The sequence below is a fragment of the Capricornis sumatraensis genome, chromosome 7, assembly GCF_032405125.1.
Source record: "Capricornis sumatraensis isolate serow.1 chromosome 7, serow.2, whole genome shotgun sequence".
In the NCBI taxonomy this organism is placed as follows: Eukaryota; Metazoa; Chordata; class Mammalia; order Artiodactyla; family Bovidae; genus Capricornis; species Capricornis sumatraensis.
Window position 1 is genome coordinate 100,468,891 of NC_091075.1, and position 66,672 is coordinate 100,535,562.

At 43.6% G+C, this 66,672-nt stretch overlaps 1 protein-coding gene across 1 annotated transcript; it reads right to left on the reverse strand.

The window, feature by feature from the left end:
- Positions 1-6,748: 6,748 nt before the first annotated feature.
- On the reverse strand, positions 6,749-54,652 carry HPSE (heparanase). Its single transcript, XM_068975634.1, has 12 exons — positions 54,408-54,652; positions 34,422-34,567; positions 31,769-31,894; positions 22,422-22,595; positions 19,885-20,053; positions 19,395-19,442; positions 18,820-18,913; positions 18,284-18,390; positions 16,598-16,712; positions 13,401-13,519; positions 12,094-12,240; positions 6,749-6,908 (listed from the first exon to the last, which is right to left on the reverse strand). Exons 1-12 carry the CDS (start codon positions 54,650-54,652, stop codon positions 6,749-6,751), a joined length of 1,650 nt encoding a protein of 549 aa, XP_068831735.1.
- Positions 54,653-66,672: the final 12,020 nt, after the last annotated feature.

Below are 66,672 nucleotides of genomic sequence, written 5' to 3' on the forward strand. Positions count from 1 at the left end.
CTGACTCTTTGGGACCCCATGGACTGTAGCCCACCAGGCTCCTCCTTCCATGAAATTCTCTAGGCAAGAATACTGGAGTGGGTTGCCATTTCCTTCTCCAGGGGATATTCCAAACCCAGGTATTGAACACAGGTCTCCTTCAGTGCAGGTGGATTCTTTACCTTCTGAGCCACCAGCAAAGCCCATCAAAAGTCTGGATTGTTACCTGTGCTTCTGAGCTATCCTTGTGGGGGAGGAAAAAAGTTTTCCTCTGCCTCTCTAGGTTCTTTTGACTAGTCTCAGACTTAATTGAAATGAGACAGATTAATAAGAGAAAGTGAAATTTAATTACATTTATAGGAGGAATCCTAACATGAGAGCCCCCAGAGACAGGTAAAATGAGGTATATATGCTCTCCTGGACTAAACAGAAAGGGATAGGGGTCTGGGACTTCAAAGAGAAAGAAATTTCACAGAGAGAACAAGAAGAGCAAATGTTTGGTAAACAAATATTTGCTGGGCCATATAGAAATAATAGGACACAGAATTTCATTTTTTTATCAAATGTTTTTTAAATGAAGTTTTATTTATTTATTTTTATTTTATTTTGGTCATGCTGCATGGCTTGTGGGATCTTAGTTCCCTGGCCAGGGATTGAACCTGTGGCCCCTGCAGTGGAAGCTGAAGTCCTAACCCCTTGACTGCCAGGGAATTCCCCAGACAGAATTTTAACAAACAGATTTTGCTAGGTTCCTCCCTGTCTACCAAACCTAGCTCACATTGTACTGTACTTATCTATGGTGATAGCTCCCTTCCTGGAACAAATCCTCTTTCTCCAGTTTGTAGGCAATTGAAGAGGGAAGGAGATAAAAACTCTTCCTGATCCATTTGTTTTTTTAGAAAACAACCAGTCTACAGTAATCCTCACGCCAAAGAGACATATTTTGGGGTGATAAATTTTGCCCCCAGGTGGCACAGTGGTAAAAGAATCCACCTGCCAATGCAGGAGACTCAAGAGACACAGGTTTGATCCCTGGGTCAGGAAGATCCCCCAAGTGGGAAATGGCAACCCACTCCAGTATTCTTGCCTGGAAAATCTCATGGACAGAGGAACCTGGTGGGTTGCAGTCCATGGGGTTGCAAAGAGTCAGACATGACTGAGGATGCATGCATTTGCCATCCAGATTAATTTACTAGAGTGACTCAGAGAACTTAGGAAAACATTTCACTTACCAATTATCAATTTTGCTTTTTTTTCTTGATAAAAGAACATAACTATGAAACAGACAGATGGAAGAGATGAACAGGGCAAGCACAGAGCTTCCACTCTCTCTAGACAGATACCACTCTCCTGTCACCACCATTTGTTCCCAACCCTGAAGCCCTTGAACCCTGTTCCTTTGGGGTTTTTTGGAGGCCTCCTTATATCGGCCTGATTGACAAAATCACTAGCCGTTGATGACTGAACTCAGTCTTTCGTCCTTCTGCCCCCTCTGGAGGTCTGAGTGGGAGTAAAAGTTCCAACTCACTAACAGATGGTTGGTTCTTCTTGCTGCTAGCCTCCATCCTGCAGGACGTCCCACTCCAGTATTCTTGCCTGGAGAATTCTATGGACAGAGGAGCCTGGCTACATACACTCCATAGGGTCACATAGAGTCAGACACAACTGAGCGATTAACACAGTCACTTCTAAAAGTCCCCTCTTTAGTATAAATTCTGCTGTGCTCAAAGGGGGTTCCTTACGAATGAGATAGGACACTCTTACCACTCAGCAAATTCTAAGGATTTCAGGAACTTTGTGCCAAGAACTAGGGGCAAAGATCAAATCTTTTTCTTATATGACAATATTATATAAATATTCATAAATATATGTTCCATATGTAAATGTTATAAACCCACTCCAGTGTTCTTGCCTGGAGAATCCCAGGGACGGGGGAGCCTGGTGGGCTGCGTCTATGGGTTCGCACAGAGTCGGACACGACTGAAGTGACTTAGCATGTATATAGAAGTCAGAGAGGGACTTAAAGGTATAGCCATTCTAGTCCTAATAGAAACTTAACCTGCATAAACTTCTTCCTTCCTTAAAGAAACAAACAGGTAAGTGTTTGCAATCAGGTCACTAGACTCAGCTGAGGACATTTTCTGTGAAAATAAAAGACATGCTCCAAGGACGAGAGAGCAGTAGCGTGCTGAAGCGTACTTGTTCCAGCTGGCTATGCAACTTACTATTTCAGAAGCTGGAAACAGATGAGCTCACTGTTAAAGACACATAACTGGAGGGCAGTGATAAATAGCAACCTAGAGACTGCCATTCATTTGCAGCCAAAACAAATAGACTGAGACAGATAAGCACTTCGGGTAAAGGGTCATACGCCTGCCTCTGGGGATGAGGTACATTCTAAAGTGGCTGCCTTTGCTGGTCTAGCCATCCAAGGTGGACTTTTCCTACCTATCCCCCCCGCCCCCTCCGCCCGCCCCCAGTTATAAATGTTACAATAGTTGGCCAGTTGGGATCTGCTACAGAGGGATAGGAGTTCTTGCAACCCTGATTCAGTGGAGGACAACAGAGAGCTTCTGAGGATGCACTGACCCTAGGATAAGGGTACTCTCTGAGGATGTGAGTCTTCATAGGGTTTCTGGGGGACAAGTATGATGTTTAGGCCAAGGGGCAGCATTGCCAGAGAATACCTCCTGATCACACAACCCTCCTCCTCCATGTGTTCTATTAAATTAATTCAACAAGGAAGTTATTAGACTGATGTGATTCTGTGCTGTGGTGGTCTAAATGCATACCTGCTCAGTCATTTAATTGGTAATTAAACGACTCAGGTTTAGGCGATCAAAATACTAAGGATAACCAGTCGCAAATAGCCAAACTAAGTTTCAAATGATAGCCAGATAATTTCTTTTTTCCTGTTTCCACACTTTCTTTGTATGTCTTTCCCTTGGCTCCTCTCTGAAGAGAGTTCCTAACCGCTTTCAGTTTGGCCTTAAAACTATTTTATGTGAAGCAGATGTTCTTTGTGAAAATTATAATTGACAATCAAGTCAGTATGAAATGATACCTGCTAAGAAACATGAGAATAATAAGAGAAAAATTATGAAAGGCATCCATGTTTCTCAGTGGTACTGGTGGAACTGAACTCTCATTGCCTATTGCAGCAAATTCAACAACAAACTTCAATATTGGCTTTTCCTTTTCCTCCATCTCACTCTCCCTGATCTCTCATGCCTGCTTCCTGAGATCCCAAATAAACTACTGGACCCCCAAGTCCTTATCTCAGACTTTGCTTTAGATGACCCCAACATCTGCTACCTAAGCATAGGAAGGGGTTGAACCCAACACACTAGTGGTTCTATATCCTGTTTCTAGATTCTCTAATCAAATGCTAATGGTTACCGTACTTGGTATAGAGGCCCTGAACTGGTAATTCTGTTAACTCTGGCTAGGATAGTAACTTAGGCATGAGAAAATGACATTTTCGTACAAATTGTGTTTATATAGGTTTTGTAATTAATGTTGTTTTTAAGGTGTTTAAATGCTTAGGGAACTTGATCTACTAAATTTTTGTGTGTTTTTTTAGATGTATAAGAATTTTTTTTAAATTGTGTTTTAAATTTTTTAAGGTATGTTTAGAAATATTTTGTTAAAAATGCAGATTTGCCTTATTAAGTTTGTTGTGCTGCAGTTTCAGGTAAACTAGCCTTGTTAGTGTCCTTTGCAAGGTCTATGGGAATGTAAATAAACATATAAGTTGCGTTTGATAAAGTAACCTAAGAACTAATTTAAAAACTAGTGGACTATCATCAACCATACAAAAATAAATGTCTAAACTGCTATAGGAGGAAAGAAATATGACTAAAACTACTCAGATGATGGGGAAGGCATTGAAACTGCTGTTTGAGCTGGGTCTTTTTCCTTTTTTTAGTATTTTTTTATTTGATGTGCCAGGTGTTAGCTGCAGCATGTGGGATCTTCCATCTTTGCTGTGATGTGTGGGATCTTTGGGGCTTCCCAGGTGGCACTAGTGGTAAAGAATCTGCCTGCCAATGCAGGAGGCATGAAAGACTCGGGTTCAATCCCTGGGGGGGGGGAAGGTCCCCTGGAGGACGGAATGGCAACCCACTCCAGTGTTCTTGCCTGGGAAATCCATGGACAGAGGAGCCTCGTGGGCTAGAGACCATAGGGTCGCACAGAGGTGGACATGAACGCCTCTGAAGCAACTTAGCACGCACGTGGGATCTTTAGTTGCAGCATGTGGGGTCTAGTTCCCTGACCAGGGATCGAAGCTGGGCCCTCTGCCCTGGGAGCTCGGAGTCTTAGCCACTTGACCACCAGGGAAGGCCTTGGGGCTTAATAAACATAAAAGTCTGCCGCATAGAGAGGACGGTTAGAAGAGTCCAGATGCAGAGCAGAAGGAGCAGCACTAAAGGTCCAGCAGCTAAAGGTGAAGGAGGCCGTTTGTCCAGACTGTCCAACCAGCGTGCGGGCGGGAGAACAGAATTCAGGGGGTAAGCAGCAAGAATTGAGGCCAAAGAGAACAGCCCGTGCTGTTCTGGAAGGGCCTATCTGCTAAGGGAATGGAGAGCCATTTTAATTTGTAAGCACATTTTAAGCCCATTTAAGCCCATTAAATTTTTTAAGAATTTTAAGCAAAGTCAAAGAGACCAATTAGGAGATTATAACAATACCAGTGAAAAATTGGGCCTTGAATTTATTAAGTGGCAGAAGGGACAGGGAGAAGAAAAATAGACTGGACTGAACTTTGATCATGATCTGATCTCCATGATGAGAGAGGGAATTATGTTTGTGCCTGATGATCTCTTTTCTTCAAGGTCAACTCTTGGTGTAGGGAAGGCTGAAAGGACAAACAGAGGTTAGGGTGTAAACAAAGTGGTGAAGGAAACAAGGGATCTGTAGGCTTACGCTTTATTAAAAGAATAATCATTGTAACATTAGGTTACAAAAATTACTTTATTTCAAATGTGAAAATATAAAAACCACTGACATATAAAATTTAAAGATATTAAAGCATCCAAACTTTAGGTACCAGCTTTAGCTCCTTATAAATGTACTTAAATGAGACAATATTCATAACAGGCATAAATATAATTACAGGCTGCAGTCCATGGGGTCGCTAGGAGTCAGACACGACTGAGCGACTTCGCATTCACTTTTCACTTTCATGCACTGGAGAAGGAAATAGCAACCCACTCCAGTGTTCTTGCCTGGAAAATCCTAGGGATGGGGGAGCCTGGTGGGCTGCCATCATCTATGGGGTCGCACAGAGTCGGACACAACTGAAGCGAGTTAGCAGCAGTTAGCAGTAGAATTAAGATACAGGAGAAAATAATACATTCTGTTACTGATAAAAGCAGGGAGCTGTAGTGGTCAATGTCACAGACTTCTCAACACCCTTCATTCCAAAAGATTATTAGGAGACAACTGGAGGAATTTCACTGATGTTGGCAGTTGGAGACAGTGGCTATGCAGCCCTCTCTTGGCCAATATGACACAAGGACATAGGAAGAGAGGTTTGGTGAGAGAACCTCTGAGACGTTCAAAAGTCTATGAAGAAGACAGAAAAAGTGGCTCATCTTTCTCTGGCTACTTCCAGGTCTGAATGGGCCCATGGAATAGCTACAGACATCATGCCTCCAGCTTGAGAATGAAGCTGGTGACAGAGCAGAGAGATACAAGCAACCTGTTTCTTTGGTGACATTTTCAGCAGTGGAGCTCACCTAACTTGAACTTCTCATTATGTGGGATTACGAATGTCTGGTGGTTCAAGCCACTGGAATCGGGGTTTTCTGTTACTTGCAGCCAACTAAAGCAAGAATTTAAGGTAAATTAAAGGTAAGCATGGGGCTTCTTTGGTGGCTTAGACAGTAGAGAATCTGCCTGCAATGAGAGAGACCTGGGTTCAATCCCTAGGTCGGGAAGATCCTCTGGAGAAGGGAATGGCAACCACTCCAGTATTCTTGCCTGGAGAATTCCATGGCCAGAGGAGCCTGGTGGGTTACATATAGTCCATGGGGTTACACAGAGTCGGACACGACTATGTGACTAACAGAGATAAACATGAACAGATGGTTGTAATGTATGGAGTTAAATTTTCTCCTCCTGGTAAATCAGTTTCATTTGCAGTCATTTTTTAATTCATTTGAAGTGTATATAATCCCTTCCCTCTGAATTGTCATTAATCTTTTTAAAAAATACTATCACATCTAGCCATCTGTCTTCTCACATGGTATTACTGACAAAGACAAACAGAACAAAGGGAAGGGAAACAGCAACTGAACTCAGCTCTCCGTTAAGATGCAAAGAGATTGTCTCTCTTTCATAGACGATTTGGAGCTTGTGATAGCAAACTTTTTCTATAGCAGTCAGTAGAGATAGCATATAAGGGAAGAATCTGACAGTTTCCTAGTAACTGTTTTATTTTAAATAAAAACAACTAAATACTTTCTTGAAACTAATAATATATCCTTCACATACTTGGCTCCTGGCTGTATTATATTATGTACATTTTTAATAACTTTAAAATACTACATGTAAACATATAACCATGGTGTTTGGCCTTATTACCAGGGGTCCACTTAGAACAAAATTCTGTGCTAAGTCTCATACTGAGTCTCCCAAGGACTCGAAATCTCCCACCTATTGGGTCTGTAATACATCTGCTCGCCTTCCTATAGTTTGAATTTTGCTTTCCTCTTATCAATACACTCAAAAATTCAATCTCCAGGCTAGTACATGTCTTTCACTTTCAGATACAAGCAGCAACTTTGGCATTTCTTATCACAAAAAATCCATATGAGAAAGGTGGCATGCCCAGTGAACTTCCTGGGTGGAGAGGTTTTCCTGTCAAAGTCGGCAGGGTTTGTTCGTCCACCATCTTCAGAATTTGGTCATTGAGCTGGACAGATCTGTAAAGGGGAAAGATGCATCCAGGTTAGCCAAGCTGTACATCTTCCATCTACTCTATAAAAGTCCTGAGAACTTTTTAAGGCCCCAATTTTTTTTTCCTGTGGCAGTTTATATCATGTAACTTGTATTTGAACACTATGTCAGGTAGGTATTTGACCGAGATGACCTTTAAGCTACACTGGTAGAGCTGAACAGTTGTGACAGAAACCATACGGTCTGCAAAGCTCCCAAATATTTACTATCCGGCCCTTTACAGAAAATGAAGCACATACAATCCATACTAGGCAAGATGACGGAGGTGTAAAAAGGATGAAGATGACATACTTCTGGATTTGTGGCATTTTGGGGGGGAATGGTAAGTAATTGTAAACATCTAGATATGAAGCAAATATATAGGATGGAATATGAGTTGCATGAATTTAACATACAAAATGATCGTCAATTTCCCACTTGTAACTATGTCTGTAAACCCTCTTACTCCCCGTCTCCCAGGAGGTATGTATTCATTTTCTTAATCTGTGAAGCTACTTTGGTAGAATATATATTGCTGTGGTGAAGAAAAATGATTTTCTTTAGCTAAACTATGGATTTAAAAAAATAATTGCTTTCTTTGCATCTCACTATTAAAATTTAAATTAAAAACTGAGTCAAAATAGAAAAAAATCAAGGACAAGTGTTATGTATATTTATTATTATTGAAATCAAATTAATATATACTTGGGCTTCCCTGGTGGCTCAGACGGTAAAGAATCCGCCTGCAGTGTGGGAGATTGCAACCCAGGGATGCAATGTTCCATCCCTGGGTTGGGAAGATCCCCTGGAGGAGGGTATGGCAATCCACTCCAGTGTTCTTGCCTGGAGAATCCCCATGCACAGTGGGGCCTGGTGGGCTACAATCTATGAGGTCAGAAAAAGTCGGACACGACTGAAGCAACTAAACATAGCAATATATTCTTACGGCAACAAATCTTACATAAGTAAGAGCTTAGGAAGAAAAGCTTTAGTCTACTTTTAGTTTTATTGATACTTACTTCCATAATTCTAAATGATATTTTTATCTTTCATCTTTTTATTAAATGGTTTTTATGTTATGAAATTTTTATAAAGAAAAAGTTTTATATTGTTGAAAATTTAGGTTAATGCCAGAGTTTATGTCATACCTGTAATACATATATTATATGTAGAATACTTATAACAGTGCCTTGTACATAATAAGCATGTAAAAGTATTATCTATCATCATCCTTATTATGCAGATAAATAAATATAACAGAAGCAAACTATCTCATGACCATTTTTAAGATTTTGATGTATATTTCTTCATCTCTTTTTTATGAATGTATGAACATACATATTTTCATATGGACAAAAATGAGCATACAGTATATAGTCTCTTAAAACTTGATTCTTTCCCCCTTAACATATCCTAACATTTGCTCACACCATTAAACATTCATCCACTGCATCATTCTAATGACTGCACAAGATTCCTTTGTACCAGCATTTTATTTACTGAATTGTCTAGTGTTAGACACTTGTTTGTTTCCAGTTTAGCATTGTTATAAAGTTTTCATTTTTAAAGAGCTCTCACACTCTATCCTTACCAAGTATCAGTCAGCAGAGAAATTAGTTTCCATTATTCCTTGCTTAAATGCCCAGCTGTGGGCTCTGTACCTAAAGATGTAATAAGATAACCATAATTGTGCTGAAGGCTAACAAGCCTGCATTGCAGTTACACTCAGCTCACATGCACCCGAGCTTTGTCTCAGCACCTATATCACAGCACTTCCTGCAAGGGGTGGAGGAGGAAACGCCACGACCACCATCAGGAAACCGCAAACAAAAATAGGTCTTGACAACATCTCTAAATGGTGATAGTTAGAGCTCTTCTGCAAGAGATTGAGGACTGTGACAGGAGGTGCACAAAAACGTTCAGAAAGTCTTTGAGAGAGGTCACAGGGTTTAAAGGTAAGTCTGATCACTGTAAATTAATGCTGCTCTGGGTTAAGATGATGAAACATGGGCAAGATAATATCTAATCTACCTGTCTACACTGTTTAATCAGCTATGAATATAGCTAAAGGGTGTTATCCGTATACTGAGTGTAAGCTTAAAGCATGCGGAATATTTCCTTATTGGGCTGGCCAATAAGGGTAGGGTTTTATTTGAAGGTAGTGTCTTATTTCCTATTTCTAAGTTAGTAATATGGTGACAAGAAATAGAAGACATGCTTGTCAAGTTTCAGACCAAATAGAGCTGGAAGGAATTAGCAAGCAACAGATTTGGTAGAATTGGAGAAGGTGGGGAAAATTCATCTGAGATAAAATACTGCTTTTATGTTAACATATATTCAGTTCAAATATTTATTAAATACTTATGATACAGGACCTTATATGGGCACTATACAAGTTATTTAAGTGAAAACTAACTTTTTAAAGGTAATCATTATTTAACCCCCTGAGGTCGTTAGCATGAGCATGTGTGCAAACTGTGCATTCATTAAACGTATCTGGGATACTTTTGCAACATTTTAAAGAGAGAAAAATATAAGTAATGTATAGTCATCAAAAGGAACTTAGGGTAATACAACAATGTCCACAATTTCACCAGTTTTCCAAGTATAAAGCATGAAATATATGATCAGAATGCAACAGGGTCTGGTAAAAAAGCATAGAGAAGAATCACTGAAAAAACTGGGCATATTGAGCCTGGAGAGAAGACAGTCCAATTGTCCCTCAAATATTTGAGAGTTATTCTGGAGAAAACAGAGCATTCTGTGTTGTTTCAGATTAAGAGTAGCAAACTCAAATGCCCTCGGGGTCAAGGAAGTAACGTACCAGCAGTAGGACAGGCCTATGACAGCAGGGTCACATAGGGACTAAGGGGAACAGAGAGCTAGATGAGTTGCCTAAAGTGAATAATCCCAGTTCAGCTCCATCGAATTGGGAAAACACCCCAGAGTTGCCAGAGCACCTATTTTCAAAGGAAAGCTAGAAATCCAGATATTTTAATACTTGTCAATTTTTACAACATTGACACCTAATTGGAAATAAAAATTAACACAGAGTGTATGCTACTCTCCCCTACCAGAAAGAGAAGAAAAAAAAATCCTCTAAACCCACTTGTCCGCAGGCATGAAGTGCAGATTCCATCCTCTGCTCCAGAGAATAGAACTAAGAGCAGCAGATGAAAGGCCCAGAGGCACCTTCTCCTTGCCACAGAGAACAGTCACCAGCAGAGGCTGTGAGATCCAACAGAGAGGAAACAAAAAGGGCTAAACGGCCCTAGATACCCATCTAAGGCTAAACGAAAATGATCTCGAAGACTTTGCTTTTTGCTGTGCCACTCAGGATTTTAGTTCCCCAACCAGGGATCGACCCTGCAACACCTGCATTGGGAGCACAGAGTCTCAACCACTGGACCACCAGCGAAGTCCCTCTTAAGATACATCTAACTCTACAACTGTTATTCGGTTACTTCAGAGTTTTTCCCTTCTTGGCGTCAGACACAAATATGCTAAGAACTTTAAAAAGTGTCAAAATCCCCAAAGAGAGAAGTATCTGTTATTCAAATATACATTATTTATAACGGGGGAAAAAGTATGGGAGAAAACAGTAGGAAAATGAGTAAGCAAACCATGGTATTTTATAAAGCATGCAGCCCATTAAAATGTCTACAAAGACTATAAATGGAAAGATACTTGGGAAAACTTGTGGGTTCTCCTTCAATTTCTCCTATTAGAAGTTGTATGATTACAGTTATATATAGTAAAATAAAGGACAGGAAATAAATCATGGAATGATATCCATTGTTAATAATGTTTGTCTGTGGGGATAGACGGAGAAGGCAATGGCACCCCACTCCAGTACTCTTGCCTGGAAAATCCCATGGACGGAGGAGCCTGGTGGGCTGCAGTCGATGGAGTTGTGAAAAGTCGGACACGACTGAGCGACTTCACTTTCACTTTTCACTTTCATGCACTGGAGAAGGAAATGGCAACCCACTCTAGTGTTCTTGCCTGGAGAATCCCAGGGACGGAGGAGCCTGGTGGGCTGCCGTCTATGGGGTCGCACAGAGTCGGACACGACTGAAGCGACTTCGCAGCATGGGGATAGGACTTTGGAGAAAGCACGTTTATGGCACTTTTTCAGGTTCTGATGCTGTCACTGAAAACATCACTCATAGAGCATTTGCAGAGATGGGAGAGCCACTAGAAGAGGAACTGGCAACCCACTCCAGTACTCTTGCCGAGATAATTCCACGGACAGAGGAGCCTGGTGGGCCAGAGCCCATGGAGTGGCAAAGAGTCAGACACTGAGCAACTGAGCACACACACACATAGTATGAGAATAGCCATGAAGAAAAGAGATCCTTCCAACACACGCTGGACAGAAATATTTGTCATGCCTAACTCATTCTTGGGTATTCTGGTTTTAGAAGACTGTTTATTTATTTGGCCGCGCCTTATTTGCACATGCAGGGTCTTCAGTCTTTGTTATGGCATGCAAACTTTAGTTGCAGCATATGGGATCTAGTTGCCTGACCGGGAATTAAACCCAGGTGCCTTGCATTGGGGGCATGGAGTGCTAACCATTGGACCACTGGGGAAGTCCCTTGGGTATTCTGTTGCATATAAGCTTTTTAAGACATATTCAATCATGGGCTTTTAGAAGTAAAATGCTCAAGAACCAACTTTAAATAATTCACCTAAAAGGCACATTTCTGACCACTCTTTTTCTTCACTCTAACCAATAAAAAACTATTCGGATACTGTAAGAGAATCACATCCATGACACATGATATTTTATAGCAACTCCTATGCCTTTATATAGCAATTACATACAGGTATTTTTGCTTTAGTGACTGTATTACCAAGGATTATTTTTTTGGAGCAAATAATCTAAATGCATTGAGTGGATCCTGATATACACCAGGTTGTCTTGAAATGAAAACATTTCTGTCAGATAACTGCCATTTGTCTTCCCATCCTTCTGCTTTGAGTCTCCACGTGAGTTACACCTGTATTGGTGTGTATTCACATATAACTTCCTGAATATTAAGAATTGTTAGAACTTGAAATAGTTGATTTTTTTCTTTTGCTCCCTGTCAACACACAGTGTTCTGGCAAATACCAATAAAATTCACTTTGGGTGAAAGTTGGAAATGAAGCAAGAAAATTACTCACTTAGAAAGTAAGCCATCGGGTCCTGAAGGTTTTACAAGGTATCTATCCACTTGATTGTTAAAAAAGTGATGTGGTAACTTCAAGTGCTTGGTGACATTATGGAGGTTTAAGGCATAGAGAGTTAAATCTCCTTCTTTATACCTAGGGCTGAAAGCAAATACATGAACTCAATAAAAGTGTTTATTTAATTTAAGCAATTAAGTAGTTGGTTACAATATAATCACGGATAATACCAAATGTAGGTAGTATTTTTAGTGATGCTGCGCCCTCTTTGCATCTTCCAGTTATGATAGTATCAGACTGCTGATGTGGTCCTGTTTTGAAAATGTGTTAAAAATATTGCTCTTTACACAACCATTTCCTGGGCTTTAGCACTTTGCAATCTTTGCTGCTTTGCCAGACTGACTTGTGAGGAAGTCAGTCAGCTCATACATGTTCAAACTTAGGAAAGCTAAATGATAAAAGGAAAATTTTGTGGGGTCATATGAATTCATATTACAAACCATATAAACCAAGACTTTTTCTAACCTTATGAAAAGACCAACACAAATAAGAAAGTTAAATCTACCAACATTTTACAGAATTTATCCACCTAAGTCATTTCCCACCAGTCCTAATGGGGCCACTCACCAAAAACAGAGTTCCCACTCAGTGAAATAGGAAACCGTGGATAGCATTTGTAGCTAAAATTAATATTTCAGTATTATTCTATCAGGAAAGACAAACTGAAACTAAGAAGAGAAAAATTTCAAACTTAGGAATATTTTTTGCTACCTAAAGCCAGAGTACTATACTATAAAAATCTCTATGGCCTCTCAATTCCAGAAACTGGGTTAAAACTTCTGAAAACATGAGAGTTGTTATCAGTCACCTTTTAATTTTTCTTCTTTATTAAATTAATCAGATATGATTCAAAATGATAAGTATAGTCACATAATTATTCACTCATATGAATTCATATTTATGTTCATCCATAGTCATTCAATTGATTAATCATGCATATGAAATCTGTTTTATGTGCTTACATTTGTACTATTCTTTATTTAAATTCAGGATATATTTTTATTCTGTATTATGTGAATCCAATCATTGTACAAATCTTTGCTGGACTGTAAATGCCTACATTTAACCTCTTTTTTTTTTTTAGCTTGACTCTGGCACCATATCACTATGAGAATGAAAACAAATAAAGGACAATGAGACACCTTAGATCCACTGTATAAACAGAAGACAGCAGGGTGTTAGAGTAGGAAGTTGTGTGCTTACTTATTAAAACTTGATTGGTAAAGGGTGTGTTACACACTTACTGGTTGATGTTTGTGCAATGAAGATATACTCGAAGTTTGTGTCTGTCTGGACCTTTCACACTTGCTATTAACACTTTGTTGCCCACCAGTTTCTTGAACAGAAGAGAGAGCCAATAATCCTAGTTGGAGTGATTGGAGAGGGGAGGGACAAAATAGATCTTTACTTACTTTTTAACAAAAACAGTGTCAAACAAATAGCTATCCTACAAACAGTGTGATTGTTATCCTGGAGGTATTTAAAAAGGATTCATCTTTTGGTCTGTGTTGCCACCGTGAATCTGAGGGCAGTATCTTGTTGCTGCTGTTCATCACCAGAGGACTATATTTCCATGATTTAGAGGGCTATGTCTGCTAGGAGGTAGATCTCAAGAGTATAACTGACTGCTCAGAGGCAGTTTAAATATTCTGTGTTGTCTGTCATCCAAGAATTCAAAACTCAAAGCAAAAATTTTAGATACACACTCACATACACATATACACATACAGAGCCAAGTTTGAAAGATAAAAACTTCTATCTGTGGAACAGAACTGCCTCTGAAACCTTAGTAAAATGCAGAATGTAGAAAACATTATAGAACAAATTATCTGATTTGTTTAATTAATCAATTCCAAGGGACAAAAAAAAAGAGGGAGGGAGAAGTTAAAGATTAACAGGCTTAAGAGATATAATAAATGCTTAAAAAAGAGACATGATATATGCAATATATGGACCTTGTTTGGATTCTGATGTGAATAAACCAACTGCTAAAGACAGTTGAGACAGTAAGGAAAATGTGAAACACTGACTAAATATTTAATGATATTAAGAGGTTATTGTCAATATTTTAAAGTGTGATAATTATATTGTGTTATGTTTTTCCAAAGGAGAAACATACTGAAATACTTACAGATAAAATGATATACCTGAGGTTTACTTAGAAGTAATCCAGTAAGTGGGAGGTGAGGGACAGGTAGGATTATGGATTAAACAAGATTAGGGCTTCATATATTTTTCCCTTTACTTTGAAATTTTTCATAATAAGAAAGTTATTTTTTAATTCACTAGATATATATAACGTCAACCCTTCCTCCCAGGTCTCCCACATTGCAGGTGGATTCTTTACCAGCTGAGCCACAGGGAAGCCCTTGAACTGAGATAAAGCAGATTTAATAGGCAAACAGCTTTTGTTTCTCTGCTTAAGATTTTACACTGGAGACTTAAGATTTTACAGAGAAGAATCAATTAAATGCTTTCAAAAGAGGCATAACTTTAAGCACGGTTCTGTGAGGGGAGGTGGGTGGGTGGATAGAAATCAAGCAGGTTAAGAGCCAGGATTTGTATAGGATTCTTTAGAATAACAAGACAGTGTGACCTCCAGCAAATCCCACAAGCATCCCTTAATTTGAACGTCCCTGTGTGAAAAATGAGAAAGCAAATCCACCCTGAATATTCATTGGAAGGACTGATGCCAAAGCTGAAACTTCAGTACTTTGGCCACCTGATGCAAAGAACCGATTCATTAGAAAAGATCCTGATGCTAGGAAAGATTGAGGGCAGGAGGAGAAAGGGACGACAGAGGATGAGATGGTTGGATGGCATCACTGACTCAATGGACATGAGTTTGAGCAAACTCCAGGAGATAGTGAGGGATAGGGAGGCCTGGTGTGCTGCAGTTCACAGGGTCACAAAGAACAGGAAACAACCTAGCCACTGAACAACAAAAACATTTGAAAAATGGGGAGTCAAGCCTGGCGTCTTGTGATGACCTAGAGGGGTGGGATGGGAGGAGAGAGGGAGGTTCAAAAGAGAGTAGATATATATATACACACATATATAAAATTATGATTTATTTGCATTGTTGTACAGCAAAAACCAGCACATTATAAAGAAATTATCCTCCAATTAAACAATTAATAAATAGATAGATGAATCTAAGACACCTGTGTTGCCACCTTCCAGGACTGTTATGCAAATCAAATAAGAAAACAGACATGTACAATAGCTTTAAGGCTGATGCTCTAGGATCCTGCAGATGTCAATGGTACCATTTACTCCTTCAAGTTTTTCTAGCTGACTTGTAAACCTTGAGGAAGAAATATATTTAGCATATATACAAAGAATTCTTAAGTCAAAAGTTTGTGTTTGAAGCTTTAGACAACATTATAAATAGCTGGCATTAGTTATAAAGAGTGACAGGGTAAGGTAGCGAATTTCCAGATATTGTACTTAGAGCACATTGTGAAGAAATTATTAATTTCTCTTCCTTGTTCAAGGTCCATTTAAGAAATGGCCAGTAGTAGATTTTGGATATTTGTTCAATGAAATGATCATACTTGGTTTAACTCATTTTATAAATGACTTGGGGAAGAGATTCCATTTTGTAGAAATGTTTTATTATGAACAGTGTGCTCCATGAGCTTGGACCACTATAGATTAAAAGCAATTTTAGGGGGATATCTATAAATCACAAAAGCCTAGCTTATATTTGGCATGTGCTTTTTGCAGACCTTCTTAGCTTTCCTACAGTGTTCAAATAATTCCCGTAGGAATTATTCTTAGAAAACAGATATTCTCAAATGATATTTTAGACAACAAAAATCAAGGTCATACTTCTCAGAGCTATATCTATACTATTCATATATATATCTTCAAGGTGGTTTTTATATGGAAGGCTACAGTTCCTGATTTAGCACCAGAAGTAGTTGGAGATAGGGTGGAAATGAGACTTTATTCATAAATATCTTGAAGATTATTAACAAAATAGCCAATCTGAGGGTGATATTTTTGAACACACACATGGTACTAGCTTACCTAAAAGTTAAATAAATGATGATTTCATAACATAAAAACATTTTGAAACTTTGGATACTAATGGCAATTTCAACTTTGATTAACTTTGAAAAATAGTTGATTCAACTTTGTTATCATATAAAATTGAAGTCATAAAATTTCAAATTACCCCCTTTAAAAAAAAAATCTCATGACACAGCCCCAATGACTCATGTTGAAATCATTATTTCTGGGTCTCTATCTCTTGAAACACAAAAATGTTACAGTGGGTTTCTTCTAAGAGTTCTTCCAGTCCACCTTTCCATGGTTTGGCTACTTACTAAGAGCACTGAATTTAACGAGAGAATTGACTCCTCATAAAAGCTTAAAATGGGAGACCTCAGTAATTTAAATGACTCACAATAATAGGAAAATAATGGTCACTTACAGGCAAAGGTTCAAAATTTCCATCCACTAGGTGGTAGTTTCCGGCTCCAAACAACACTTGCCTCATCACCACTTCTATGCCCATTCTGGCCGACAGGCCCAATTTATCCAGCCACCTGGAACAGAGTGAGGCCAAGCTTTCTTCAGATTTGGAAAACAAAATAACTCAATTTTACCTCTACACTGTTCTGATTTATTCCTCTGTGTGGGAAGAGTTGACAGAAAACCAGAAAAGTGGTATTAGTCATGAATAAGACATTCCGATGAAGTAGAGACTATCCTTTTCTTCATGTGCTCTCACACTTCTGCATGATAACAAAGTCCTGAAGACTGTTAATATGCCATAGGAGTCCCTATCAGGGTAGGACAACGTCTACAAAGCCATAGATGCCCACAGCTATAGACAATTAGACAACACGGACAATTGTTCTCCATCCTGTTGGATCCATGCTCCCCCTCCCACCCGCCACCTCTCCACCACCATCCCCATGTTGAGGATAGAAGTAAATGTTGCTGGTGGTCAGTGAAATGCAAAATAATAAGCTTCTATGGACACCTCTTTCCTCCATCTTTTTTTTTTTTAAATGCGGACCATTTTTAAAGTCATTATTGAATTTGTTACAGTATTGCTTCTGTTTTACGTTTTGGTTTTTTCTTTTTTAATTTAATTTTTATTTATTTTAATTGGAGGCTAATTACTTTACAAGATTGTAGTGGGTTTTGCCATACATTGACATGAATCAGCCATGGGTGTACTTGTGTTCCCCATCCTGAACCCCCTTCCCACCTCCCTCCCCATCCCATCCCTCTGGGTCATCCCAGTGCACCAGCCCTGAGCACCCTGTCTCATGCATCGAACCTGGACTGGCGATTGGTTTTTGATCTAGAGACATGTGGTCCCTAACCAGTTGATCTAACCCACACCCCCTGCATTGGAAGGCAAAGTCCTAACCACAGGACCACCAGGGAACTCCCCCCTCATCTTTATTTAGTGGCAAAACAAACACTTCCACTGTTTTCTCTGTGCCTCATGCCCCTACATAAGGATAAAGATGTGTGCTTTATTCGGGCCTTCTAAGAATGAGGGTAGGAAAGGAAAGAGAATAAAGCTCAGTGAGGATACGGAACGTTAGGTTAAGAGCTTTAACCGAGTAATAGAATGCAACTCATGGGGTTGCAAAGAGTCGGACACGACTGAGCGACTGAACTGAACTGAAACAAGTTGGTTTTCAGGCAATCAAGTTTGTGGAGGTTGGACAAGGTGGTGATTTAGTAAATCTTTACATTCATTGGCAGCCCCTTGGGTGTGACCTCCTACTTCCAGGCTCTAAACGGTCTTGAGAATCTATGAATAGAGCTATAAGTACTCAGTATCCTTCTCAGGGTCAAGGCTCTTGATACAGTCTTTTACCATGTACTTCTTTAGAGAAAGGAATGCTTCACATAGTTTTGGGCCATAATTAAGGAACAAAACTTCTAAAGCAGTTCATTCATACAATGATTAATCTGGGGCATGCATTAAAGATGTCCAACTAATTTAGTAAATCATTTTATTGGAAAATCTGGCATGAATTTTGGAGTTCTGCCATAGAAATTGTCCTTGATTTTTGGCCGATGAGTTATTTCAGCTGAATAGAAGAACAGGAGAGTACTATATGGTCCCTGAGACAAGTGCAGGCTCACTCACATAAAGCCAGCAGCAAAGGTGTTGGACAGCAAGGGTGCTCCACCCCCAAATGCAGAACTGGTCTCTCCTAACCAAACCTTCTTGTGGGGTCTTATCTTCTCAACAATCTGTGGAACAGAAAAGTCTCCTTTGTAATTGCAAGTGAGAGGACCAAATATTCAAAACTCCACATTCAAAACCTTGCATTCCCAAGACCCACCATCCAATACAGTTATAAAATATGTTCACAGTCATTTAGGTTTGGGGCAATTAACTTTTATTGGAATACTAGGTGTGGAAGGAATGCAAATAACCCCATTCTTACAGACTATGAGAGTTTATTCTACCGAACGGCTGTGGGAAATATTTTTAATTTCTAATCAATATACATGGGTAAGACCCAAGAGGAAGGAACTGAAGGTAAATAAGACCTAGTGCCTGTTCTCTAAAACTGGAAAAACATGTAAATTTATATACCCACAGAATTTAGGACTAGCTAGACTACAAAGTACTTTGGTTTTACATTAAAAAGAGAGGGGGAAAAAAAAGACTATTACCTGGAAAGTTTTTTGCACAGATGAAATAAAAGTGTCCAGTATATCAGGGTTTAGGAAATCTTCTTTGGTAGCAATTCGCCCATTCACATAGTAGCTGAATTATTCAGAACATATTCAGGAAGAAATACCAAACTTTACTTTCTGCTTTTAAGTTAACTAGCAACCTTTGTCCTCCTTTCTACTTCTTCCCACCCCTGTGCTATTAAAAAAAAAAAAAAAAAGGCAGAGGTTCTACTAAGGAGAGAATAAGATGGGAGGAGACCAGTTACTCTGTCTTGAGAAAACATAGTCATAAGTGTATGTATTGTGGGTTATCCATTCATTGGCAAGTATATTCATTTTAGCCACATATCTGTTCTATGACTTAAATGAAAGTGTGCTTTGATCTTGTAGAAACCACCATATTACTTAAAATTAGTTAAAATTTTTGCTTTATTAATATTAAAATCCTAGTACAATGCTGCTTGAGACACTATAAAGTCAATTAGCACTTAATGAAAACATTGTTTTGAAAACTAGGTCATAAGTAAAGCTAGCTGTACTTTCTTAGTATTAACAGTAGGAGACATACTTACTGATGCCAAGTAACTGAATCAATCACTTCTCCCCCAGCTTTTAGGAAACTAGAAAAAAAAATCTATTATATTATCACTTAATTCTTTTATGGATAATATATGCACACAAGTTATTTTCCCTAGAAATGGGCTGGTTACTACTTTAGGATAAAGCAACACAAACTTCCTAATTCTAATACAAATTTTTAATCACAGGTGCCATTTGCCCCCAAATCTTTGATATGCTGAGCCTGTCAGTGTTTGCTCTTTTGGTAAACCATCTAGTCAGGCAACAAAATGGCTTACTTATTTATTGGCTGTACCATGTGGCACGTGGAACTTCCCTGACCAGGGACCAAACCCAGGCCCCTCTGAAATGGAAGCACAGAATCTTAACCATTGGACCACCAGGGAAGTCCAAAGATTATTTAATAACAGGTGGTTTATTGAGGATCCTCCACCGAAGAAAAATATTTTTAAGAAAAATGGTTCTGCTTCCTCTAGTTCTTACCTCTTCAGCATCTTAACAGTACTTCTTCTAGGCTGGCCAATATCAGGACCATAGAGTTTTGCATTTTTGAAAGTAGATTTTCCTAGAAGTTTACGCAACTCAATAAAATCTTCTCCTAACTGCCGTCCATTGATGAAAATACCAGCTTTCCTCTGGAAACTGTTAGGTTCTGAAAGAGCAATTCTCAAAATAAATGCTCACCTAGAATTTTTTTCTATTTAGAGGCAAACATAAAAGCAACAGGGCATTTTTCACATTACAAAACCTTAGAATCCAAAGTCAAGAAAGGTAAAATACCTAGTTATAAAGGAGATGTTACAAGAAAACAAAAATTTAAGTTATATAACTGAAGTATGAGGGGGTAATAAAACAGCTGGAAATTAATGATGTGTATATTAAACCAATGGATATTCAGGAAATAGTCTGTATCCAGTATTTAATAGCCTAATTTACTTTTAAAAAGATTGTGCGAGGAGAAGGCATTTAAAAACCCATTTCTACAATGTAATTAAAAGTCTTGTTGAGCTTATATTGTTTATCTGTGAAATGCCATACGCATGTGTCATCTTCACTAATTAGAATTTTTTGAAGCTCCGAATTGCCTCTATAATGTCAAAAGTTATCTTAATAGCAGATAAAAATTAAGATAAATTCTTTAAAAAAAAAGTCTTATTGAGAATTATAAGGGCAAATTATATATGCAGTAATCTGGAAGTAACAAAACTGAAGAGATGGGAGGAAGGCACAGGAAATGTCTAATCTACTTCCCAAATTACTTTACTCTTCTCCTTTACCCTGAAAACCAGACCTTCTCTTTGCAAAATGGAGCCTAAGGAAGAGGGACACATGATGACATTACTGTTGTATCTTGCCCTGAAGATCAGAAAGACCTGGGGATGGGTAGGGTAGAAAAGTTGGGAGGCAGGGATGTACAGAGACAGGTAAGGATGACCTATGGTTCACGTAGTTGCTGCAGGAAGCCTGGTCAGCAGCATCTAGCTAAGACATGGTTGCCTCTATCCTTCCATTTTGCTTCAGTGCTTCACCTTGTTAGTTATCCTTAGCCACCAAGCCCCCAAATCTGTGGCTGGACTTTATCATAACACATGCCACTATAGATATGTATCACTTCTTTGCTTGCTTTCTGGTAGGTCTGGCTCCTTACCTCCAGAACAGAAGTCTCAAGAGAGCAATGACCTCGTTCTAGAGCCAGACTGCCTGGGTTCAAATCCTAACTCCTCTAAGATTTCTCTAACTCATAATTGCCTAGCGTTATTAGTAAAGAATCTGCCTACAATGTAGGAGACAGGAGACATGGGTTCAATCCCCGGGTTGGGAAGATCCCCTTGAGGCGGAAATGGCAACCCACTCCAGTATTCTTGCCTTGGAGAATCTCCTGGACAGAGGAGCCCGGTGGGCTACAGTCCATGGGGTCACAAAGAGTTGGATATGATTGAGCAACTAAGCACAGATGTACACACACAGCTATATATTTAGCTAACACTTTTTGTGCCTCTTTGGTCATCTATGAAATGAAGGTCAAAACTGTATTCACCATCTCACTTTCCATTTTCTGTTTAGTTCCATTAGCTGATGTATAGACAAAGCACTGTAAACGCTTCAATGAACGTGGCTAATTAGCACTTTAAAAGTGAAAGTGTTAGTCACGCAGTTGTGTCTGACTCTTTGCAACCCCATGGATTGTACCCACCAAGCTCCTCTGTCCATGGAATTCTCCAGGCAAGTATATTAGAGTGAGTTGCCATTTCCTTCTCCAGAGGATCTTCCCCACCCAGATATTGAACCCGGGCCTCCTGCATTGCAGGAAGAATTCTTTACCATCTTAGCCACCAGAGAAGACCCACTTTAATTAGAATTTAGAAGTTCTTGTAAAAAAAGAATGAAGAAGGAGACACTCAAGAGCTTGACCCAGAGGGAATTCAGTCCTGGAACTTCTAGCTTGAACCTATGATGAATGTCAGGATGGGGTTGCCGAGATTAAATGACAAGCAGAGAACAGAGGAAGAGATGGAAAGGTAGAAGCAAACTGCTTGAGTCCAACCTGCCAAGCGACCTGCCAAGTAACCCCAAAGATCTCAAAGGAATCAGGGAGCTGTGTGTGTGTGTGCTAAGTTTCTACAATCGTGTCCAACTCTTTGTGACCCCATGGACGGTAGCCTGCCAGGCTGCTCTGTCCATGAGATTCTCCAGGCAAGAATACTGGAGTGGGTTGTCATTTCCTCCTCCAGGGGATATTCCCTACCCAGGGATTGAGCCCTCATCTCTTACAATCTCCTGCATTGGCAGGCAAGGGAGCTGTGGAAATGCTCAAATATAAACTGGGATGAGCCATAACATCTGGGCTATGTAAGGAGTTTTCTGCCACAATTCCAAACTTATACCATTGAGCACTTATACAAATATTCCAAGAGAAAAGTCATATTTACTATTATTAAAAAGGTCATAAATAGGAACAAATAATGCCAAAGGGGAGTCTCCTTATTATTGAAATGTTTCTGGAGGTGGGAGGCACTTACCATTGCCTAGTTCCCAAGAAATGTCATAATTCTTGGAAGAGCAGTAATTCAGGAGCAACTGAGCGTTGGAACTGTCCCAGTGCATATCTGCAGTTCGTAGTAATGCATTTAGACCAAAGATCAAGTTCAGTCCTGAGCAATTGGCAAAAGTGTGCAGCATATCCACTGAGTGTTCTAAAAGAAAAATGTTGCCATTTCATAGTTAGGTCGGCACCTGAATGTCAAAGTGATGAAGGCTTCCAGATTTGCTCCTCGTAATGAATTAGTATTTCTGTAGTTAAATGGAAGGAATTCTAGTCCTAATGAGTCCTTATAATTATGAATAGGAGTCCAGAAAAATTGGACTAAAAAAAAAAGCCAATATGACTTTGTTTGCTTTAGCTACTAAATCAAGTCCAAGGAAGGTACCAGAGGCTTTGGTCTGACCCTTGGGTTTTGCTCAAGTGACCTCAGGTGAACTGGGGAAACTCAATGCTCAGCACACACAGGCCAGACTTTTCATTAGTCAACATAAATCCCACTCTTCATAACCTAAAAATCTTCACTCACAAAATAACTTGGTAATTTTGATTAGCTTTTTAAAACATTGTTTGAAAAAATCATGTATATAATTTATTAATCCAAAATATTAACAAGTGAAATTTTACATTTAAAAAACTGGCTTGGGGCTCTAGGGACATGGTTTCCAAACTCAGTGCCAAGGTAGCCTTTCGTTGTTTTTCAGTCGCTAAGTTGCGTCTGACTCTTTGTGACCCCATGAAGTGCAGCGTACCAGGCTCCTCTGTCCTCCACTATCTCCTGGAGTTTGCACAGATTCATGTCCATTGAGTCAGTGATGCTCTCTAACCACCTCAGCCTCTGTTGCCCTCTTTTCCTTTGGCCTTAAGGCACCCTGAGGAGTGAATTTACTGAGACAGTTTGGAAGATAAATATACAGGACATCTGACATCAGTTAAATTTGAATTTCAGATAAATAATGAATAGTTTTTAGTGTATGTCAAATACAATATTTGAGAAAAACCTGCAGTAAAGAAATGATTGTTTATTTGAAATTAAAATTTAACCAGGCAACTCGACTTACAAGGGTACTGCAGGATCTTTTAAATTTGCAAGGGAACACATCAACATCTGTTGGACGTGATGAAAACTATTACTATTAGGTTGTTCAGACCTAACAGTTTAACTGAAAACTCTTAGGCATTTCTTTTGGGCTAGATGTGCTGTGAAAAAAAAATTACAGCATCACTAAGGGATTATTAAAGCTTTGGAACTTTTGAACTCAGTTTTTTAACGATTAGCTAGCCTCTAACCTCTTTCTGTGGAGAAGGCAATGGCACCCCACTCCAATACTCTTGCCTGGAAAATCCCATGGATGGAGGAGCCTGGTAGGCTGCAGTCCATGAAGTTGCTAAGAGTCGGACATAACTGAGTGACTTCACTTTCACCTTTCGCTTTAATGCATTGGAGAAGGAAATGGCAACCCACTCCAGTGTTCTTGCCTGGAGAATCCCAGGGATGGGGGAGCCTGGTGGGCTGCCGTCTATGGGGTCGCACAGGGACACGACTGAAGTGACTTAGCAATAGCAATAGCAACTTCTTTCTGAGAGTGGCAACAGTGTATTTATTTCATTTACTTATTTGTTTTTATTTTTGGCTATGCTGGGTCTTTGTTGCTTGGAGGGCTGTTCTCTAGCTGAGGACAGGTGGCTACTCTCTAGCTGCGGTGACCTGGCTTCTCACTGCCGTGCCTTCTCTTGTTGTGGAGCTCTGGCTGCAGAGAACTGACTCAGTTGTTGGTGCACGTGGACTTAGTTGCCCCGTGACATATGGAATCTTCCCAGACCAGGGATTGAATTCCGTGTCTCCCACCTTGGCAGGCAGATTCTTTATCATTAATCTACCAGGGAAGACTGGCAACAATTTTTGAGTGTCATCTTTAAATCAGTTAGTATCTGCAAAAATCTGGTGATCTTAATGTATATTTAGAGTTATCTATTAAACAGAAATTCACTCCTTTAGTTCATTTTCCTTTTTTAAAATTTCTATCTTTTCTGGCCATGTCCTCTGGGTACCCTGACTAGGGATTGAACCTATACCCCTATATTGGGAGCTTGGACTCTTAACCACTGGACTACCAGGGAAGTCCCTCCGCTAGTTTAAAAAAAATCTGTATCTGGCAAATTTACCACCTTTCTCCCTAAAAGCGGTTTTGTCTTGGTTTTGTTTCTGAGTCTGGACTTCCCTGGTGGCTCAGAGGTTAAAGTGTCTGCCTGGAATGCAGGAGACCAGGGTTCGATCCCTGGGTCGGGGAGATCCCCTGGAGAAGGAAATGGCAACCCACTCTAGTACTCTTGCCTGGAGAATCCCATGGCGGGAGAAGCCTGGTGGGCTACAGTCCATGGGGTTGTAAAGAGTCGGACATGACTGAGTGACTTCACTTCACTTTCACTTCTGAGTCTTTAGGCTGAACTACTTGGGTTACCATAGCAGTGAAACCATAGATTTAATACTGCCCATAATAGCTGAGGAGCGGTAATGACACTAGCAAGCTATTTTCGGTGTTTTTGATATTTGCTCTGTCACCCGCTTCCACGAAACTACTGCCTATCATCAAGGACTTGCAGACATCGGGGGCTGAAAAGCTCTCTGAGTCTTGCAGCTTCTTCCTGGGGTCTTGGGGCTGCAGTGGAGGACAGTGTGGGCCTTCATGGCCTTTATGGAGTCTTCCCCAAGTGTGGCAACGTCCATGAGCTTCTTAGATACTTACTCCTACAATGAGTTGGGGCCCATCCTCATTTTTCTATGAGGAAACTGACACCCAAAGAGATAAAGAGCTCTGCCCAATATCACAGAACTATCTGGGGACAGTGCCAGATTACTAGAGCCTGTTATAAAGGCCCTCTGACTGTCATTCATGGTCACAGCTGTATTTTACACATCTATAGCAAATCAAGCGGAGAACGTGTCCTCAATCAAGAATCATATATCTGGGTTTGGGCCTTACCCTCCCACTTACAGACTGAATCATCAGCGATGACCCTTCAACCTGCATGAGCCCCAGGTACTGATCTACAGACCTGGAACTAGTCCCGTCATCCATCTACCTCACAGAACCAAGCTGAGATAGCACATGGGAAAACCCTTGGTAAACCACAGAAAACTCTTATAGATGTAAAGCACTGTGATTGCCTAGAACCACAACAAAGCTTATAGCGTTTTCAAGAAACCTAGAATGTTTACATTTTCAAGTATTTATTCAGTTCATACCTTACTCTTCCTCTATCTCCTCTTTCCAAATACACTTTAAGTAGCTTCAAATTCTATAGCAGTAACTCCTCCTAGGATAAGGGCTGTATCTTACACAGTTCAAATCCACTCTTGACCAATAAAACTGCAGGAGTTCTCTGGTGGTCCATTGGTGAAGAATCCGCCTGCCAATGCAGGAGACACAAGTTCAATCCCTGGTCAGGCAAGATCCCACATGCTGAGGAGCAACTAGGCCCATGTGCCGTAACTATTGAGTCTGCACTCTAGAGCCTGAGTCTAGACTTCCGAGCCCCTACCTCACAAGTGCTGTAGCCCTCGTACCTAGAGACTGTGCTCCCCAACAGGAGAAACCTCTGCAATGAGAGGCCCTCGCACTGCAACTAGAGAAAGCCCTAGTAGAGCGCAAAGACACAGTGCAGCCAAAGAATAATTAAATAAAAAACCCACCAAGTGGCGGGGTGGGTGTGGGAGGGTTGTGGGGGATGGGGTGAATTAAGAGACTGAAATTGACATATAGACACTGTTGACACTTTGTATAACATAGATAACTAACGAGAAAATATTGTATAGCTCAGGGAACTCGATGCAGTGCTCTATGGTGACCTAGATGGGAAGGAAATCCAAAAAAGAAGGGATATATGTATACGCACAGCTGATTCACTTTGCTGTACAGTAGAAACTAACACATTGCAAAGCAACTACACTTCAATAAAAATTAATTTTAAAAATAAAACTCACCCAACCTATTCCCTCCTCAAAATAAAAAGAAGAAAACTCATAGTTAATTATCCAATTCCCAGACGTTATCCAGTCTCTTATCTCTCATTGTCTGAGAGGGTGGACAACTCCCCGGGACCAATATAATCTAAATGAACCATTAAACATAGGTACTGACTATTGTACCATTTCCATTTGTGTAAGTGTGCCCAGCATCCAGTCTGGGAGTGGAACAATGCGGAAGGTGGAGAAGAAAGAGAGAAAAAAAATAGCTCATTAAATATGATTATTTTAATAAAGGAATCCTCCTTTCTGCAGTCACACCCAAAATCACACCTGTAACACTGCTTCCTTTTCCTGCCCAGACAGATTTACAATGTGAATTTATATTCTCATGACAAATGTTATTGTCATCTTCTACTTAAGTGAAACACAGCATCCGATGTGGCCTGTAATTAGAAAACTTACCTAGAGCTTCTAGGACACCTGTTTCAAAGGGACAGGCCATTAACTAAGCAAAACCAAAATAGACTTTTGCTACCTCTTCCATCACATGATACCACTCTCAGTTACTCAGAAATTACCAGCCTTGGCCATGGATACAGAACCAAGTGTGGCAACATCTATGAGCTTCTTAGATACTTATTCCTGCAATGAGTTGGTGCCCAGACCAAATGCAGTAAATTTCCTATCTGTATGTTTCTAAGACATGCAGATTAAAATAGAAATTTTCAACTCAGAAGTCAAAATCTTTCCAAACACAATTAACTATCTGTAGTATTTGTCATACACTGTAGCATTGCCAACAGGGTGGCTGGGATTATACTGACCCTGTGACACAGTTAGTGAAAGAAGGGCTTTCCCCTGGTGTAGAAATTAGGAAGGTCCAAGTTCCAGAGGCAGGGAAAAGATGTTGAAAACCTACCATCTTGGTTCTAAAAAGATCATGCGAGGCAGCAAACATTTTTAAAGAAAAATTTAAGGTAAATTGGAATATGTTTAAGATGACCAAGAAAACATGTGTGACTCTATATGCCTAATACCGTGGCATCTTCTCTAGCAGGCCTATATCAGATGATTTATTACAACTGAGATCTTACTGAGTGGGCCTCTTGGACTTGTGTCATTCTTTAATGGGATCTGAGAAGGCCCTGTTATGCCAAATTTTGTTCAACCATGGATCATATTATTTTTTTAAATCTTTTTTTAAAATATATTTTAATTTTTGACCACACCATGAGGCATGTGGGATCTTACTTTCCCAACCAGGGATCAAACCAATACTCCCTCCGTTGGAAGTACAGGATCTTAACTACTGGACTGCCAGGGAAGTCCCATAGATCATATCAGTAAAAGATTAGAATATTTCCCCCACAGCCCTCTGCTTCAAAATGCAAAAAATAATTTAGAGGACTACATTTTCTATTAGCATATAACCCTTTCTTACATGTTAATTTCCTCCTGTACCTTATATATTAAAAATATTTTTTAAAATTCATTGAATACACTGGAATTCAGATAGTTTATAGTAAAATCTTACAAAGAAATAATTTAATGTCAAAAATACACTCTTAGAAATGTTGACTACCCAATTTAACTTCAGTTCAGTTCAGTTCAGTTGCTCAGTTATGTCAAACTCTTTGTGAGCCCATGAACCGCAGCACGCCAGGCCTCCCTGTCCATCACCAACTCCCAGAGTCCACCCAAACCCATGTCCATTGAGTCAGTGATGCCATCCAACCATCTCATCCTCTGTTGTCCCCTTCTCCTTCTGCCCTCAATCTTTCCCAGAATCAGGGTCTTTTCCAATGAGTCAGCTCTTCGCATCAGGTGGCCAAAGTACTGGAGTTTCAGCTTCAACATCAGTCCTTCCAACGAACACCCAGGACTGGCCTCCTTTAGGATGGACTGGTTGGATCTCCTTGCAGTCCAAGGGACTCTCAAGAGTCTTCTCCAACACTACAGTTCAAAAGCATCAGTTCTTCAGCACTCAGCTTTCTTCACAGTCCAACTCTCACATCCATACATGACCACTGGAAAAACCATGGCCTTGACTAGACGGACCTTTGTTAGCAAAGTAATGTCTCTTATTTTTAATATGCTGTCTAGGTTGGTCATAACTTTCCTTCCAAGGAGTAAGCGTCTTTTAATTTCATGGCGGTAATCACCATCTGCAGTGATTTTGGAGCCCAGAAAAATGAAGTCAGCCACTGTTTCCACTGTTTCCCCATCTATTTCCCATGAAGTGATGGGACTGGATGCCATGATCTTAGTTTTCTGAATGTTGAGTTTTAAGCCAACTTTTTCAGTCTCCTCTTTCACTTTCATCAAGAGGCTCTTTAGTTCTTCTTCACTTTCTGCCATAAGGGTGGTGTCATCTGCATATCTGAGCTTATTTATATTTCTCCCAGCAATCTTGATTCCAGCTTGTGCTTCTTCCAGCCCAGCGTTTCTCATGATGTACTCTGCATAGAAGTTAAATAAGCAGAGTGACAGTATACAACCTTGACATACTCCTTTTCCTATTTGGAAGCAGTCTGTTGTTCCATGTCCAGTTCTAACTGTTGCTTCCTGACCTGCGTGTAGGTTTCTCAAGAGGCAGGTCAGGTGGTCTGGTATTCCCATCTCTTTGAGAATTTTCCACAGTTGATTGTGATCCACACAGTCAAAGGTTTTGGCATAGTCAATAAAGCAGAAATAGATGTTTTTCTGGAACTCTCTTGCTTTTTTGATGATCCAGCAGATGTTGGCAATTTGATCTCTGGTTTCTCTGCCTTTTCGAAAACCAGCTTGAACATCTGGAAGTTCACGGTTCATGTATTGCTGAAGTCTGTCTTGGAGAATTTTGAGTATTAGCCTGTGAAATGAGTCCAATTGTGTGGTAGTTTGAACATTCTTTGGCATTGCCTTTCTTTGGGATTGGAATGAAAACTGACCTTTTCCAGTCCTGTGGCCACTGCTGAGTTTTCCAAATTTGCTGGCATATTGAGTGCAGCACTTCCACAGCATCATCTTTCAGGATTTGAAATAGCTCAACTAGAATTCCATCACCTCCACTAGCTTTGTTCATAGTGATACTTTCTAAGGCCCACTTCACTTCACATTCCAGGATGTCTGGCCCTAGGTGAGTGATCACACCATCATGATTATCTGGGTCATGAAGATATTTTTTGTATGGTTCTTCTGTGTATTCTTGCCACCTCTTAATATCTTCTGCTTCTGTTAGATCCCTACCATTTCTGTCCTTCACTGAGCCCATCTTTGCATGAAATGTTTCCTTGGTATCTCTAATTTTCTTGAAGAGATCTCTAGTCTTTCCCATTCTATTGTTTTCCTCTATTTCTTTGCACTGATGGCTGAGGAAGGCTTTCTTTTCTCTCCTTGCTATTCTTTGGAACTCTGCATTCAAGTGGGTATATCTTTCCTTTTCTCCTTTGCTTTCTGCTTCTCTTCTTTCCACAGCTAAGGCCTCCTCAGACAGCCATTTTGCTTTTTTGCATTTCTTTTTCTTGGGGATGGTCTTGATTCCTGTCTCCTGTACAGTGTCACAAACCTCCATCCATAGTTCATCAGGTTCTGTGTCTATCCGATCTAGTCCCTTAAATCTATTTCTCACTTCCACTATATAGTCATAAGGGATTTGATTTAGGTCATACCTGAATAATCTAGTGGTTTTCTCTACTTTCTTCAATTTAAGTCTGAATTTGGCAGTAAGGAGTTCATGATCTGAGCCACAGTCAGCTCCTGGTCTTGTTTTTGCTGACTGTATAGAGCTTCTCCATCTTTGGCTGCAAAGAATATAATCAATCTGATTTCGGTGTGGACTATCTGGTGATGCCCATGTGTAGAGTCTTCTCAAGATCATTTATTTTTCAGAAGTCAAAAGAAGATAGTTGTAGAGTATCTACACAGGACATTTTCTTAACTGAGATCTGGGGCAACATCATCCCTTAGTTGGGTATAAAGCATCAACTTTCAGGTTTCACAGTTAGATAAGGACTGCTTGTTTGTTTTAGAGACCTGCATAAGAACATCAGGTGGCAGAGTGGTAAAGAATCTGCCTGCCAGTGTAGGAGATGCCAGAGACATGTGTTTGATTCGTGGGTTGGGAAGATGCTCTGGTTTAGGAATGACAACCTGCTCCAGTATTCTTACTTGGAGAATTCCACAGATGGAGGAGCCTGGCAGGCTACAGTTCATGCGGTTGCAAAGAGTCAGACACAATTGAGCACACAGCACACCCACAGACACACGTGACAAGATCATCCTGTTTAAACACTGGAAAACTTTTTCCACGAATGGAAATAAATTCCTGGTTAGCTGAACTAGTCCTGTGTTTTCAAAGCCATGCAGGAAAGAAAACGAGAAAGCTGTCCTGCCAGTGACACACAGCTCATCCCAGGGGCTGCTTCTGAGAGGGGAAACAGTATGGACAATGAGGTGTGAATGATTCCACATTTCACTCTTCACACTTTGGTATTCTACTTTTTCTCAAGAAATGTATTCATGTCTTCCTTGACTTCTTAATTCTTCAGAGCAGTTAAGGTCATTATTAGCTTGTGAATGAATGATTCATTTTTAAAATTGTTATTGCTTTACAGTGTTGTGTTAGTTTCTGCTGTACAGCAACGTGAATCAGCTATACGTATCCAGATACTCCCTCTTTGTTGAATTTCCTTCCCATTTAGGTCACTACAGAGCACTGAGTAGAGTTCCCTGAGCTATACAGTAGGTTCTCATTAGTTATCTACTTCGAAAAGCAATATGCGTGTGTGCATGCATGCTAAATTGCTTCAGTTGTGACCAACTCTTCGCGACCCTATGGTCTACAGCCTGCCAGGATCCTCTGTCCGTGGGATTCTCCAGGCAAGAACACTGGAGTGGGTTGCCATGCTCTCCTTCAGGGGATCCTCCTGACCCAGGGATCGAACCTGAGTCTCTTATGTCTCCTGCAGTGGGAGACATGTTCTTTACTACTAACACCACCTGGGAAGCCTAGAAAAATGGTATAGATGATCTCATTTGCAAAGCAGAAATTGAGGTACAGATGTAGAGAATAAATGTATGGAGAGCAAGAGGGGAAAGCTGGGGGTGGGGAGGGATGAACTGAGAGATTGGGATTGATATATATACACTACCGATACTATGGATAAAATAGACTGAATGACTCCCTGGCTAGAAGGCAAAGTCAGGTAAAGAAAACAGAAACTTGAGGTTCAAGACTGTCCACTAACTCTTGCTAACATTTGAAGATTATGCAGCCTTCAATGACTGCTATAGGGCTTCTTAAATTTTAGTCCAAGTTCAAGCCATCCAAACATTTCGGGGGCTGGGACACCAGTAGGGTGCCTTTCATTTCTTACTTGAGTAGGTATTGTTTGTGAACTTTTTCTGATACTGTTCTCTGAGCAGCACTTGCTCCTGGAAGGGCCATTCCAACTGCAGCTTCTTCTCCACGTCAGAAGGGATGGATCCGGATTTGCAAATATCTGCAAATGAAACGAATAATTCAGAGAATCTACTTTTACAATGATAAGGTTGAAATCCCATACGCTTATTTACCTAGCTATATATGTGAACTAAAGCAGGATAGCTGAGTTTCTGGTTTCGGGGTCTAAGATCAGAGAAAGATGTATTCTGTTATATATGTCAAATTTGCTGCTTGACCAATCACCACAAAAAAAGCCAAAAACCAAAAAACCAACAGCCAAAGGCATGTTTCCTAAGAAACACCGCACATATACTGGACACAGATACACTGCACATAACTTCAAGTTATTTGGCAATTCAGGAGGCTCCTCCAAAACTTGCAATTACTAGATAACCCCTCTGGAAGACAAAACATTGTTCAGTTCTCTTAAAGTTCACTTTCAAAATACATAGTAATTTGCTTTGCATGGATTATATCTGCTTTGTGGCAATCTCCTCTTGCCAAAATGGTAGGACAGGGAATGCTGACTTATATTCCTTCATATCTGGTATCATCAAAGCTCCCGAGACCACAGCGTGTATACATGGACAAAGTCACCCCATCCTGTCCGGCAGGACAGTACTTGTTATACTTCTTTATCATGAGGCAGCAGGGCTGCCAGGCTCGGGCTGCCAGGACTGGCTGGCCCCCCGTGACTTCCTTTCTTAGAAGCTTCACATTCTGGCTTCCTGACAGTGGGTGCCTCATCTATCCTGTGTTCATAAAAAGGATGTTTCAGAAAGTGTTGGTTGCTCAGTCAGATCTGTCACTGTGACCCCATGGACTGTGGCCCATCAGGCTCCTCAATCCAAGGAATTCTCCAGGCAAGAATACTGGAGTGGGTTGTTCAGTCACTAAGTCGTGTCCAACTCTTAGAGACTCCATGGACTGCAGCATGCCAGGCTTCCCTATCCTTCACCATCTCCTGGAGCTTGCTCAAACTCATGTCCATTGAGTCAGTGATGCCATCCAACCATTTTGCCCTCTGTTCTCCCCTCCTCTTCCTCCTCCCTTAAATCTTTATGCCTACCATAGTTTGGCCTCAGGCTGAACTACAGGGAAGGAACAGAGCCCCACCCATTGGCAGAAAATTGGATTCAAGATTTACTGAGCATGGCCCTGCCCATCAGATCAAGACCCAGTTTTCCCCACAGTCAGTCCTTCCCATCAAGAAGTTTCCACAAGACTCTTACCCTCATCCATCAGAGGGCAGACAGAATGAAAACTACTGGAGTGGGTAGCCATTCCCTTTTCCAGGGGATCTTCTTGACCCAGGGATCAAACCTGGGTCTCCTGCACTGCAGGCAGATTCTTTACAGTCTGAGCCACCAGGGAAGCCCCTCATAAAGGATGTTTCAGAAGCACTGGGATAATCCCAGTGATCCTCTCTCCCCACCAGGATGAAGAAAGCTGATGAATGAAGGACAGTCTCCTATGTAAACTTATGAGAACTTCAAAACGCATATGACTGACTGGGGAGAAAGGGCCAGGTCTAAACATATTCCAGTGTGTTATTCCAGGAAAACCCTCCTGGCTTTTGTTCATTTTTTCTAATTACTATTACTATCAACTTTGGCCCAGTTACTGATGAACTGTTCTAAACACTTCCTAAGCACAAAAAAATGTAATATATAAAATAGCAAAATATTGTTCATTAATATATATAAAATACATTGTTGTTATTCAGATGTCATTCAATAATTGTTAAGATACTAATTTAACTTCCATTTGATGTTTGTATAGCACTTATGAAAGACAAGGGCAAATCCTCCTGGTGCCTTAGCGTGTTTCTCAGATGAAGCCCACAGACTCCTAATATTTAGAATCACAAGGAGGAGCTGGATCAACTTGTAATCTAAGGTTGGCGCCCAGGAATTCAAATATTCAAACTCCCCCTGGGTGACTGTGTATACTCAGTAAAGTCTGAGAACCACTGCCCAACAAACCAAGCCTTAAAATCCATTCTTAGACGCAGAGCATATCTCCACATCCCCTTATTACACCTTTCATCCACATTTTCTGGAATACATGAGCTTCAATCAGTGCTGTCTCTTCAGCAGGGAATACTCTCTGTTTTGGTGCATTTCTCCCCACAGGTTCCTCTAGGCAGCTCTGCTCTTTAGCTACAATCTTTGTTCTGTTTACAGCACAATTAACTCTCTTAAGGGCTTCCCTGGTGGCTCAGATGGTAAAGAATTCTCCTGCAATGTTGCAGACCTGGGTTCGATCCCTGGGTTGGGAAGATCCCCTGGAGGACTGAAGTCAATAGAATCACAAAGAGTCCAACAAGACTGAGCGAGTAACACTAACTCTCTTACAGCCGTGTCCAGCACCTTCCCGGTGCCCCCCATGTCTCACATTCCTGAGAACATCAAGAGGAGGAAACCTGCCCACTGCTTCTTCCTTTTGTGTGGGCATCCCCACAGTTCCACTGGGAGCCCTTCATCTCTTATCAACTGGTGACGTGACAAACCACTCTTCTCTGAGAATGCTCGTGACCGACTCACGCGAACTCAAATAAATGGGTAATCTTTAAAAAATTTCACCCTGGTTGACTTGAGATAGCCAGTAACTTCTCTCTTCAAATGCTGGTTCCTTCTTGGGGTCAAAAATGAGAAAGTCTGCCTTGGTGCCACCAAATCTTAGGTATGCAGGAGACAAACCTCTGGCCAAGGTACGAAGCTTTGAAGAACTGTTATGAAGACAAGCAAGAAATTAAAATTACTTTTTTCCCCAAGACAATTACGTCTACACATTGACTCCCCTCTCTCGGTGGACCCATTTTCTAACATCTAGCTGTAAGGGCATTGGAGAAAGAAGTCATAGCACTCTATCGGGGACACCGTCTCAGTTGGGATCTTCCTAATTGCAAGGCTGCTCTTATAGGCATCTGAAGGCAACTGGGAGTGCTGACTCAGCCAAGAGCTTGTATTTCAGCCTGACTAGCAGGACAGTGTTTAGTGCTTTCAGAGAATTCATAATCTTCTCTGACTGATGGAGGAAAAGACATAAGAGAGTGGAAACTACAGGAAAGATGACTCTGTTTCTTTGAAAAATATATTATTTTCAAAAATTTCTGTTCCCAGAGAAGTTCATAAATGACTTACGAGTGCTTTTCCTCTCCCTCACCAACCTCCACTTCCACCCCAAGGAAAACTATCCTTTTCAATATAAGTCAAATGACTTAGAATAGTGTAAGATTCTAATTCCTACCCACCAAGGACACTTCCAATTCAAGCAATTCTAAATGCATAAGTCATCAAGCCAAAAATGTTCCTGTTAGGTGCTCAGAATAAATAGTACAGAATGTTATAGAACTGAATTCAAATGATTTATAATACATTCTCTCAGAAAGATGAAGATGTCATGAATACTTAGTGAACAAAACTAAGAAAACAGAAGACACAGGTAACAGGAACAAGCTGCCATGTATTTCTGAAGCCTCGCATATGGGATCCTGGCCACCATGCTCTCTGGATAGCTCTTAAAATACATGGGACTGACTGTGTGTTCTCAAAATGGCCCAGTTAATTAGTTTGCATGTGGGTTTGTTTCAAATTGGAAAATCATGCCAGAGAACTATCTAATGGCCAATGTTTCTTGACATCCTGTTCCCCCTTCCTATAGTTTAGTTTCATTTGGGTTCGTAGCAAAGTGGAAATGACTTTTTTCTGAATCCTTACTTGGTCTGAGCTAACACTCCCATTCGTTTTCAAGAGGTTCTGAGGATTTCCTGGCAGATGCCACCGTTCCCTGAGTTCTCTAGTGCTGTCAGGGATTTTAATCAATTCCTCATTGATAACATCCTTGAATGAATTTCACTCTGCGCTTCATCTCCTTGTGCCAGGACCCACCGTAGTTTCAGGGACCCTTGAAAATACTTCAAGTTCTTTTAAGATGCTCAAGGTGTGTCTTGAACCTAGATACTGGGGGCAGGGAGGTGCTGGGAGAGGATAGACTGGCAGGGAAGGCAGGACCATATCATGGATGGCTGGTGAGCTGCCATGTCCTGGAAGGAGATCTGGTTTATAAGATGGCAGCCATGGGAGGATTTAAAGCAATGGAGTGGCTGCACCAGACTTTTGTTTTAGAAAAGAATCCCAGGCTGCCATGTAAATCACTGAATAGAAGGACCAAGACTGTGGTTGTGTTAATATTGAAAGAAAGTGATGGGCTGAGGTCAGGTAACAAAAGTAGGGATGAAGCAAGGTGGATAAATTCAAGACACAAGTGGAGATAGAAATACTAGTGTGCATGCATGCTCAGTCATGTCTGACTCTGTGACCCCACAGACTGTAGTCCACCAGGCTCCTCTGCCCACAGAATTTTCCCAGCAAGAATACTGGAGTGGGTTGCCATTTCCTCCTCTGGGGGATCTTCCTCACCCAGGAATTGAAACTGCACCTCATGCATTGGCAGGCAGATTCTTTACCACTGAGCTACCTGGGAAACCCAGAAATACTAGCTTGAGTATTTAATGGAATGTTGGAGAAGAAGCCAAGATTACTCCTGGGAAGCATCTTGGAAGATGGAAATATCATTTGATGAGATGAAAAATAAATAGGCATTAGACTGGAGACAGGGATGAAGGTAGGCATGGGGCTCAGTGTTGCAAGATACCAGTGGGGCACCAATAACCATTTCCATCAGGCCCCTGGCCATGTGTGTCTGGAGCTCAGAAAAGACACATAAAGGGGAGGTGAGTCCTCAGTCCAAAAGTCAGTGAATGCTTAGTGTGAATCACTAGTGTGGTTACCCTTTGGTTGCTGTTCACTCAGTCATGTCTGACTCTTTGCAACGTCATGGATTGCAGCATACCAGGCTTCCTTGTCCTTCACTATCTCTCAGAGTTTGTTCAAACTCAGGTCTGTTGAGTCAGTGATGCCATCCAACTGACTCAACGGACCTCTGTAGTCCCCTTCTCCTCCTGCCTTGAATCTTTCCCAGCATCAGGGTCTTTTCCAGTGAGTCAGCTGTTTGCATCAGGTGGCCAAAGTCTTGGAGCTTCAGCTTCAGCATCAGTCCTTCCAAGGAATATTCAGGACTGATTTCCTTTAGGATTGACTGGTTGGATCTCCTTGCTGTCCAAGGGACTCTCAAGAGTCTTCCCCAGCACCAAAAGCATCAATTCTCCAGTGCTCATCTTTGGTGCTTTGACTAATATGGTTCCACTAATGTGAACCACTGGTGTGAACTAGTGAACCCCTAGCCCACGGGTAGAGTTGCCCCCCTAAACCTGATACAAGGAACTTCTGCAGAGTCACTTCGGGCTGGCCCTGCCCCACTGCTTTTTGGCCAGGCACTGATACTGGCCCTAGATTTTGATTTTGGTTGTGTGTGGTGACAGAGGAAGTTCTTTTAGATTTGTGGGGCTGATGTCTGTAAGCAATCGAGATGGGAGAGCCATTGAAATGGCGCTCTCTGGGAAATGAAGGGAACACAAGTGCAGGCAGGAGCTGTGGGATCTCAAGGCAGGCGTCTGTGTACCGCCTGCCTCTGAAGTCGGAGCACCACAGCCTGGTTCCTGGAGGTGGTGGCTGTACCCCCTCAGGTCACTCTCAACCACAATACTCTGCCTTTGTTTTCTTCTGAGCATCCAGCAGTCTCTGAAATTAGCTTTCTATTGCATTTGCTTGCTTTACTATCTATCCCCACCCCCATCTCGAGCTAAGCTCTGTGAAAAGGAAGGACTCTGTCCGGATCATCAGAATCGCCTCAGCGCCCAGATGAGAACCTAGACAAGTACCTGGCACACAGCCGGTGCTTAATAAAGGTTCGTATTCTTGCCTGGGGAATCCCATGGACTGAGGAGCCTGGTGGGCTACAGTCCATAGGGTTGCAATGAGTCGGACACAACTGAAGCAACTCAGCAAGCACACCCAAGTGCATGAACAATCTAGTCCAACCTGACAACAGGGCATGAGGGGTCAGACATAGACCGTTTCCTGAACAAAATTAAAACCCAATGCTATGACTTCTGCCAAGTAAACAAAATCACATGTTTCAGAGTATTGTATCAAGGACCTTTTTGTCTGTCTCCTTTGCAATGGAATCTTTTCTTGTTTTGAGAAACAATATTGATGCTCTCTGACAAAAGCCACATTTAAAACACCTGCGAGCTTGCCTTAAAAACAAAACTGAACAAAGGTACAGTATTTCTATCACACATGGAAAAAAGAAAGGAGGAAAATAATTCACCACCACCACCACCATGACATGGAAATAACCAAAGAGCACACGAAAGCTGTGGCAGGTGTTGCGTTTCTGGAACAGTTCGTTAGTGGAAAGAAACATCTGCAGGTATTTTTATTTTACTGTATGTGTAAAAATAAGTTACTTATCTCTGACACAAAAGTGGAGGTGTGTGGGAGTCACCCTGCACTAGCTGGTACCAGCTTGTGAGCGCCAACTGTTAATGTTTTGAGAACCAGTGTTTAACTGTTGGCAGTTTGAAATCAGCCATGGCGGGGGTGTTTAGACTATAGAAATCAGAAAAAAAAAAAAAAAATCAGTCTCCTCTCAGAGAGCCAGTTGTGAAACATTGCTTGACACACCACTGCCTGAACAGTAATTTAAGTGATGAGATGAAACCACTCAGGAGATTATGTAAAGTGAAAAAAGAAGGCCTCAGGATTTCCCTGGTGTCCAGTGGCTAAGACTCCATGCTCCCAATGCAGGGCGCCGGGGTTCAACCCTGAAGAGTTTGCATGCCACAGCTAAAGAACCTGCATGCTGCAACTAAGACCCGGCACAGCCAAATAAATAAATAAATAAAATAAAAAAAGAAGGTGAAGGCCTAGGTCAGAAGCCTGGGGAACAGCACCACTGAGACAAGCTTGAGGAAGAAGTGAGGAAGAACCTTAGAGTGATGGCAGGGACACCGATCTGAAGGGATGAGAAGGCATTTCAGTTTTCACTCTTGCCAAATGCTTCTGGGAGGCTGAATTGGTTTGCTAGGGCCGTAGTGGCAAAACACCACAATCTGGGCAGCTTAAACAACGGACCTGTGTCATAGCTCTGGAGGCAAGGAGTCTGAAATCAAGCTGTTGGTAAGGCCACGCTCCCCCTGCAGGTGCTGGGGGAGGATCTACTGCAGGCCTCTCTCCCAGCTTCTGAAAGCTTCTCAGAGCAGTGCAGCTCCAAGGACACATGGTGTTCTCTGTGTGTTCGTGCCTGTTTCCAAATTCCCCCTTTTTATAAGGTCATCAGTCCTGCTGAATGGGGGTCCACTCCACTCCAGTATGACCAATTCTTAACTAATTATGTCTGCGTGTGTGCATGCTTAATTGTTTCGGTTGTGTCTGACTCTTTGCGACCCTACCAGGCTCCTCTGTCCATGGAATTCTCCAGGCAAGAATACTGGAGTGGGTAGCCATTTCCTACTCCAAGAGATCGTCCCGACCCAGGGATCCACCCCAGGTCTCCTGCATTGGCAGGTGGGTTCTTTACCACTGCACCACCTGGGAAGCCCAACTGTGTCTGCAATGACATTATTTCCAAATAAGGGCACAGATTGAGGTGCCAGGGATGAGGACTTCAACATAGGAACTGCAGGGGGGCCATCCAGACATTCAACCCATTATAGAGACGAGTAAGACAAGGATTGATTTCTCAATAAATGAAGGTCAGTGATCATATATTGAGCTTCCCTGAGAGCTTAGGTGGTAGAATCTGCTTGCAATGTGGGAGACCTGGGTTTGATCCCTGGGTTGGGAAGATCCCCCGGAGAAAGGAATGGCTACCTACTCCAGTATTCTGGAGAATTCCATGGACTGTATAAATTCCATGGATCTTATATTAAGTGAAACTTAAAAATGCATTCCAATATACATTAGGTGCAGACAAATACTATTTGAATCCACTTAGACAAAGTATCTAGAATAGTCAAAATCATAAAAAGTACATTGGTAGATGCCAGGGGCTGAGGAGGTGGGGTGGATGGGGAGTTAGTGTTTAATGGGGACAGAGTTTCAGTGTAGGAAGGTGGAAAATTCAGGAGATAGATGATGGGGAGAGCGGCACAGTCACATGAATATACTTAGTGTCACTGAATTGTGCAGTTAAACATGGTTAAAATCATTGTTTAGTCGCTAAGTTGTGTCTGACTCTTTTTCGACCCCATGGACTGTAGCCCTGAAGGCTCTTCTGTCCATGGGATTTCCCAGGTAAGAATACTGGAGTGGATTGCCATTTCCTTCTCCAGGGGATCTTCCCAACCCAGGGATCAAGCCCGCGTCTCCTGCATTGGCAAGTGGATTCTTTACTTCTGAGCCACCAGGGAAGCCCCATGGTTAAAATGTGTGTGTTAGTCACTCAGTCGTGTCCGACTCTTTGCGACCCCATGGACTGTAGCCCACCAGGCTCCTCTGTCCGTGGCATTCTCCAGGTAAGGATACTGGAGTGGTTTGCCATTTCCTCCTCCACATGGTTAAAATAGTATGTTTTATATGACTTTTACCACAATTTAAAAAAAAAAAAGCTTGAAAAAGTAAGGTCACTAATGATGTTGGAGAGATTGATTTTTTGACACAATGATGGGGTCATCATGTGGGTGGAACATGGAAAGCACGAGCAGTAAGAAAGGCTGCAAACAGGAGAAAGAGCAGTGACTGCAGAGGTGCTTGAGAGGGGAAAGACTTGATGTTTCTAGGCTAAGAAGAAGGATCCAATAATAAGGGAGGGGTAAAAGATACAGGAGAGAGAAGAGATGAGTGCTAGAGCAGAGTCCTTGGGGAGGCAGGAGTGGACAGTAGCAACAGCAGAGCTGGAAGAACTGGCCTGAGAAGAGAGAAAGGAAGAAAGCTAGACACATCCATGCTCTACCTGCAGGTTCGACGGCAGGAAGAAAAAGAAGCTCCTGTCCGAAAGTGAAAGTCGCTCAGTCGTGTCTGATTCTTTGTGACCCCCATGGACTATACAGTCCATGGAATTCTCCAGGCCAGAATACTGAAGTGGGTAGCCTTTCCCTTCCCCAGGGGATCTTCCCAGCCCAGGGATAGAACCCAGGTCTCCCGAATTGCAGGTGGATTCTTTACCAGCTGAGCCACCAGGGAAGCCCAAGAATACTGGAGTGGGTAGCCAATCCCTTCTCCAGCAGATCTTCCCGACCCAGGAATCAAACCAGGGTCTCCTGCACTGCAGGCGGATTCTTTATCAACGGAGCTATGGGAAGCCCAAGTTCCTGTCTAGTGACTTCATTTTCTTTGGGAATGAGAAATGTGGTCATAGGCTAAGAGTGATGAGTTGGAGGTGGGATCAGAGATTTGAAAGAAGTGGAGAATGAGAAAGGCAGGGAAATAGAGCTTGATGGAGTAGCATTAAAGACCAAATTAGTCTGGGGGCTTCCCTGGTTGGTTCAGTGGTAAAGACTCCACCTGCCAATGCAGGAGACACTGTTCGATTCCTAACTGGGGAAGATTTCACATGCCTCGGAACAACTAAGCCACAACTATTGAGCCTGAGCTCTAGAGCCTAGGAGCTACAACTACTGAAGCCCATGCACCCTAGAGCCTGTTCTCTGCAACAAGAGAAACCACCACAGTGAAAAGCCTTCACACCACAACTAGAGAAACATCTGTGCAGCAAGGAAGACCCAGCACAGCCATAAATAAATAAATTATAAAGAAACCTCAGCCACTTACTTAAAATTGTTTTTAAAAAAGAGCAATTAAATCTGGAGGCCAGGAATTTCTAATGCAGCATCAATCCATGTGGCTGGGAGATTCCCCTTTGCCCCTAAGAGTGTAACAGCCCAGCTACACAGGGTGTCCATTGAGACAGAAAGAAGAGGCAAATACCTAAAACTGGCTTATTAATACACATGACTATTCATGATTAGATAATATTTTCCATTTCCAGACTTTATGGCCACCTTATAGATTCCCAAGAGGGAAAATATAGCTAGACTAAGCTAGGTTTGGGTTTTCAGCAAGAAGAAAATGAGACAGGAGTTTGGGGGTGTTATCATAAGAATGACTCATGGAATAAACCAAGAGGCCTAAATCAGATATGGAAGGAATAGAAAAAGAGGCTGTTCAGTAGAGGTACTTAAAAAATAGTTGTACTGGGATCCACAGACTCAAAAAAACCTAAGAGAGTGGAGAGTATAGTCCAAGAATAGAAGTTTTAAGAGTTCAGATGTTGAAAGGTTCTTAGTGATGGGAAGAGTCAAGCCACGGACATGGCATCAGGTGGCTGAAATGAAGTGGTGTGTGCTAGGAAACTGGCTCCCATCTCCCAGAAAACTGCCGCCCCCCCTTTTTTTTGGCATTTAACAATTGCCGTGATGTAAATATTCCCTTCAGGGCTATATTTCAGGATAATGGTACTGATGTCACTGAATGTGGAGTTGGGAAGAAATGAACACATTTCACAAGCCAGTGGAAGCTGGTTCCAATAAAACACCGAGTGAAGATTATTAGAAAATGCAGATGTGAAGAAATTGAAAGACAGTATTCAAGTGGACTTGAAGTCACCTAGGAAGGTGGCGGGGCGTGGGAGTGCAGAGGAGACAGATCAGTGCTGATCATCAATAAGGAGGAGTAAGAAGGGAGTGGACGCAGTGGCCAAGAGCAGACGAGGAGAGCCAGACACGAGACAGTGAACCTCACACAGATCAGGACTGTCCTCTCCAGCGGGCAGCAGTTGTCCAAACTGAATGCTTTAGACACTTTGTGTAGATTATTTCACTTCATCCCCAAACACCCCAAAGAGGTAGGTGTCTTTATTACCCTCATTTTACAGACAAGGAACCTGAACAAAACGAGGCTAGGTCATCTGCCCAAGGTAACAAGCCACTGGGGATTTGAACCACAGCAACTGGAGTTCAAACCAGTGGGCAATGATCTAGAAGCTGCCCTGGGTAATGGGAAGGGGCTGCAGTGTTGGGCAAGGCACAGCATCTACTCTGGTGGGCTACTTCAGAGGAGAAGTGGCATCTATTTCTCCACTTCGGTCTTCAGAGAAGAGCTCAGTTTGAGCTAAGGCAAAGAAGAAGCAGGAATTTTCTCCGAGGAGGATGGAGCAGGATTACCATACAAAGGGCTGCAGGCTGCACGGTGAATGGTTTGGGAGGGAAGGGAATAGTGAGCACTGTTCAACCAGAGGGGAGTCTCAGGGGTCAAAACATATGAGCCTATGGCTTGTGATTGCCCTCAGTTGTTTTGTTGGCTGTGGTTCTTTCTTTCAGCAACAGGCACACAGAGTGAAGTCAAGTGTTAGTCGCTCAGTCATGTCTGACTCTTGGCGACCCCATGGACTGGAACTGGCCAGGCTCCTCTGTCCATGGAATTCTCCAGGCAAGGATAATAGAGTGGGTTGCCATTCCCTTCTCCAGGGAATCTTCCCAACCCAGGGATCGAACCCAAGTCTCCTGCATTGCAGCGGATTCTTTACTGTCTGAGCCATAAGGGAAGCAAACATCGGTTGTCCAGACCTGCATTTGGCATTGCTGATAAGTGCTTTTCCCAAGATGAAAAGCAACTTTGTCAATGAAGACGAAGGAACCTGATTATTGGAAGTTACAAATAATAAGTATTTGTCAAATTGGCAAAAGGAGATGTATTTTGCTGAAATAAAATAAGCAAACCATTTTTCTTGTTTTGGTCATGCCATGAAGCATGTGGGATCTAGTCCCTGATCAGTGATGGAAGCTGGGCCCCCTGCATTGGGAGCTTGAAGTCTTATTTTTACTGCATGGTTACTGTGTAGCACCACTGTTTTTTTCTCTGTAGCACTCCTGATTTCTACCACTGGCTCAGCACTCTAATTTTTATCTTGAATTAGTGAACTGTGCTTAATATGTGTCTTGATTGAAATGTGGCGGCACTGCCAAGATGGTAACCACATGCGGTAACCCTTGAAATGTGGCTAGTCTGAACTGAGACATGCTGTGAATATAAAATATACACCAGATTTCTTTGAAGACTTGGCTCGACAATCAGTGTAAAATATCTCATTAATATTTTGTATTGATTGTATGTTGAATGATAATAATTTGGATACTTTTGTATTAAGCAAAATATAATATTAAAATAAGTTCTTCCTGTTTCTTTTTACCTTTTTTAAGTATGGCTATTAGAAGAAACTCCAATACTTTGGCCACCTCATGCGAAGAGTTGACTCACTGGAAAAGACTCTGACGCTGGGAGGGATTGGGGGCAGGAGGAGAAGGGGACGACAGAGGATGAGATGGCTGGATGGCATCACCGACTTGATGGACATGAGTTTGGGTAGACTCTGGGAGTTGGTGATGAACAGGGAGGCCTGGCATGCTGTGATTCATGGGGTCGCAGAGTCAGACACGACTGAGCGACTGAACTGAACTGAATTAGAGAACTTTAAATTATATTACGAGGCTTGCACATGAGGCCCACATTCTATTTCCATTGAGTTGTGCTGGCCTCTGTCCTCCTGTCTTTGAGAACCAGATCTTCGGGCTTAGGAAGTCTTTGCCTGGGTTGTTGATGAGTTTCCTCTGGGAAGAGGACAAACTGAAAAGATGCTCCTTTCTGATTCTAGATTGTTCTTTCACTGTCATTGAAGTTCTATGTACTCCATGTTCTTTAACTGCAAATGTGGGAAACAAGCAAACAAACCCCCAAACACATCTGTTTGCCATTATGGGAAACTGGAACCAGAACCACCTGACTGAATTTGCTGCGATCTCCTTTGAAGTACCGTCGAGGTATGGACCTTGAGTTTTCTATTCTCAATTCAGTCCATCAGTCATCTCAGTTTGTTTCCAGACGATCTTTTTCTCCCACCCCTCCTCTGCTGCCTTTAAAAATATATAAAATGCTTTACTTTCTTTTTGTGTCCTCGTGTCTGTGCAATTAGCATCTGGTTTCAAATTCTGCTCCTTCATCTCATAGCTGGCTGACCATGGGCAAGCTGTTGAATCTCCCTAAGATTCAACCTCTTCATTTTAAAAATGGGGATAATAATATTCCTGACCTTAGAGTTTTGTAGCAAGGACTTAAATGAACTAATACCCAGGAGATGCTTAGAATGGGGACTGGCCTGTGACGACGGTGCAATGAGTGTCAACTATTTTTATAATCCTTTCCTTCTTAGTATTTCAGCTTTCATCTGCTCAGCTCTTCACCCAAGCAGTTAACTTTTGAGGAAATGAAATGCAAAAATGCCCATGTGACTCTCTGCTCCTGTGACAGATAAGCCCTGGGTTGTCTTCCGAAATGGAAGCTAAATATTTTGTCTTCTGAGATGACAAGGTCATTTTGGGCACTGTGCCAACCCTTCTGGGGAGATGGACCCACCAGAAGCTCTAATTCAGAAGCTCTGTCCTAGGTGAAGGGGAGGGAGCTTATGCTTCCTGAGCTAGAATCTTTAAGGTCTCAGATGAGAACTGCATGGATATTTTTGCAGATCCCTCTGGGAGTAGACATGGAAGATGAGCAGCAGCTCATCTGGGAGCCAGCCTGGAGCCCTTGGGAACAACAATGCTCTGTGTTTTGTAAGCAAACAGTTTTATTAATTGTACTCTATACTGTTTTGGTTTTCATTATCCTCCAGCCTTTAACAAAAAGGTGGAGATCAGTGGGGAAAGAAAGAGTGCTATGAGAAATTAAGAGAGGCATTTAAGAAGAGGAGAGGGTATTCCACTCACTAAATCACAGGATGGAAGTTGTGTGTGTGTGTTTGGGACTGGGACTGGGGTGGAGGCGTGGGGTGGGGGGAGGGTATTGCTTGTGAGTTGGTTAGCTTGATTGCAGGGTGATCAGACCCAAACCCCAAAAGTCATACTTCAGGGTTTTTTGGACTTGTTTCCCCAGGAAGGGATCCTCAAATGCCCTTCTTTGGGGAGGGGTGGGGTAGGGTATATGCTGGCCACAGTAGCAGAAAAGGACTTAAGTTCTCACATTTCAGTAAATGGTTATTTACTTAGTCTTTCTGTTTGCAGTAAGGCACCTTCCATTCTCTCTTCACCTATCACATCCTCCCATCCCCACTCCTCACATCCCTTCAAAGCCTGGGGTCCTCACATATAGAGCCCTGTAGCCCAGTGTTTCTCCAGAGTAATCTTTCTCTCAACCAGCACCAAGGGCTGCCCAATATCAGCTCATTATGGGTAAGGGGAAGGGCTCAAAGTGGGAACTTCTTCCCCCAAGGAAACATTTGATAGAGGTTAGTGACCATTGAAAGAAATCCACAGAGAACTGATGAATGGTTAGCAAATACTCACCAATTTCTAGGAAGCAATTAACAAAAAAGCAATTAAACAAAAAACAATTAAACAAAAGTAGCAATTAAATTTTGAGCACTGTCAAATATTATGTTAAGTACTTATTTATTATCTCATCAAATGCTCATCACAATCCTACAAGAAGGTTTTAGAAGTTCCACTCTAAAGTTGAAGTTGCCAAGCAACCTGTAAAGACCAAGCCACCGGGTTTTGACAGAGCTGGGAATCAAGGCTCGGCTCAGTGTCAGTCGTGCGACCATTAGACTATGTGCTTTGATTTGCACAGTGCTGCTGCTGCTGCTAAGTCACTCAGTCGTGTCTGACTCTGTGAGACCCCATGGACTGTAGCCTTCCAGGCTCCTCTGTCCATGGAATTACCCAGGGAAGAATACTGGAGTGGGTAGCTATTCCCTTCCATAGGGATCTTGCTGACCCAGGGATAAACCAGGTCTCCTGTACTGCAGGCAGATTCTTTACCTCTGAGCCCTATTTGCACAATAAATAACTAGAATTAGCAATGACAGCAGAAGGCTAGACTGTAGGTGTTTGGTAATGGCAGGACTCCCAGTTGTTTTGAGTTGGGTGAGAGGCGTGGCATTCTTTGGAGGCTCACATGAACCAGATGAATGGCCTGGATGACCTGGGTCTGGCAGTGCCCTATCTCAGGATTAGCCCACACTCACTGGCAGGGGCCAGGGAACCTGCCTACAGCAGGCTCAGTCTTCCTCAAAGGAGAAAAAAATTCCAGCTGATAAAGCAGTGCCACATTTTGTAGCCTCATCTTGGAGAGAAAGCTTTTTGTTAAGGCTCTGTAAGTCACTGTAATAATCTCCCAGGTATCACTGCTGCTGCTGCTGCTAAGTCGCTTCAGTCGTGTCTGACTCTGTGCGACCCCATAGAAGGCAGCCCACCAGGCTTCCCTGTCCCTGGGATTCTCCAGGCAAGAACACTGGAGTGGGTTGCCATTTCCTTCTCCAATGCATGAAAGTGAAAGTGAAAGTGAATTCACTCAGTCGTGTCTGACTCTTAGCGACCCCATGGACTGCAGCCTACCAGGCTCCTCCATCCATGGGATTTTCCAGGCAAAAGTACCGGAGCGGGGTGCCATTGCCTTCTCCGAGGTATCACTGATGTAATGGGAAATTTCTGTACCTAGGGCACGATTTTGCTGTGAACCTAAAACTACCCTTTAAGTTTTATTGGGACTTTCCTGGTGATCCAGTGGCTGAGACAATGGAAAGGGCAGACTCACTCACGATGTAAGGGGCTGATGTTCCATCCTTGGTCTGGGAGCTGGACCCCCGCACGTGGCAACTAAAAGTCCTGTGTGCTTATGCAGTCAAATAAATAAAAATTAAAAAAATTAAAGTTTTATTGTAGGATAATAAGTAAGCTTATTCTCCTTGATGACCTTTTCCACCTCCTCCTTCTTTCTCTAACCTTCCTACTGAAAGAGGAAACAGGCAGAACAGGCTCCATCTTGGAAGCAGGGCTCCATCTTGGGCCGGACTGTGGACTTTGACCTATATGCCCAGTATCTACGGAAACGACATATCAACTGGAAAACCAGGCCCCCTGCATGGAAGAGGCTCGTACCTAGACTCTCTGTTGCCTAAAAGAATACCCTAATTATCTGTGTAACTGAATAGAATCATAAATTCTATTTTGCTTATTGGGGTATGACCATAGGCCTAATTGTTCCCTGTTAACTACCCAGGCTTAAGGCATATGAAGCCCAAAGTTATCTTTGATTGTATCTTTCTTTTCCTTTGTTCAGACTAGTTTCAGAGAATTTGGGGAGGTGGGTTTGGCATGTACACTTAGGGTATATAAGGTTTTCAGAAAGACTGGTCGGGGTCCTTGGCTGAGAGGAGACTCTGCCTTGGGCCGCTGGTGTAATAAACTGCACTCCACTGTCTGCATTGTCCGGAGTGAGTTTGTTTCCCGGAATGCGTGGCTACAACATTTGGTGCATTGGCCAGGAAACTCCTCACTTTGAGGAGACAAGTCCCATCTGGGACTATTCCAAGGCCTCGCAGCTTGAATCTTCTAGCGGGGGGAAGGCGCCTCGCCCTTCTGGAAGGATTCTGCTTCTCAGTGCCCGGACCTTTCATGTTAGCAGGTAGTGGACAGTAGCAGGGGAACTGAGCGCTCAGGTGAGGAGGAACCCACCCGGCGGGGTGGAAGAGGGGGCCTGATCACCTCCCTGGGAGGGACCAAGAGGGGCACAGACCCACAGGAGCCTGGAATAGGAAGGTGGCAACGATTGCTTGGTACGCAGGTTGAAGAGTGTGTTAGGGCTTAGAAAGGAAATTTGTGAAGGTCATTTAGGAGGTGGTGTCCACGCTGTCTTGGGGAAAATTATTACCAAGCAATTGCCAGGGGATTTTTAGGAGAAGAAACTTGTTTTTTGTGTGCTCGTATTCTGCTCTCCCCAAGGAGGTGTCCCATCTGCCTTGAAATTCTTGACCCCCAAGGAATTGTCAGGCTAGAAGGAGGGGGATACATAAGTGAGTACAAATTGGCTTTTCTGGAGATGGCCCGGGATGTGGGATATTTAACCCATCTGTATTTTCATCTGCACCTGATCAAGCCCACCAAGGCAGAATGGACTTTAAAAGTTAAGGGAGAAACAGTCTTGGACCACATGGTGTTCTGGTTCAGCTGTGCTGACTGGCAGGTAAAGACACGCTGATTCCCCTTCTCCCTCTGGGATCTGGCAGGTAAGGCTCTTCTCACCCCAGTTAGGAAGGAGGCAGAATGGTAACTTAAGTGTCTTGAGTGGAAATATCAGAAGTACATAAGGTACTGAGAACTTCGTAGACAGAACGAAAAGGAAAAGTAGAAGAAGGTCCGAGAAGGTAAACAAGATGGGCGGAAGTGAATCCAAGGCAACTGTATTAGATACATGTTTAAAATTTTAAAGAAGAGATTTGGAGGAGACTATGAGGTGAAGATGAAGCCTAACCGCCTCCACATGCTCTGTGAGGTCGAATGGCCCCCTATGGGAGTAGGATGGCCACCAGAGAACACCATGAACTTAAAAATAGTGGAAGCAGTCTATACAGTAGTCACAGGAGGGCCAGGACACCTGGATCAATATCCATATACTGACTCATGGCTAGGCTTAGCTCAAGACCCTCCTACTTGGACAAGGTTCTGCATCCAGAAGGGAAAGGGGAAAATATTAATGGCACAAAAACTGACTGATGATAAAAAAGGAAATTCTACAGGATTTGGACGGGGACGACCTGACCTCTCCCCCATACTGGATAATGATGGGCCTGCCTCCCAGTGCTCCACCAGGACCGGACGCCGCCTTACTGCCCGATCCAGGGCCAGGTGAAGTCCTGCAGCAGCCGCTGCTCCTCTGCCAGCTCTCCCGGGGTTTGTAGAGCCACCAGGCTCCAATCCCAGCAATGGAGACCTCTGGTCAGCGCCCCCAGAACTCTGCCTCAGCTAGACTTTCTAGACTGTATCCACCTCTCCCGGTGAGTACTGATGGGAAGGGGGAAGAAAACACAGCAATTAGACAGAGGCTGCGCTCCGCTAAGGAACAGGGGGAAGAACCCCACTACAGATGCCCCTCAGAGAGCTACAAGAGCCTCCAGTTCAGGACTCAAGGGAACTACCATCAGCCCCCTGTAGCCTAGTATTACCAGCCATTTTCCTCTACGGATATATTAAACTGGCAGAGATACCCTCCACCGTACTTGGGGGAGCCACAAGCCATGATTAGGCTGCTGCTGCTGCTAAGTCGCTTCAGTCGTGTCCGACTCTGTGCGACCCCATAGATGGCAGCCCACCAGGCTCCCCCATCCCTGGGATTCTCCAGGCAAGAACACCAGAGTGGGTTGCCATTTCCTTCTCCAATGCATGAAAGTGAAAAGTGAAAGTGAAGTCACTCAGTCGTGTCTGACTCTTAGTGACCCCATGGACTGCAGCCCACCAGGCTCCTCCGTCCATGGGATTTTCCAGGCAAGAGTACTGGAGTGGGGTGCCATTGCCTTCTCTGATGATTAGGCTAATGGAGGCTATTTTTCAAACCCACCGCCCTGTATAGGATGACATAATCCAACTACTAGTCTCCCTTCTCAGCAATGAGAAAAGACACAGGATTTTTTTTTTTTTTAAAGACACAGAATCCTAACTGAGGCCAAACAATGGTTAAGAGAAGTGGCACCTGAGTGTACTGCAAACCCGCAGAGGTTGACAGAACTAGCCACCCTCAATGAGAGGCCAAGTTGGGACTGTAACACAGAAAAAGGGATGGGCCACCTGGAGAGATATCAGGTGACTATTTTACAAGGTCTCAAGAGGGGGGCCCAAAAAGCTATGAGTATCTCAAAACCCTCCCAAGTGATTCAAAGGGAAAGCAAATCACCCTCTGAGTTCTCAAAAAGACTGTGCGACCCTATAGACTTTATACGCCAGTAGACCCAGCGAGAGCTGGCTCTCAGATGGTGATAAATGCAGCCTTTGTGTCTCTAGCCTACCCTGAAAATGTCAGATGGAGGGACACCAAGTGACTCATGAGTTTTTATACATCCCTGAATGCCCAGTACCTTTGTTGGGAAGAAACTTGCTGTCTAAATTGGGGGCACAAGTGACCTTTCCCCCCACGAAAGACCCACTGTTTGAGTGGGCTCAACCACCTATTTACTCTTCCTCTCAGTAACCCTTCAAGATGAATGGAGGTTGCACGATCTCCCGGAAGGGAAACCGGATAGGCTAAACAGTCAAGAAAGTTAACTCAACAATTCCCTGAGGTCCGGGCGGAAGACAACCCACCCCAGGCTTGCAAAACAAGTCCCACTGGTAAGAGAACTCAAACCCGGTACAATTATGTCAGCACCCGCCTTGGGCCTGACAGACCTTGCTAAGCCATTTATTCTTTATGTGACTGGAAAGGACAAGGTGGCCACGGGATTGTTGTCCCAGACTATGGGGACATGGGACAGACCAGTGACTTATCTCTAATCAGCTGGACCATGTTGCCACTGGGTGGCTGGGACACTTACAGGCTGGTGCTGCAGTTGCCTTACTGGTCCGGGAGGCAACCAAGCTGACTTTGGGCCAAGATTTGTTCCTAAAAGTCCCACATGAGGTCAACACTCCCCTGCGAGGGGACTCCCATAAATGGCTGGCAACATCCCAGATTACTCAATACCAGGGACTGTTATGTGAGAAACCCATGTTACTACTGAGCCTTGTCAGGCCCTGAATCTGGCCGCTCTCTTTCTTCTGGGAGAAGGTGGGCCCTCACATGATTGCAAGGAAATAGGCCAGCAGTCCTGACTTGAGAGACCAGCCAATCCCGGACCCAGATTGGGTCCTATACACCAATGGCACCAGCCTGGTGAAACAGGGACAATGACTCTTGGGATATGCAATAGTCATGGAAGAAACCATCGCTGAGGCTAGTTCTCTGCCATCACACTGGTCCGCTCAATGGCCGAACTATATGCTCTAATCAAGGCCCTCCAGCTCTCAAAAGGTAAGAAGACAAACATTTACACAGACTCCAGGTATGCTTTTGCCACACTACAGGGCTCTGTATAAGGAGGCCTTTGACAGCCAGTGAAAAAGATATTAAAAATAAGGAAGAAATTAAGACCCTATTAGATGCTGCCTGGGAACCAGAAAGGGTTGCAGTCATACACTGCTGAGGACGTCAAAAAGAGGACACCGCCTGGGCTCATGGAACAGACTGACAGATAAGACCACTAAACAAGCAGCCGAGGGCTTGGGGGTGACAAGAGGGGCCCCTGTTAAAGCTCTCATTTTGGCAGAGCTGCCTGAGCTAATGCTAGACTCTCCAAAATACACTGAAGCCCCAAACCAACTAGCCAAAGCAGAAGGGGCCAAGACTGAAAAGGAATGGTGGGAATTTCCAAGTGGCAAATTATTGGTACTGGAGGAGCTGGCACCCACTCTGGTAAGCCAAACACACCAAACAATCCATCTAGGCCATGATAAACTGGAAGAGCTAATTGGAAGCTATTTCTTGGTTCCCTGCTTCTTTTCCCTATGCAGGACAAAATCTCAGAATTGCGCTGCCTGCTCACAGGTCAATGCTGCCTCTCAGCACAGACAGAAACCTCCAGGGATTCAGGTAAAAGGCACACTGCCCTTTGAACACCTGGAAGTGGACTTGAAACCTCACTGGCACTACCATTACCTGCTGGTCATAATATGTACCTTCTCGGGATGGGTAGAAGCTTTTCCTACCTGGGCTGAAAGAGCATCAAAGGTAGCCTGGTGCCTGCTGAGGGAGACAGTTCCCAGATTTGGATTTCCTGCCAGCATTGAATCGGACAATGGCCCGGATTTCGTAGCTGATTTAGTATAACAAGTAAGCAAAACTTTAAACATCAAGTGGAAATTACATACAACATATAGGCCCCAGAGTTCTGAGATGGTGGAAGAAACCATCCGGACACTTAAAGAGACACTCTCCAAGACACTCTCCAACAGTCATCTTAGAGACTGACTGTTCCTGGATGGACTTGTTTCCAACGGCTCTGCTCAGACTCAGGATGACCCCACAGTCCCATGGCTCTTCTCTGTACAAATTGTGTATGGGAGGCTCCCTCCCTTAATAAAACAGGTGTCAACAAATTTGCCTCAGGTAAGGGGAGATGAGATTTCACAGCAGATGGAACAACTGGGGAAGGTAATAAATCGGGTAACTAAGTTTGTCCAAGAAAGGGTGCCGTTCCCCCTTGGGGAACAGATTCACTAATTTGTGCCCAGGGATCAGGTGTGGTCAAGGACTGGAAATGCGACTCCTTGGCCCCACAGTGGAAGGGTCCATATACTGTTGCTCTAACCAGCCCTGCTGCAGTTCAAGTTGCAGGTGTCACTCCCTGGATCCACCACATGAGGGTGAAGAGAGCACACCACGAGACCCGGAGGATGCTGTGCGGACTACACAAAAGGATCCCCGTGAAACCAAGATCATCTTAGAGAAGAAAAAGAGATGAAGCTCTACAATCAACTGCTGCTACAAGGACTTGCTGGTATCATCTTGAGACTGACCATAGTTTCAGTACAAAGAGGGACCTGTGCTATAATTAAAGTTGAATGTTGTGTACATATTCTGATTTATCTGGCTATGTATCAGCCACCCTAGATGACACGGAAGGTCAGGTAAAACTTATGTCTGATGATAATCTTCCTTTTTGGACTTCAGTCCTATCTTGGGTGAGGGGTGATTGGTGGAACACTATATTTACCATTGTTATAGTTGCCTTGATAGTTCTGCTTTGTGGACCCTTTATTTTACAATGTATTATGAACTTTGTAACGCAAAGGTTGATGTGGTTCTCCCAAATTAGAGGTTGGAGAGTCAGGGTGCATACAGCCCTATGAATGATGCTCATACTATGAGTTAAAAGCATCAAGGGCGGGGAACGAAGGAGGAAACAGACAGAACAGGCTCCATCTTGGGCCGGACTGTGGACTTTGACCTATATGTCCAGTATCTATGGAAACGACATATCAACTGGAAAACCAGGCCCCCTGCATGGACGAGCCCCAGGGCTCCTACCTAGACTCTCTGTTGCCTAAAAGAATACCCTAACTATCGGTGTAACCGAATAGAATCATAAATTCTATTTTGCTTATTGGGGTATGACCACAGGCCTATTGATAACTGTCTGCTGTTAACTTCCTAGGCTTAAGGCATATGAAGCCCAAAGTTATCTTTGATTGTATCTTTCTTTTCCTTTGTTCAGACTAGTTTCAGGGGATTTGGGGAGGTGGGTTTGGCATGAACACTAGGGTATATAAGGTTTTCAGAAAAACTGGTCAGGGTCTTGGCTAAGAGGAGGCTCTGCCTTGGGCCCGCTGGTGTAATAAACTGCACTCCACTATCTGCATTGTCCTTCTGAGTGAGTTTGTTTTTTAGAACGTGTGGCTACAACATTACCAGCGTGTAAGAGACTGGAGCCTGGCACAGCATTACTTGTCCTACACTGGGCAGTAAATTCAAGCGCTCAAAGCCCTCCAGGTGTTCTAGGTGGGTACCATCCTGCAGGCAAGTTTCTGGGGCAGATGGAAAGTTTCTTTTCTCAATTTCTACCCTAATATCTAGCCGTCAGTTGGCGCTCAGGCACCACTTGCTGAATGAATGAAGGCGGGAAAGGGCGGTTCGGGGAACCCAGCAGCGGGGGTGGGCTGGGGAGAGACAGAGAGAGAGAGAAAGGAGAGAGAGACAGATGGTGAGAAGGTCCCGGAGTAAAGAGAGGAGGAGTGGCCGGCGGGCAGGCCGTGGACGTCAGGAGACCGGAGCGAGGAGGCCAGGGACCCGCAGGCCGGCACTTACCCCAGGAAGGTGAAGAAGCGCGGGTCCGTGGCCAGGTTGGCGTCGATGGTGAAGGACAGGAACGCGGGACTCACCAGGTGCAGCGGCCGCTCGGTGGAGAACTCGAGCTTTGCGGCGTCGTCGGCCGGTGCGGCTGCGGCTGGGGCTCCCGGGGAGCAGGGACCCAGCGGCCCCAGCAGCAGCAGCAGCAGCAGCAGCGGCGGCGGCGGCGGCGGCCGCAGCCCTAGCTTCCAGCACGCCAGCATCCCCGGCTCACCTGGCCGCCCCTCCAGCCGGCCGCGCGCAGACAGCGCCGAGACCTTGTGCACTTCCTCACGCCGGGCGCGGCATGCTTTCCGCGGTCCTCCCCGTCTCCCTCCTCCCCTCACCCCTCCCACCGCGCCCGCCTCCCGGCTCACTCCCGCTTCCCTGTACGCTTTCCCCCACGGTGGCTGTGTCACGTCCACTTACGAAATCACCCACACCCGTTCGAAGGGTGCGGACGTGGCCCGGAGCCAAGTGTCCGGGAGGCCCGCGGAGCTCCCGGGGAGGAGGGCTGGACACCCCGGACCTGGCTCCCTGAAGCATGAAGTCAGTTAGCGAAAAGGCCAGCGGTTCCTCCTTCCAGGTCCTCCCGATGGCGCCCACCGGGTCTTCTGACTTCAACTAAAGCCTCCAGTGAGCATACATCGCTTCACTCTCGTCTGGCTTTTGGAACACTTGCCTGTCACTCCGTGTCCCACTCTTTGGAGCCTCATAGCCTGGGGCCGCCAGGAACCTCTGTCCTCTGTCCGTGGGATTCTCCAGGCAAGAATAACTGGAATGGGTTCCCATTCTCTTCTCCAGGGGATTTTCCCTACCCAGGGATCAAACCTGAGTCTCCTGAATTGTAGGCGGATTCTTCGCCAGCCGAGCCACTGAAAGTGAAAGTTGCTGAGTCTCTGTCCGACTCTTTGCGACCCCCATGGACTGCAGTCCATGGAATTCTCCAAGCCAGAATACTGGAGTGGGTAGCCTTTCCCTTCTCCAGGGGATCTTCCCAACCCAAGGATGGAACCCAGGTCTCCTGCATTGCAGGCGGATTCTTTACCATCTGAGCCACAAGGGAAGTGCAAGAATACTGGAGTGGGTAGCCTATCCCTCCTCCAGCGAATCTTCCCCAAGGCCTGAATCCAACGGGGGCCTCCTGCATTGCAGGAGGATTCTTTACCAACTGAGCTATGAGTGAAGCCCTTAGAGCTTGCCAGAATCTGATGAACTGTGTGTTCTCTGGCCGGAGTGCTGTTTCCCAGTCATCTCAGTTTTGCCTGACAAAAATCTGACCTCGACATTAGCTAACCTACACCTGGAAACAGATCAAAACTCCAAACATTTCTTATCAATTTCTCATGAAAACTGTATTTAGCAGAGCACTGAAGTATTCCGTGCTCCAACATCTGAAACTCAGGACGTAAAGCCATACAATATGTTCAACACTGAAATCAGATTGATTATATTCTTTGCAACAAAGATGGAGAAGCTTTATACAGTCAGCAAAAACAAGACCTGGAGTTGACTGTGGTACAGGTCATGAACTCCTTATTGCCAAATTCAGACTTAAATTGAAGAAAGTAGGGAAACCACTAGGCCATTCAGGTATGACCTAAATCAAATCCATAAGGATTATAGAGCGGAAGTGAGAAATAGTTTTAAGGGACTAGATCTGATAGACAGAGAACCTGATGAACTATGGACGGAGGTTCATGACATTGTACAGGAGACAGGGAGCAAGACCATCCCCAAGAAAAAGAAATGCAAAAAAGCAAAATGGCTGTCTGACGAGTCCTTACAAATAGCTGGGAAAAGAAGAGAAGCAAAAAGCAAAGAAGAAAAAAGGAAAGATATACCCATTTGAATGCAGAATTCCAAAGAATAGCAAGGAGAGATAAGAAAGCCTTCCTCAGTGATCAGTGCCAAGAAATAGAGGAAAACAATAGAATGGGAAAGACTAGAGATCTCTTCAAGAAAATCAGAGATACCAAGGGAACATTTCATGCAAAGATGGGCTCGATAAAGGACAGAAATGGTATAGACCTAACAGAAGCAGAAGATATTAAGAAGAAGTGGCACGAATACACAGAAGAACTGTACAATGAAAGACCTTCAGGACCCGGATAGTCACAATGGTGCGATCACTCACCTAGAACCAGACATCCTGGAATGTGAAGTCAAATGGGCCTTAGGAAACATCACTATGAACAGAGCTAGCGGAGGTGATGGAATTCTAACTGAGCTATTTCAAATCCTAAAAGATGGTGCTGTGAACATGCTACACTCAGTATGCCAGCAAATTTGGAAAATTCAGCAGTGGCCACAGGACTAGAAAAGTTTTCACTCCAATCCCAAAGAAAGGCAATGCCAAAGAATGCTTGAACTACAGGTTTCAACAATACATGAACTGTGAACTTCGAGATGTTCAAGATGGATTTAGAAAAGGCAGAGGCACCAGAGGTCAAATTGCCAACATCCGCTGGATTCATCAAAAAAGCAAGAGAGTTCCAGAAAAACATCTATTTCTGCTTTATTGACTATGCCAAAGCCTTTGACTGTGTGGATCACAATAAACTGTGGAAAATTCTGAGACCACCTGACCTGCCTCTTGAGAAACCTGTATGCAGGTCAGGAAGCAACAGTTAGAACTAGACATGGAACAACAGATTGATTCCAAACAGCAAAAGGAGTACGTCGAGGCTGTATATTGTCACCCTGCTTATTTAACTTCTATGCAGAGTACATCGTGAGAAATGCTGGTCTGGATGAAGCACAAGCTGGAATCAAGATGGCCAGGAGAAATATCAGTAACCTCAGATATGCAGATGACACCACCCTTATGGCAGAAAGTGAAGAGGGACTAAAAAGCCTCTGGATAAAAGTGAAAGAGGAGAGTGAAAAAGTTGGCTTAAAGGTCAACATTCAGAAAACGAAGATCATGGCATCTGGTCCCATCACTTCATGGCAAATAGATGGGGAAACAGTGAAAACAGTGACAGACTTTGTTTTTTTTGGCTCCAAAATCACTGCAGATGGTGACTGCAGCCATGAAATTAAAAGATGCTTACTCCTTGGAAGGAAAGTTATGACCAACCTAGATAGCATATTCCAAAGCAGAGACATTACTTTGTCAACAAAGGTCCATCTAGTCAAGGCTATGATTTTCCAGTAGTCATATATGGATGTGAGAGTTGGACTATAAAGAAAGCTGAGTGCCGAAGAATTGATGCTTTTGAACTATGGTGTTGGAGAAGACTCTTGAGAGTCCCTTGGACTGCACAGAGATCCAACTGTAATAGCCACGCACTCTGGGAAACAAACTCACTCAGAAGGACAATGCAGATAGTGGAGTGCAGTTTATTACACTGGCGGGCCCAAGGCAAAGTCTCCTCTTAGCCAAGGACCCTGACCAGCATTTGTGAAAATCTTTTATACTCCATGTGTACATGTCCGAACCCACCACCCCAATTTCCTTGAGACTTACATAAAACAAAGGAAGGGTAAATACAGTCACAATAACCCCATCATTCATGTGTTATATGTTCAGACAGTTAATAATAATAATTTAGGACCTATCTGGAGGCAGGGGTGATTAGAATATGTTTTCTCTTAGGCGATGACTAACCTGGATGTGATCTTCAAGATTCCCCTGTCCAGAGGGGTCTTATCCTTCCATTGTCATTTCTGTAGGCACTAAGCACAGAGTTCAGAGTCCATTGGAGAGGTGGCCAAGCATGATCAGCATGAATAGGCCTAAGATGGAGTCCAGCTGTCTGTTTCCTCCTTCATTCCCCCCTCTTGATGCTCTTAACTCATATTATGAGCATCATTCATAGGGATATATTGCACCCCGGCTCTCTGACCACCAATTTGGGAGAATGACGTCAACCACCAATTTGGGTTACAAAGTTTATAATACATTGTAAAATTCAGGGTCCACAAAGCAGAACCATCAAGGCAACCAACTATAACAGTGGTAAATTTAGTTTTCCACCAATCGCCCTTCACCCAAGATAGGACCGAAGTCCAGAAAGGAATGTTTTCATTTGACATTGCTTTTACATGGTTTTTCGTTATCTAAAGCAGTGGATACATTGCCAGATAAGTCAGGAATGTATACACAACATTCAATCTTAATCATAGCACAGGTCCTTGAGTAGCTGTGAGTATGTCCAAAGCCATTCTACTATGAATTACCGCTTTTCTCATTTGGATTTGCTCTTCATTTAAGGCTTGGATGGCTTTTGTTCTATCTAGAAGGGCCTGTTTTGTGAAATTCGTCAAGGTCTCTACTTTAATCATGATATCTGTTGTCCCTATAGAGGGTATGAATAAGGCAGCAATATACTCATATCATGGAAACATGGATCTTGTCCACCTAGCATGTAAATAAGGTAGATTTACCGGGGCTTGTTGTATGCCAGCAAATTTGGAAAACTCAGCAGTGGCCACAGGACTGGAAAAGGTCAGTTTTCATTCCAATCCCAAAGAGAGGCAATGCCAAAGAATGCTCAAACTACTGCACAATTGAAGTTATGCTCAAAATTCTCCAAGCCAGGCTTCAGCAATACATGAGCCATGAACTTCCAGATGTTCAAGCTGGTTTTAGAAAAGGCAGAGGAACCAGAGATCAAATTGCCAACATCTGCTGGATCATGGAAAAAGCAAGAGAGTTCCAGAAAAACATCTATTTCTGCTTGATTGACTATGCCAAAGCCTTTGACTGTGTGGATCACAATCAACTGTGGAAAATTCTGAAAGAGATGGGAATAGCAGACCGCCTGACCTACCTCTTGAGAAACCTGTATGCAGGTCAGGAAGCAACAGTTAGAACTGGACATGGAACAACAGACTGGTTCCACATAGGAAAAGGAGTACATCGAGTCTGTATATTGTCACCCTGCTTATTTGACTTCTGTGCAGAGTACATCATGAGAAACACTGGTCTGGAAGAAACACAAGCTGGAGTCAAGATTGCCGGGAGAAATCTCAATAACCTCAGATATGCAGATGACACCACCCTTATGACAGAAAGTGAAGAGGAGCTAAAAAGTCTCTTGATGAAAGTGAAAGAGGAGAGTGAAAAAGTTGGCTTAAAGGTCAACATTCAGAAAACGAAGATCATGGCATCTGGTCCCATCACTTCATGGCAAATAGATGGGGAAACAGTGGAAACAGTGACAGACTTTGTTTTTTTTGGCTCCAAAATCACTGCAGATGGTGACCACAGCCATGAAATTAAAAGATGCTTACTCCTTGGAAGGAAAGTTATGACCAACCTAGACAGCATATTCAAAAGCAGAGACATTACTTTGTCAACAAAGGTCCATCTAGTCAAGGCTATGTTTTTTCCAGTAGTATGGATGTGAGAGTTGGACTGTGAAGAAAGCTGAGTGCCAAAGAATTGATGCTTTTGCACTGTGGTGTTGGAGAAGACTCTTGAGAGTCCCTTGGACTGCAAGGAGATCCAACCAATCCATTCTAAAGGAGATCAGTCCTGGGTGTTCTTTGGAATTGGAAGGACTGATGCTAAAGCTGAAACTCCAGTACTTTGGCCACCTGATGCGAAGAGCTGACTCATTAGAAAAGACCCTGATGCTGGGAAAGATTGAGGGCAGGAGGAGAAGGGGACGATAGAAGATGAGATGGTTGGATGGCATCACCGACTCAATAGACATGGGTTTGGGAGGATTCTGGGTGTTGGTGATGGACAGGGAGGCCTGGCATGCTGCAGTTCATGGGCTTGCAAAGAGTCGGATGCGACTGAGCAACTGAACTGAACTGTTGTAGGTTAGGCTTTTGTTACACTGGCATTTATGTCAAATGTAACCTCATGACCTGAGTCTATTGACTGTAGGTCTTACACCAAGAGAGCAAGGAGAGGTTATGATTGATAAGAGAGAGGAAAGTCTCTTTTTGTCATCCCAGAAAAGAGCAGAATGGTTGTAAATCTCCTTGGCAGAGCAGTGACACCCACCAAAGAAGTCCATCCATCACTTACGGAGGCATAGCCCTACATATCCAGCAGTTGGAAGTGCTGTGGAAGTCTGCGTAGGAATGTGCCCATGAGATGAAAACATTGTCCTGAGTTGAAACGGAAGTTAAATTCAAAATCACGTTAGTGAGGCCAAGCAGCAGGAGTTGATTGTGCGGCTTCATCCTGAAGGGGCTCGTCCAGGATCTTCTTTTCCTTCTTCTTAAGGATGGTCTTAGTCTCTCAAGGGTCAGAGGGGTCCCTCTGTGCAGTCCACTGAGCGTTTTTGGGGTCCGCGTGGTATGTTCTCTTCACCCTCGTATGATGGATCCAAGGGACAATACCTGCAACTTTAACTGCAGTAGGGGTAGTTAGAATAACATAAGGGCCCTTTCACCAAAGGGCTAGCAAATCATGTGTCCAATCTTTGACCCATACTTGGTCACCAAGCATAAACTCATGAATCTGTTCCTCAAGAGGGAACAGCACCCTTTCTTGTACAAACTTAGTTACCTGATTTATTACCTTACCCTGTTCCATCTGCTGTGAAATCCTATCTCCCCTTACCTAAGGCAAATTTGTTGACACTTGTTTTATTATGGGAGGGGGCCTGCCATACACAATTTCGTATGGAGAAGAGCCATGGGACTGTGGGGTCATCCTGAGTCTGAGCAGAGCTGTTGGAAGCAAGTCCACCCAGGAGCAATCAGTCTCTAAGATACACTTGGAGAGTCTCTTTAACGTCTGGTTGGTTCATTCCACCATCTCAGAACTCTGGGCCTATATGCAGTGTGCAGTTTCCATTTGATGTTTAAAGTTTTGCTTACTTGTTATACTAAATCAGCTACAAAACCTGGGTCATTGTCGGAACCAATGCTGGTAGGAAGTCCAAATCTGGGAACTATTTCCCTAAGCAAGCACTGGGCTACTTCTGATTCTCTTTCAGTCCAGGTGAAAAAGCTTCTACCCATCCCGAGAACGTACATACCATGATCAGCAGGTAACGATAGTGTCGCTGAGGTTTCATTTCAGTGAAGTCCACTCCCAGGTGTTCAAAGGGCAGCTTACCTTTCAGCTGAATGCCCAGAGGTTTTTGTCTGAATACCCAAGAGGCAGCGTTAACCTGTGAGCAGGCAGCATGGCCTAGATGGGTCGCTTGGTGTGTTTGGCTTATCAGATTGTGTGCCAGCTCCTCTGGTACGAATAATTTGCCACGTGGCAATTCCCACCATCCCTTTTGAGTCTTGATGGCCCCTTCTGCTTTGCCTAACCTGACAGCCGTTGTCCTTGTTTTATCAGACTAGTGCCATCAGTGTATAGGACCCAACTAGGGTCTGGACCCTTGTGTCCTTCTTTAAAACAAACCCCAGATACCTTACCGCCTCCTTGCAGATCTGTGCCTTCTTCTTTGACACCCGGCAACCTGCCTCCATCAACAGCTGGAGCAGCGCTTTTGTCCCTTCCCAGCATTTTCCCTTGGTCTCGGCGACCAGCAGCAGGTCATCTCTGTATTGTAGGAGCCAACATCCATACTCTTCCAGATGGAATGAGTTCAGGTCAGAAGCAAGGCTTCCCCAAAGATGGCGGGGGGGTTCTTAAACCCTTGTGGGGGAGTCCAGATGAGCTGTTGCTTGGTGCCCCCAACTGGATCTTTCCAATCAAAGGCAAAGATGGGCTGTGATGCTGGGGCGAGGCATATGCAGAAGGCATCCTTGAGATTTAGGCGAGCATAAATTTTAGTCCTCGGCGGGAGAAGGCTAAGTAAGGTATAGGGGTTTGGACTAGCCTGAGATCCTGTACAGGCCTATAGTCCTGTCCTCCTTCCTTTTTGACTGGCAGGATCGGTGTATTCCAAGCCAACTGGCACTCTACTAGAATGCCCGCTTGTTTCAATCTATTGATGTGGGGCAGTATGCTGGCCCAGGCCTCTATCAGTAGCAGGTACTGGAGCTTTCTAACTGGGATTTGAATTCTGCTTTGAGTTCTATTATCACTGGGGCTTGATGTTTAGCCAGCCTGAGGGGAGAGGGGTTTGTCTTCCACCCAGACCTCAGGGAATAATTGAGTTAGCTCTCTCTCATGCTCTTCCAGCCCACCCGGTTCTTCCTTTGAAGGCTCATGCAACCTAGAGCAAATAAGTCATAGTGTCCATCCAGAAGGTGGGCCTCTCCTCAGGGGAGAAAATCACTTGTGCTCCCAGTTTGGAGAGCAAGTCTCTTCCCAACAGGGGTACTGGGCACTCAGGAATGTAGAGGAATTCATGAATCCCTTGGTGCCCCCCATCTGACATTTTCTGGGCTGGCAAAACGATTTAATCATCACTTCTCCCAATACCCCAGTTATGGCGGTAGTCTTTTTGGACAGTGGTGCCACAGGTTTTGTTACTACCGACAGTTCTGCTCCTATATCCACCATGAAGTCAATGTTTTGGTCCCCCACTTTTAAGGTTACCATGGGCTCTCAGGGACCTGACATCTCTGAGCCTCGGCCCCTATTTAATTTCCAAGTCAGCAAGCCCCACAACTGCTGGAACTTCCTCTTCCTTCCTTGCCTTAGGGCATTCATTCTTCCAGTGGCCAAAAGCTTGTCACCAGGCACACTAATTTGGCTGTAATGGGACTGGCTGAAGGACTGTCCTGTCCCTGGGGCAGATGAGGTTTTCCGGAGGGCAGAGATAGACTTTCCCAGAGCAGCAGCTAGCTTGCAAATCTCTTATCTGTTTGTTCCCTCCGGCTCTCTGGCAAAGCGCAGACTCTGCTTAATTCCAACGTCTCCCTCCCCTTCTTGTCAGTACTCACCGGGAGAAGTAGGGGGTATAGCTTGGGCAGTTCGGCTGGAGCTGGATCCTGGAAGTTCTGGCCAGAGGCTTCTGTCACCGGGATCGGAGCCTGCTGAGGTGGCGGCTCTAGCACCTCCGGGAGAGCTGGCGGAGGAGCAGCGGCTGCTGCAGGACTTCACCTGGCCCTGGATCGGGCAGTAAGGCGGCGTCCGGTCCTGGTGGAGCACTGGGAGGCAGGTGCGTCATTATCCAGTATGGGGGAGGTGTCAGGTCATCCCCGTCCAAATTCTGTAGAATTTCCTTTTTTATCATCAGTCAGTTTTTGTGCCATTAATATTTTCCCCTTTCCCTTCTGGATGCAGAACCTTGTCCAAGTAGGAGGGTCTTGAGCTAACCCTAGTCACGAGTCAGTATATGGATATTGATCCAGGTGTCCTGGCTCTCCTGTGACTACTGTATAGACTGCTTCCTCTGTTTTTAAGTTCATGGTGTTCTCTGGTGGCCATCCTACTCCCATAGGGGGCCATTTGACCTCACAGAGCATGTGGAGGCGGTTAGGCTTCATTTTCACCCCATAGTCTCCTCCAAATCCCTTCTTAAAATTTTTAATCATGCACTCCAATACAGTTGCCTTAGATTCACTTCCGCCCATCTTGCTTACCTTCTCGGACCTTCTACTTTTCCTTTTCGTTTTGTCTACAAAGTTCTCAGTACCCTATGTACTTCTGATATTTCCACTCAAGACACTTAAATTGCCATTCTGCCTCCTTCTTAATTGGGGTGAGAAGAGCCTTACCTGCCAGATCCCAGAGGGAGAAGGGGGATTGGCGTGCCTTCACCTGCTGGTCAGCACAGCCGAACCAGAACACCACGTGGTCCAAGACTGTTTCTCCCTTAAAGTCCATTCTGCCTTGGTGGGCTTGATCAGGTGCGGATGAAAACACAATTGGGTTAAATATCCCATGTCCCAGGCCATCTCCAGAAAAGCCAGTTCATACTCACTTATGTATCCTCCTTCTAGCCTGACAATTTCGAGGGGGTCAAGAATTTCACAGCAAACGGGACACCTCCTGGGGGAGGGCAGAGTATGAACATACAAGGACCAGTTTTCTATCCTAAAAAGCCCCTGGCGATCGCTGGTAATAATTTTCCCTGAGACAGCGTGGACGCACCTCCTAAGTGACCTTCACAAATTTCCTTCCTAAACCCTAGCACGCTCGTCAACCTGTGTACCAAGCAATCGCTGCTGCCTGCCTATTCCAGGCCCTTGTGGGTCTGTGCCCCTTCTAGTCCCTCCCAGGGGTGTGATCAGGCCCCCTCTTCCACCCTGCCAGGTGGGTTCCTCCTCACCTGAGTGCTCAGTTCCCTTGCTGCCGTTCACTACCTGCCAAAGCGAAGAAACCGGGCTTTGAAAGGCTGAATTCTTCCAGAGGGGCGAGGCGCCTTCCCCTCTCTAGGAGATTCAAGCCGCAAAGCCTCAGGGTGGCCTCAAATGAGACCTGTCTTCTCAAAGTGAGGAGTTTCCTGGCCCATGCACCAAATGTAATAGCCACGCATTCTGGGAAACAAACTTACTCAGAAGGACAATGCAGATAGTGGAGTCGGGCCAAAGGCGGAGCCTCCTCTTAGCCAAGGACTCTGACCAGCATTTGTGAAAATCTTTTATATCCCATGTGTACATGTCCGAACCCACCACCCCAATTTCCTTGAGACTTACATAAAACAAAGGATGGGTAAATACAATCACAATAACCCCATCATTCATGTGTTATGTGTTCAAACAGTTAATAATCAATAAGAATTTATGACCTGTCCGGAGGCAGGGAGGGGTGATTACAGTGTGTTTTCTCTTAGGCGATGACTAACCTGGATGTGATCTTCAAGCTCCCCTATCCAGAGAGGGTCTTATCCTTCTCTTGTCGTTTCCATAGCCACTAAGCACAGAGTTCAGAGTTCATTGGAGAGGCGGCCGAGCATGATCAGCATGAATAGGCCGAAGATGGAGTTCAGATCTGTCTGTTTCCTCCTTCACAACCAGTCCACCCTAAAGGAAATCAGTCCTGAATATTCACTGGAAGGACTGATGCTGAAGCTGAAACTCCATTATTTTGGCCACCTGATGCGAAGAGCTGACTCACTGGAAAAGACCCTGATGCTAGGAAAGATTGAAGGAGGGAGGAGAAGGGGATGACAGAGAATGAGATGATTGGATGGCCTCACCAACTCAATGGACATGAGTTTGAGTTAACTTTGGGAGTTGGTGATGGACAGGGAGGCCTGGTGTGTTGCAGTCCATGGGGGTCGCAAAGAGTCAGACTCGACTGAGTGACTGAACTAAACTGAACTGAAAGCCTTACAAATAAGGGGTAGTGACTGTCCCTTTAATGTGGATCCTTTGCCAAGTTTTCTCCTGATGCATTTATCTTCAGCTGTCGGCCAAAGTTTTCTTCAGTTTCCCTTTGATCCCTACACTGATAATTCATTATTTAAGGAGGAAACAGAACAGGCTCTGTCTTGAAAGCAGGACTCCATCTTGGGCTGGACTGTGAATTTTGAGCTATAGCCCAGTATCTATGGAAACGACATACCAACTAGAAAACCAGGCTCCCAGAACCCATCACCTAAAAGAATACCCTAATTATCTGTGTGACCGAATAGAATCATACATTCTATTATGCTTATTGGGGTATGACCACAGGCCTGTTGATAATTGTCCACTGTTAACTACCTAGGCTTAAGGCATATGAATCATGGGTTAACTTTGATTGTATCTTTCTTTTCCTTTGTTCAGACTAGTTTCAGGAAATTTGGGGAAGTAAGTGGGTTTGGGCACATACACTTAGAGCATATATGGTTTTCACAAAAACTGGTCGAGGTCCTTGGCTAAGAGGAGACTCTACCCTGGGCCCATCGGTGTAATAAACTGCACTCCAATATCTGCATTGTCCTTCTGAGTGAGTTTGCTTCCCGGAACGCGTGGTGACAACATTATAACAAGCCCCATGTGCTTGCGTGGGTGCCTGCTCAGTTGTTGGACTTTTTGTGACTCCATGGACAGGTCTTCTCAGGCGGCACAGTGGTAAAGATTCTGCCTGCCATCCAGGCGTCTTGGGTTTGATCCCTGGGTTCGGAAGATTCCTTGAAGGAGGAAATGGCAACCCACTCCAGTATATATGCCTGGAAAATCCCATGGACGAGGAGCCTGGCTGGCTACAGTCCATGGGGTTGCAAAGAGCTGGAGGTGACTGGGCACACCTGGGAAACCCAGCCAGGCACTTGGGATTGACCATGGCTGGTACCATGAGAGATGCTTTACCTGTCTTGTCACTTACTCCCACAACACTGATAAGTGGGTATTATCCTCATTTTACATGTGAGCACCCAAGCTCTGAGACATTGACATTTCCAAGTGTCAGAATCCGGATGGGAAAGCAGTTATAGAACCCAGAAGAAACAGCAGCCTGTCTCAGCTGAAATGTTAACTTCCTCAAAGACTCTTTGCC

What these genes read in the sequence shown, in the direction of transcription:
- HPSE (XM_068975634.1), bottom strand. Translation starts at nt 54,652, where the DNA reads ATGCTGGCGTGCTGGAAGCTAGGGCTGCGGCCGCCGCCGCCGCCGCCG. An exon ending in GAAATTTTGAACCTTTGCCT is followed by an intron (nt 13,520 to 16,597) that starts GTAAGTGACCAT and finishes CACTCCAACTAG; the next exon opens with GATTATTGGCTCTCTCTTCT. An exon ending in CATTGCACAAACATCAACCA is followed by an intron (nt 12,241 to 13,400) that starts GTAAGTGTGTAA and finishes ATTTGCTTTCAG; the next exon opens with CCCTAGGTATAAAGAAGGAG.